The sequence below is a fragment of the Rhipicephalus microplus genome, chromosome 2 (assembly GCF_043290135.1).
Source record: "Rhipicephalus microplus isolate Deutch F79 chromosome 2, USDA_Rmic, whole genome shotgun sequence".
Taxonomy (NCBI): domain Eukaryota; kingdom Metazoa; phylum Arthropoda; class Arachnida; order Ixodida; family Ixodidae; genus Rhipicephalus; species Rhipicephalus microplus.
Genome location: NC_134701.1, coordinates 81251647 through 81323735, shown reverse-complemented (window position 1 = coordinate 81323735; position 72089 = coordinate 81251647). Strand labels below are relative to the sequence as shown.

The window sequence follows — 72089 nt, the reverse complement described above, 5'->3', positions numbered from 1 at the left end:
AGACGTATATTGGATGCAATGTTTTTATTGTGTCGGTTAAACGTGTATTGAGCGAGTCAAAGAGAGATTATTGACTAGCTGTTGACTATTGAAGAGTTTAAAATATAACAGCTCAGGTGACTAGCAATTTAACCACTACTGCGTGGTGGAAACATTCTTGCGCGATCAAGAACGGAGGTGACATTTGATGCAAACCTGGCGCTTAAATTTTGGTATGGAAGTGGCGCCCCACTTATATATGCTACTAAAGTAAATCTAAATGGCCGTGAAAGTCGGACGAAAAGTGGTCTGAAACCTATTGCGACAGACATAAATAACTGCGTGACGATTGAAGCGCTACTAGGTGAGGACGGGACAAATAAGAAAAACAAAAAAATGAATTGATCGTTTATTTTCAACAGTTTTTATTTAAATTGTTTGAAAAAAAATTGTAGATTACCTTAAGAAAGCTTCAAACTTTGGTATGTGGTTGAGCGCCCTATTTTTTTTTTGTTTCAGAAACAGCGGGCACATGCAGGCACTCAGAAAACACGGGCAAATGGTTACGGAACCGTATCCAGGGAATATGCTTTGGTTTGGTTGGGCCGTGATCCAGGCTCCATTTCGCGCGCCTTCTGTACATGTACTGTGAAGCTCGACTGCGAAGAAGCTGCCCGGGCTCAGGATCTGGCGGCATTATCCTTATTGCTCTTTGAGAGGTCGTTATTTTCGGTAACTGCATCGGTCTTTCTCAGCTGACGTGAGTCATTCGATCTTGATGTCATTTTCTTCTCCCGGCCAAGGGCACTTCCCTTGGTTAGTTTCCACTCCCGACAAGGATTGGCCGATAGACTATTTGTCACGCAGTGGGGCGAGCAGTGTGCCTGTGGCTCTGGTACATACAGATGTGGGCAGTATTCTGATGAAGAACTCAGTGGCGTTTCAAGTGGACCTTCTAAAAGCCACTTCGCAAACTGGTGGATCACTGAGGTCCGCCAGTTTGCTGGCGGAGACATCCTGTACTGTTCCGCCGATCAGGAATGCATTCGTGATCTCTTGCAATGTTCCGAATTCGCAGCGCATCCGGCAAGCCCCTTTATTCCAGCACAACTCGCATGCTCAAAAGGATTAGTCAACGGTGTAGACACAAGCCTGACACCTGCAGAAGTGCTCGATTTGTTGTCGGTGGCGGGTGTGATTTCAGTGTACAGCTCAACCCGTAAAATTGACAACATGAAATTCCCAACGGAATCGGGGATAGTGACCTTTTTAAGGAACAGTCCGACCTTCCTAAACTGAGGCATGGCCGCTGATCTATAAGGAAGAGCCACTTTCCCCAAACCCCTGCAGTGTTTGAAATGTTGGCAATATGGACATAGCGTCAGAGGGTGCCGATCAGTTCTTAGGTGCCGTCGGTGGGGTGAAAATCATGACAGCCGCAAGTGAAGCTCTAAGAAAGAGTGGTGCTGCTTATGTACTGGGGCGAACCCTGCCAACTCTGCAGACTGTGCAGCAAAAGAAAAGGTGCTTGCTATATTACACAATGTAGAATGCAGGCAGTGCTCTCGGAGAGAAGCCGTTGCAGAAATGCAGGAGAGATCTAAAGGATATGCAGGTGTTGCAGCACGTAATACCACGACCATGGATGCATCTCTCGCAACATCTATCACAGAGGTCATAGAGAAGACTACGGAAAAGCCAATTGAACGCTTTGCAAACAACCTTTCTACAAGCTTGGCACAATTGGTTTCGAATCATCTGTTTCATGTTCTTCGTGTAGCATATACGAACGATCGGGATGCTCAGACATCAGTGGTATCGGAGCGTACAGAAATAGACAGTGCGACAACACGTCAGCAATCGGTTTCTCCTGAGGCAGAGACTTCCAAAACAACAGAAGAGGGCGATCTAACGAATGATTCACAAGCATGTGCAGATATGGATACGGACACTCATAAAGCTCTGAAGCGAACCCGATCTCCCCAATCAAAAAGTTCTTCCCATAATTCGACATCTAAGAAGTATCTGTCCGAAAAAGAATTCTTTAAGAACTTGTCTAAGAAAGACTTTTTGCAAAAGGACATTTTCGACCAGCAGTTTTTACTACGGTTCTGTCATCAAAATAGGTTCACTAACCATATTACGGTGAAATTGCAAATCTATAATTTCTGCAGCCATAGACCTATCATACCTGTCTTCACAACTTTCCCCGGATATTATAACACTGCAAGAAACCTGGCTTTCAACTGGCCAGAAGGTTTGCCAAAAACGTATCGGCTATTTTGATTGGACCAACCTAGCAGATGTGATAGACTTGCTGTCTTGATAGCATCTAAGTTTATTCGCAAAGCTAAGATCTGTTATCAGTGTATGACTCCAGATTGTGAAATTTTGATAGTAGACATAGTATTACCCGATATTTTTTCCTTCTCATTTGTAAATGCATATATCCCAGCCGGGGGACAAGACACACGTCTAGACGATATGTTATGTGCCTGCAGAAATGATATAATTATCACTGGAGACACCTATTCACATCATGTGGCTTGGGGTTTCAGAACAGATTTAAGCGGATAACGCTTGTGGGAATGAGCTATTGAGAAGAAATCATCTTGTTTAAATTCGCAGTCTGCTACTTTTGTCCGAGGTCTCTCTAAATCATTAATTGACTTGACATTTTCAAGCTCATCTCTAAATATATGTTCATGGAAAACTTTAGATTGTGCTACTAACAGTGACCACTTGCCTATTCGTTCTGTAGTCAACTTTCCGAGAATACTTGTCGCCGAAAAGGCCAGCTCATCTCTCAAGTATAGAAAATGAGAAAAAGACTTGAGGGCTACTTTTGAACGCCGCAAGTACATGCAAGATAGTATTAGGGCTATGAGTCTGTGTGCAGTGTGAAAACGATCAGTAAAAGACGCAACTTTTAAATTAAACTCGGCCACAAGAGGTTATTTTAGTCCATGGTGGACTGAAGAGTGCATAAGGAGCTATATAAAACAGAAAGCTGCATGGAAACAACTGCTGGTTAACCAATGTTTAAAAAATTGGTGTCATTATAAATTCGCAGGAGCAGACTTCAAACACACAGTAAGTACAGCAAAAGATGGCTTTAATACGAAGCGATAAGATCTTTCTAGGGCTAAAAACAAAAAATCGCTCGTCAGATTTTTAAAATAGCAAAAGATGTTATCACCCGCTGAAAATATTGACTCTTCCGTTCTTTCCTACCAAGAACTCTCTCATTTAGTAGAATATATTGCGAAAGGGCTCCAAGATAGCTTTATGTCAACCATACCACTGCACATTGTGAACCTAATGGCAGACGAGGATTTCAAGGAGGTTACTTTAGATGAGCTGGCAGAGATAATAAGGCACTTATCTCCTTCAGCACCTGGACCAGGCGGGGTAACAAATGCAACAATAAAAGTAATATTCGAGATTTCTGCAACTAAAGTACTTAATCTGGTGAATTTTTCTTTGACAAAAGCTTGGATACCTGCGGAATGGAAGCTGTGTAAAGTGATTCCACTTCTTAAAAAGCAGGAAAAAGGATTTGCTTTAGACAATCTAAGGCCGATATCACTCACGTCTAATCTGTTTAAGCTAATCGAAAGAGTTTTGAATGCCCGGGTAGTGAAATATATTGATAATAACGCAATCTTAAACCCCAGTCCAATTGGTTTTAGATCTGGTTGCTCAATATGTTGTGCGCATGTTGATTTAGAGAGCCAAATACAACTGGCTCGGCGTCGGCGCCAATACTGTGCATTATTACTCTAGATTTGGCTAAAGCGTACGATAGGGTTGAGCATTCAATTTTATTAAAACAGATGGAATATCACCACTTTCCCTACTACATCACTGCGTGGGTGCCGGAGTTTTTAAGAGGAAAAGAATATTACTGCTTTAAAGGTGGGTACTCGTCGAATAGATATAAGCAGACACGTGGCGTACCACAGGGGCTGTCCTGTCACCAGTTTTATTTAACATCTTCTTAAGCTCCATTCCATAAACTAAGGATATTCAGTTATATGTATATGCGGACGATATTGATTTCTTTGCAAGTAATACCGACCTTCAATCTCTATACCAGAGTCTACAAAATTATCTCGATGTCATAGAAAGATGGCTCAAAAACATTCATGCGACTTTGAATGTGAAAAAAAGTGCGCTTCTTGCATTCTCTTTTCTGCAGCCTATCAACATCTCGTTAATATATAGTGATAAGCTCATTCTCAAGGCAAATTCTCTTAAAAAATTGGGCATCCTATATAACGACACATTAAATTGAAGAAGCCACATTTATGATGTGTACTCCAAGACAACACGGGCCATGGGGTGGCTACGGAAGCTCGCAAACCGTGAAGCGGGTTCAAGAAGAGATGTGCTACTAATGATATACAAACTTTATGTGCGGCCCATCATGGAATTCAGATGTGTATTATTTTCTGGCAGTGCAGCTCATAAAGTGAGACCTCTAATACTTCTGGAAAGAGAAGCGTTCCGTTTGTGTCTGGGTCTCCCAAAGTTTGTTGCAAATAACGTGTTGTATATGGAAGCTCACCTACCTTTTTCCATAAATAGGTTTCAAATTCTTACTGTGCAGACATTCTGAAAGATATGCAGTTCACACCAGAGACTCTCATTTTACGTTTTTATTCCAGAACCAGCTTTATTTTTTGAAACATATTGGTCGCGACTACACACCCCGCAAATAATATTTGCAAAAGATCTGCTACAGAACTGAATGTAAAAATTGAACATATTGGTCCAATACACAACCTAAAGTCAATGCTTAGCATACAGTTTGATAATATATTTCCTCATAACGCGAAACAATTGGCACATAGGTACTTATATGACCAGTTAGCAAATTATCTAGCTCACCTAGAAATAAGCAATTTCATTGCGACTGGTGAATTTGTGTCAAAAGAACGGTACTTTTTAATTTCTTCAAAACACCGTCAACAAGATAAACACTTTGCGAGAAGAGTCATACTATAGGACATGGTAAGAGACTTCACATGAAGGAAACTGAACACGCTTGGCGCAGTGATGCAAACCACCGACGGTTTTGATTTATTCAGTGTGTAAGTTGCGTATGCCATTTGGTGTCGTGTCAACTGTTCTAGAAAAAAAACCCACACTATTAGCATCTCCTAAAACATGATCGTTTGGTTGGTATAGCACCTCTTTTCGAATAACTGGGCCCTTACCTGCAATAATTCCAAAGAAAATGTGTGAAATATAAAATAGCCTAAACACCACGGCTTAATCACATGAAGAAAAATAATTACTCCGTCGCATGCTCGTAAAACATGCTACTCACATGCCGCGCCCCGTGCTTTTGCAGCTATCATTTATTTATATTGTAGTGTGCCAAGGCAATGAAAACGAAAAGCTTACCTTAAAAACTTAACAGAGGCACGTGGTTTCCTGAGTCAGCTAATCCAAAAAAATGTTTATGACTATCACACTTGAAGCTAACACCATCTATTCTTGAAGCTTTGCGCGAAAAAAACCGCGAAGTGGTCTTGCATGTAAAGTCGCAGGAAAGTTGCGGTCTTCCGTACAATCCAAAGCTGTTCCACGGAACCACAAATTCTCGTGCGTCCACTATAGACAAATTTCACCGGACTTACGTCACGAAAATGCGGTGGCGCTGTCTTGGTAGGCAAAAAGACGCTCTGCCTACCACAGTTTCTGCTAGGTTTTCAAGGGAGCTTGTGGTGTTCTCGGTCAAGCGACAAGAAAAAAAAAACGGTATGCCGACAAACTGCATCGCACTTGGATGTGAGTCGCGTCTCACAACTTAGTTTCGTTTGTTGGCGCACATCGCAGCTTTCACCGCTAATGGCGGAAGTTACGTGCGGACGTCGCTATAATTTTACTCGTAATGTCGACATCGGTCTACCTGTGTTTACAAACATGAAATGGGTCTATAGCTGACCTTTAATATGCGCAATCGCAGGGAACTGTGGGATACGAGAGCCTCCGGTTGGACGCACGGCGAGGGTTAGAAGCGGCACGCGTGAATTTTTGTACCGCTCCGTTGGAAAAAGCACCTCTCCGTGCGATTTCATTGCTTGATAAGTTCTTTTTTTGCTAACCATGACTGCGACAATGACAAGCTACAAAAATCATGATCGGTGAGGAAATTTTCTTATCGCGCTTAAACAATATGCAATGCTTTTATGCTGCTCGGGGGTACTGTCAGTTTGGCTCACAGATCAGTCGATACAGAATACAGTTTTCATTGTAAGATACATTAGTGCACATAAAAAATCACCTTTTAAAGATTTGAGGGGATGGGGATGACTGTGAAAGTGTGGTAAGAGTTCATTTCGGAAGCGCTGCTTAGACCGACATCGTCGGTCGATCGGCACGAAGCGCAGCACTTAGTGAGCGCGTTGAGATAACTTTTTTTTTTCTAGCCTTGAGCGCGCTATAAGATGAATTTCTTAGACGAAGCTAGATGCTTATTTGAACGCTGATCTCGCTCAAGCTTCTCGGCACGGTGGAACATCAACAATACAGTGAGACATAAATGGCGCTGAATAATCGAAATGCTGCGCTTGTTTAGCGCACTTCTTTCTTCGTGTGCTGTACTGGCGCGCAGTTCGATCAAGATAAACGCAAATGGTCTTGTCTAGCGCTTCGTGCAAACTTACTCTTAAGTGAAGCTCTCGCGTTTTTTGTTATATATATGGGTGCAATGGCCGGCGCTCATCTCGTATGGCAGGTAGATATCGCCCACGTGGTCTTCCCATAATATATTTGCTAGGTGCACCTGCGCGACAATTTATTTCTCGATATAAACTTCGCAGCAAATTCATGCGTAAGCTTTTTATTAGGCCTGAATACACACGTACTAAAAGAATAGCCCGACGATACTTTAATAATAGCCCGACGAGCCTTTCCATCACTTCACTGAGCCCTTAAACGTGCATTTACCGCATTTTTTTCAGCACTCAGTCCACCGCCGCGTGCAACAACCACCTGACGAAATAGAATGGCGAGTTTCGTAACAATAGGGCGCAGCGGCCTGACAGCTTAGAAAGGCAAGCTGACCCGTGAATTCAACAAAAGCTGCAGAAAAAAGCCTCTTTTTGTCCCTTTACACCTCTCCCTGAGGGAGTATGTGAGTCATACTTTCTCTCGTTAGCACTCCAAGTTTGCACACGACACGCACTTCAACCCTCTTGATCTTATGGTGAACGTACCACGCCCTAATGTACTCTTGACCTGCACAAACAGCAGGGTTCTTAAGGGAGCGCGTGTTTCCTTCTCTCGTTCAACCGCTCATCGTTCGTGGCGCTACCTATAACCTGCTCGTCTGCTACTTTACGGTTGTTTGGATGGTGCTGGAGTAAGAATAGTTTCATTCTGTGGAGCACTGCCGGCATATATGTAGCTATATCTTCACTTAGATGGCTGGTGAAGCAAGTTGTTCGGTGCGCTTAAGTTTTTATTGCACACTTGTTGACGCATGTGAGAACCCTACATGGTGTAGGACAGCTTCTGTGAAGTCGCTTTCATTTCATTGCAAAAAAAAAAAAAAATCTGAATGACTTTTAGTATATTTATTTCTGAAGTATATGTTTATTTGTGCATAACAAATACACACTATGAGTGCTGTGTTGGCCAAAATATGACCCACAAATGCTGAAAGTGACATAAGCGAAGAAGTGCCCACTAGCGGCACGCCGCTCCTAGGTTACAGCCCTTGCGGCAGAACGTATGAACAAGAAAGTGGGTGCTGAACAGGTGCTCTCTGGGCAGGTAGAGCAGGGAGTAGGGCAGCTCATGGGACTAATTACAGAATTTGAGGAAAAAAAGTCGACGTTACTTCCCCTTCTGAGCTTCTAATAGAGTGATGTTACACTGCGCTATTTTTAAGTGTAAGGTAAAGCGCAGGATAGTAAACAAATGTGGTGTAGGGTGAAGTAGGACAATAGTGACCTTGAAAAAATTATGGCAACTCTGATAAAGCACGCAGGTGACTGTTAATAATATTTATTGTTTACATCAATAGAAGTGGCGTTCAAATTTCTTGACAGTTCATACTAGGCAGGAAAATTTCATTGATATTTGGAGTTTTAACGTCCCAAAACCACGATATGACTATGAAAGACGCCGTAGTGGAGGGCTTTAGAAATTTCGACCACCTGGGGTTCTCTAACGTGCAGCCAAATCTGAGCACATGGGCCTACAGCATTTCAACCTCCATTGGGTATATATATATATATATATATATATATATATATATATATATATATATATATATATATATATATATATATATATATATATATATATATATATATATATAGATTGTCCTTTCTGGTGACACAATTACACTCATCTTGGTTCTGGAATATCCCCGTTTTGAATACATTTCAATAATACTGACGGTTGCATTTCTCAGCATGTATGCATACATCTACATAGATAAAGCGCGAAGGCTGCCTCCTCACGCTGATTGTGCATCGCTTACTAATAGCTTGATATGTTTGCCGATCACGTCTACCACGAAGTCCCAGCTCAAGTGAAAGTTTCGGCAATGCAAAACCTGCTCATGGCGATTATCGCTGGCGAGTACGGCGCATTTTAATGGCGCTTGCAAGAATGTGGGTAGTCAAGTGTATTTCGCACTTATCACGTTCGACTGCCATACAGCCACAGCTGTCACAGTTGACCTTGTATTTTCAACACTTTTGGCGAAGTTGCTTAAAGGACTCCCTTACTGTCGCCAATGCCCGGTGCGTTAGTAATAAATGCCATGTTATTTATTTTGTACCTGCTATTTCTCTTGAATCTCTAATTAGATCAGAATAATGTTGCAATTTTCACAATGCGTTATTAATCCAGAGCATGGGTTCTTAAATTTGGTTCTGCGCCAGGGGCTCTGTGAAGGTCATAAAGGTTTCACGAGCAGCCAGAATGAGTTCGACCTTGTGCCTTTTACCCACATTACCAACAAGTGCATTTATTTATTTATGTTTATTTATTTATTTATTTATTTATTTATTTATTTATTCTTTTATTTATTCTAGTACCCTAGGGGCCCGCTAGGGGCATTACGTTGGGGGCAAGAGGGGGGGAGCATACACACAAAATTTGGCACAGAATAAATAATGGTAGGTTAATACAATTCTCCACTTCAGAAATTCATGAATACTACGGTGTCTCTCATAATCATATGGTGGTTCTGGGACATTAAAGCTCACATAACAATCAATCAGAAATTCATAAACGTCAAGTCAAGCAATACATCTAGCAATAAAACATCGGATAAAGCATAATTGCAATGAAAGTAGCATAGTTCTAATTACTTGAGCAATTTTGAAGTAACCCAAGAAGGCTTAGTTATATTGGCAATCTTGGAAGGTAATGCGTCCCATTCGTTTATTGATTACGTAAATGGGAAAATTTGTATTTTTTGGTACCGGCGAAGATGGGATTGACTTTGAAAGCGTAATCGGTGCGACTAAAAGTTTGAGATGGTGTAAAAAAAATGGCAGGCCTGCGTGGAACGCACAGTACAGCCACTGCGAAAGCTGAAAAAACGGCTTTTCACAGCCTTTCAAAACACTCATTGGGTAACTACTGCAAGCCCACTTGCTTGATAGCCACTGGGGCATTAATAATACAATTTTTGAGTAGTAGGCCGACATTCGCTATGCAATTTCTCATCATTCTTTTGAGAAGCGTGGTATCCGGTCAACACTTGCAAGGAATGTTGCGCCAATTGGTCATGCAATCGCTGACGACGATGAGGAATTATGACTGATGTGGGTATGCGCCACTATTAAAAGGGAAACAAGAACAAGCTTTTGTAATAGAGTGGAGAATTGGACGGTTCACTTGTTACGCTATTCGCATTGTGCGACGACTAGTTGTTCTTTCGCTGTTTTAAAACGCTTTATAAGTCGCATTAACGCGATAGATTTTCCGACGTCAAGCCTGGCGAAAGCAAGTTTGCCAACGAGTCCCAAGCACCAGTTTGGCTCAGTCCCGTGTAAAAAATTTAAAAATATTTAAGTGTGAGCAGTCCAGTTTTTAAAATGCATACTTGAACGTGATTGTATGAATGACTTGACAAAAGCAGCAAAAAAATTCGGTGTGACTCTAGAATACTGGGCTGGCAACCTGGTTCGAGCCGCACTACGTCATTGGTGCTCGGTTTTTTTCTAATTTTGTGCTATGTGATTACGGACACCGGCGGCGGTGGCGACGAAAAACTGCACGTGAACCGAGTTGTGATGTTATAACAGCTTTCGCTGTAATATGCGTCCGGGCAAATGACGCGTTACAATCATACAGGGAGAGGAAAAAACATGATCTGAAAATTTGCCTGCGCACAGCAAGTGGTGGTATGTTCAGCTTTGCTTTCAAAGTTGAAACGCTTTAATTTCCATTTTACGATGATAAGTTGAATCGTGCTGCGTTATTCTGTACGGCTTCCAGTAGGTCAGTGAGGTTGGCTTGGTGGGGATGCCAAATTATTGATGCATAATTTAATAAAGGGCGTTCAAGAAAATTGTATCCTTGGAGCGTGGTATCCCTCTCGGCCAGGTATAAGCATCGTTTGAAAAAGCCAAGTTCCTTCAGTGCTTTACAAGAATTCTAATCTTCGTGGTCAGTCTCTGTTACATTTGAATTGATAAAGACGTCTATGTATTTAACCATTGTAGCTGAGTCTATTCTTTTTCCATTTAGTGTATGAGTATTAGATTCGATTTAAATACAGAGTTGAACGTTAAGTGCTTGGTCTTTTCTAGATTAATTTGCATCTGCAATTTGTTGCACCATTGTGTTAGTTCATGAAGGCCAGATTGTAGAGCTTTGACATCGTTAGGACCAGCTATTTCTCTGTATATAACGCAATCGTCTGTGAAAAGGTGAAGTATTTATATAACATTTGGAGCTATGTCACTGATATATACATAAAATAAAAGGGGACGTATTACTGCACCTTGAGGGACACCAGACTTGACAAGTGTTGGACTGAATATGTTACCAATAATTTACCAACCTGGGAACGATTCTTTAGAAATTCCTCAAGCCTTCGTGTTCTTTCGCTGCGAAGTTCAAGTTCAATATTACCTATGTTTAGCGTTAGTCGTTTGTGAGGCACGCTGTCAAAGGCCTTAGAAAAACAAATGAGAGACATATACATTATCAATAAGAGACATATAAGCAAATTCACATCGCCACTTTTACTCAACAAAGCCATCGCACACCGCACATCGGGTGTCCACTGGTACCGAGAGATATGTCTGTCGTCTAGTGCACGCCTTGAAGCTGGCTATTTGCGGACGCGTGGTGAGAACGGGTGCAGAGCTCCTCATTCACGCTCGTGAGCGTTCAAACCAGTTCAGTGGACATTAACGTTTACCTTGGTACTTAAGTGATGTTGCCATATTTTTTGCAAGGTTAATATTGTCCCACTTCATGATGCACCGCATATGTTTACTACTATACGCTTTACCCTACATACACGGAAAAAATAGCGCAGTGTAACAAGTATACTCTAACAGCTCAGGGGGGAAGTAACGTCGACCTATTAAGTTTATTCCTCAAATCATGTCGTTAGTCGACCAGACAATCAATAGTGGTGAAGTACGTGTTGAGGGCAACCTTGGAGGACTAACGAGAGAACGTAAAGTGCCAACCACTGGCACGCGTACGCTCGCGTCTACGCGTCAAAAGCGTCAAATGCGCCTCTCGGCGTCGACGTCGGAGGGGCATACGCGAGCAGGCGCGAGGGATCAAGCCGGGCTTGATATTTCGCCTCGCGTACGCTACGTCACCACGCGTACAGCGGCGTCAACCAACCAGAGGCCGCGATGACTCCGAATGCTGTGCCTAATGGCCGCCGCTTCAAAGGCACAGCATGAAAACAAGCATGAAAGCAAGCATGAAAACTACTCCAAACGTTCCTGAATGACCGCTTCGTAATCTAGAACGACAACGAAACGACGAACGACTGCGAGTGCTGCCAGCGTGACGCGGTTTCGTGCTGAATTCGAGCGACGCCGACAAATGCAGCGAATGCCGGCCGGCTATGCTAGCGCCGGTCCCGAGTGCGATCGTCGGCCGAGCGAAAGGAGCATGTCGGTGTTCTTGTGTTTTGATCTGTGACTTTCTGTGCTAAAAACGAGTGTAAACAGACTTCGGAAATTCGAAGGTTTGAGCGTGAGCCCTCGCCTACCGCGGAGGCAATTCAGGGCGGTGTCATCTGCATCCAGCGCAGGCCTCTACCATCTAGTTCGTATAAACCTGCACATGCGAGGCACATCGGCTGAAAGAACTCTACGGTAGTTTCCGTCGCAAGATAAACACCATATACGACGGCCGAAATATCGCGTAGTTCATATGGAGGAGTTTTTATCTGCACTGTGTTTGTGTTTGTTTTCAACATCAATATTCATCATCACTGAAAGCGAACCTCGCACTAGCCAACACATTTCCGTGATGTGAAAACGTACGTACTTATATAAGTGTAATCGCGAATTGTATGACGCGGAAACATTCGTTGGCTTCGGTGCTAATCGTTTTCGGGTGTTGCCAAGCTAATAACAAGCATGCGCTGGTTGGTAGCAGTGAGATGTCACTTTGTGTCGGGTACCAGCGACGCTGACACATTGAGCTGTCAGCGGTCTTATTTCCATTCACGTACAAGACAGAAACTCGAGCGTGCGTTGCATGCTGTGGTGATCGAAAAAGAAAGTTGCATGATTAAGTGCTGCTGGTATTGCCTGCTATTTCACTTCTCGCTTCTTCTGCTTCTCTGCCACGCTCAGTAGCACATGCGTTGTTTGGAGGCATTCTAACACACACATTCTTAATTTATAGTTCATTCTGATACTCATAGCTATAGGCATACAATGGCGCTTCTCTGTCATTTTACAGTTTACAATAACATAACGCGCGTTCTGTTTACAGCTGGACAGATAACTGAAAACCTTGTGAGAAGCACCTGATTTGAAATCAGCTGCACGATGACACGAATGTTGGAAGAGAAGATCACCACATGTATGCACAGAATGACTGAAGGTGCACTAGTATGGTACTGCATTTTGTATAGAAGAAATGCAAAAAGTACCTCATGTGACTTATGAGACCTTTCAGAGCTGTGCATGTATTTATCTGTTCCTCCAGACTGTAATGAGCTGAAGATATTCGAAGGTTTCGAACATTGAATATTTGTATGTGTTTCCAAGGAGTCTTTCATTTCTGTTCAGTTTTTTAGTATATGCATTAACTTGGATTATATATACGCATGCACATAAACATATTCAGTTTAGTTCTGTGGGAAAACTTGCCAAAACTTCTGTACGGTGCTCTGGTGCAATCTTTTGATCAATATCTGTCCCATCAAAAATGTTTGGTATGTTTTATTGCATTATAGTGTATTTTGACAATTAATGACATGTGAAAGCCACTGTGCTTGGCTGTAATCTCAAAACCAATGCCTGTCTTATCAAGAAGTGTCCGGTGCATTTTGTAATGTTAAATGATATTTAAACTACCAGCAAAGTGCTGAAGTCTTCAACACAGCACTGATCCGCAATCACCACCCAGCTTAGAAGTCATTTGTAGAGCTCTCTAACACGTTCAAATAAAGTTATCAAACACTGGATTGATCTACTTGGTTTGATTCCTAATACCAGTGTGTCTAACTTTTTGGAGGCACTTGTATTATAACAATGTCCTATTTCTCTCATTTATTCAGGGGTGCACTCAAAGGTAGTGTTATTTGTTCACCTTGGCACACTTGATGTGATATTACTGTTTAAATCCTTTCATTTTGTATATATTGTTACAGAGATGAGAGAATGATGCCGATGTCGTGTAACAATCTGTACGCCACTTTTGCAGTAGCCTCACAGTGAGCAGCCGTATTTGAAAATAAATAAATATACCATCCGAAAGTGTTCCACGCTGTGCTCGGTTCCAATCTGGTCACTAATATCTGTTGCATCAAGATGTGTCGGGCGTGTTTTATTGCATTGGAGAACATTCTGGCTGCCCTCCATGAAGGGTTCAGTTCCAGTATTATGACCGATATCTGTGACTTCATGAAGAGTTGGGCGTAATTTGTCATTTTAGAGAATACTTTGACTAAAGACAACGTCCAGAAGTCTTGCATTAAGGTTTCAGTTCTAATATTATGACCGATATCTGTGACTTCATGAACAGTTGAGTGTCGTCTGTCGTTTTAGAGAATACTTTGACTGAAGACAACATCCAGAAGTCTTGCATACAGGGTTCAGTTCCAATATTATGACCGCTATCTGTGACTTCATGAACAGTTGGGGGTCGTTTGTTGTTTTAGAGAATACTTTGACTAAAGACAACGTCCAGCAGTCTTCTATACAGGGTTCAGTTCCAATAGTATGACGATATCTGTGACATCATGAATAGTTGGGTGTCGTTTGTCGTGTTAGAGAATACTTTGACTAAACACAACATCCAGAAGTCTTGCATTAAGGTTTCACTTCTAATATTATGACCGATATCTGTGACTTCATTAACAGTTGGGTGTCATTTGTCGTTTTAGAGAATACTTTGACTAAAGGCAACGCCCAGAAGTCTTGCATTAAGGTTTCAATTCTAATATTATGACCGATATCTGTGACTTTATGAACAATTGGGTGTCGTTTGTCGTGTACTTTGACTAAAGACAACGTCCAGAAGTTTTGCATTAAGGTTTCCGTTCCAATATTATGACCGATATCTGTGACTTCATGAACAGTTGGGTGTCATTTCTCGTTTTAGAGAATACTTTCACTAAAGACAACGCCCAGAAGTCTTTCATACAGGGGTCAGTTGCAATATTATGACCGATATCTGTCACATCATGAAGTGTCAGGCACAGTTACTTGCATTAGAGCACATTTCGACTATGGAAAATGCCCGAAGGCATTCTATGCAGTATTTGGTTCCTATCTTATGGCCAATATCAGTTGTATCAATAAGAACCAGGTGTGCTTTGTTGCATTAGAGGATATTTCGAACACACACATCAGCCGAAAGCCTGCTAATCTGGCCTCAATTGTAGTCTTATGACTGCCCTAAATCTGTCAGATCATGAAGTTGCAGGCGTGATTATTAAGTTGACTGATATAAAATGTGTTGTGTAAATATACTGAAGGTACCTGCATATGCAAGATATTGTTAGTAACTTTGGTAGTGCAGGTATAGAAACCCGGTGGTTTGTAAACCTGATCAGGAGGGCAGCCACGCCTCACTCACCGCAGAGAGGAGGGGGGGGGGAGAGCTCAATGTCAACTCTATGTATTAACATAATAGGGAGGTGGTGCTAAGTCAGCCCTGGGGAAGGGCACTGGGACAAACTTTGCCCCCCCTCCCGTCTTTAAGGAGAAGCCTGCACACGCCTATGATAGACGTACAGTATGCTAGACGCGAATGTTCATTCGCGGGAGCGGCGCACGCACTGATGTTGATTTCTGGTGCATACCGCTGTAGTTACTTTGGGCACTGAAATGTCAATTACTTCTAAAATAGGGTAAACTGTGGTGGTTGAAGCACTATCAACTTGTTAACGTGTTCTCATATCCTCTAAAACATACATTCCCGCTCCAGTTGAGAACGTGCCGTTCTGTGCTGAACTTGGACAGTTCTAAGCCAAAAGATCAAGCAACATTGTGCATCGGCCTTGGAAGCGTGGGTGTCAACGCGGTCGACGCGTGCCAGTAGTTGCGTGCCCTTTTCCTCCATAGGCGCGACTAGACGCTTTTGACGTGTAGGCGCATGCGTACGCGTGCCAGTGGTTGGCACTTAAGGCTCACATACTCGCTCGGGGAGGGGTTTGAAGGGACGAAAAGACGCTTTTTCTGCAACCCTAATGGAATCCATGGGTCAGCAGCCTTTTAAGGTTGTCGGTCTGGTGCATCGTATTGTTCTTAAACTCGCACGCGATTCTACTTCGTAGAGATGGTGGTTGCACGCGGTGGAGGACTGAGGGGGGGGTGACAAATGCGGGAAGTTCATGTCGAAGGGTTCAGCGAAGTGTAGGTAAGGCTGGTGGACAGCTATGACAAAGAAAATAATGTGAGAAAAGGATAATTTTTCAAGGGTTGTTACTGCACCGTCCATTGTAGGGATTTCAAACGTAGTTCCATAAACTTCCCAATATTCACTATGGGTAAGAGTCATGCAAGTCTGACGGACATTTTAGCGCGTATGTTGTGTATCCATCTGCGCCACACTTTTTCGGAATCACTCGCTGCCATCAGAAGTGAGGCTGGTGTTCGTTTCTCGTTGTGACCTTTCTTGCTCTGATTACGTGGAAGGCGAGTGCCGCTTCACAGGCTATCAATGTTGTTGTAAAGAACTCGCCACTTCACAGGCTATCGATGTTGCTGCGAAGACCATACTTTGTTGCATGTGCTGCGATGGCGTACGCATGAGCATTTGTATTTTCGTAGAACAGCTTTTGATTGTACATAACACCGCAATTTTTCTGCGAATAAATGGACATCCCACTTTACATGCAAGACTACTTTGCTGCTTCTTTCGAGCAAAGCTGAAAGAATGGATGCCGTCACCTTGCAGCGTGATCACCATTTTCTAGATGAGCTGGTTCTGGAAACCAAGTGCCTCTGTTAGTTTTTAAGGTAACTTTTTCATTTTCATCACCTTAGCACATTACAATATAAATAACATAAAAACTGAAAAAGCACTCTGCATGGCATGTTTGACGAGCATGCGACTGGGTAATTATTGGCGTTCATGTGATGAAGCCATGGTCCTCTAGCAGTTTTAATTTTATAACATTTATGTTGAAATCTTTACAGGTAAGAGCCATAGTTATTCGAGAGGAGGTGCTCTATAAGATCACAGAGGAGGTGCTCTATACGATCAACCATACGATCACATTTTATGACATGCTATCAGATTAGGGTTTTTTCTTTTTTTTTCTGGAATAGTTGTTATAACACCAAATGTCCTACGCAACTTACACACTGAATAAATCCAAAGCGTTTGCAATATGCATCGGTGCGGCCAGCGTGCGCAGTGTCCTTCATGTGACGTCTATTCCCGTGTCTTATAGTATGACACTTTTCGCCAAGTGTTTACCTTGTTGGCGGTCTTTTGAAGAAATTAAAAATTACCACGCAACTAAAATTTTCGATAGGAAAAGTCGTTGAAGTGATATACAAAATTTCATGCAAGTTTGACAAAATAAATTAGAATGATCAGTATTATAGCGCTCAAGGGCTTAAAGTATTGCATTGAAAGCACTTGACGCAAGGTATATGTAAACTGGTAGCGCAACTTCTATAGAAGCCCATGAATTCTGTAGGCTCGTTGCCACCGTTGATCTTTACGTGAGAAAGAAACAACAGCAAAAAATTAAAAATAAAGTGTGACGTCAAAATCGGCAGCGGTAGCAACGTCGCGCATTCGCCCTTCTTAATTAATGACCTGATGCGTGCCTTTAATACTACGCAATACTACCTTGTGCCTCGCTCATTGCATGCGAGACAGAAAAAAGGAACAAAAAACAAGGATTGAGGAAGCACAGTGTTTCTAATAGCCAAATGACGTACTTGCAATTTGCACAAGAAACTTCGCAGAGGCATTTGTAAGAGTGAGTGAGGGACAACTTTTATTCATCGAAGAAGTGAGGGATAAGGGAGGCTAAGCCAAGTAGACTGCCACGCCGTGCCTCTCGATCACGTCTTACACTCGTTCCAGCACCCATGTTTGGATGTCCCTGTCGGTGTTACAAAGAAGAACCTCCCATTGTTTCTTGGTAGGGGGTGAGTGAAAGAAGTCGGGGGGGGGGGTGGAAGAATCGTCCGATCAACCCCAGAGAATGTGGTTCAGTGAGGCCGTTCCACCACTGAGGTAGCAGCGTGGATCGGTGTCTGGATAGATGTAGGGAAATACGAGAGGGCACCGAAAGTTGTAGGTCTGTAGGCGACGCCAGGTGCCCACTTGAGAATACTGACGGGGGGAGGGGGGACAGGATAGGTGCATCACTCGAGGCGATAGTGCTGGTATAGCACTCTGAAACGTCGTTCCGAAAACACAGCGCGGTTTATTAATGCATCTCCGCCATTGCTCCAACTACTTCTTCTTTTCTCCTCAGCAGACTACCCACTACTAGCTTATGTCCCAAGTGTATCGGGCCGGAAGAAGAAGAAAAGTATGCCAAAGATAGGCCCCCGCCTGCAGACAAGTGGCCATATTTCTTTCACTGCATTATCGAAATGATCTGATTCCACAAGTAACAGCGCTAAAATATCTTGGTATTGTTTACGTGGACAATTTAAATTGGCAGCAGCAAATAGAATCAAACACCCGTAAGGCAGAAAGCGCCGTAGGATTGCTCCGCCAGTTTAGCAATAAGAAGTCAGGGATGCGCAGGGATACGTACTTATGATATACAAACTTTACGTACGCCCAATTCTGGAGTTTGGCTGCGTTCTGTTTTCTGAAAGTGCTGCGTACAAATTAAGACCTCTTATATTGCTAGAAAGGCAAGCTCTGCGGCTGTGTCTCGGGCTTCCTAGGTGTGTCGCGAATAGCGTGCTTTATTTGGAAGCTAGAATCATTCCACTTGATACTAGATTTCGACAGCTTACTGTGCAAACATTTTTAAAACTTTACGATGCGCCCCTCTTCTGGTCACAGACAGTTTTTATCAAACATCCAAATTCTTCCTTTCAGCGCCCGTGGTTTCGTTATAAAAGACCCCAAGTCATTTTCCTCAAGTCTCTGTTATCAAATCTTCACGTTTTCCTCCGGCATTTAACCTCCCAAACCCAATGCTCGGTGCCAGTTGAATTATTTTCGATGATATTTTTCCGAAAAACGCCAAGTTACTTCCGAAGCATGCTCTGGAGGACCTGCTTCAAGACCATCTCAGTCATTTTCCTAAATGCTTAGTAATTTCGACGGACGCAACGCAAAATCTTCAGAAGGCTGGAGTAGGTATTTTTTTCTCATCAGCTTAATTGGTATTTTGCGCTCCGATTGCCTGACTTCACACCAATTTATCTCGCAGAATTCCTGGCTATTACATTGGCACTTCGAAAAATAAATTATCAGCAATCAAAAGCTCTTATTATTTCGGATGCTTTGTCTGTATGTACACATCTTACGTCCTCAAAGAAGTCTCCTCTTCTCGGGATATTTTGGTCTCTCGTACCGCATAGCCTATCAGAAGTTCGGTTTATTTGGGTCCCCGGGCATGCTGGAATTGAACTAAATGAAATTGCTAATTCGCTCGCTTCAGCATCTTTAAATTTCCCGGTGGTGCTAGTAGCTCCACAGTTTCCTTTTAATACTGCCGAACGATTCAAACGCCTGTTAATCTTAAAAGTCAACGAAACGTCGCTTCTACAATCTGAAGAATTTCGGCACTTGCAATTCACATAGAACACCGCAAAATGCCTTTCCCGTCAATGCGAGGTAACCTTCACAAGCTTTCGCTGTAGAGTTCCTCTGTTAAATTTTTATCTCAACAAATCAGGATTTTCATTAACTAACCTATGTGTAGTTTGCAATGAACCGGAAACAATAGATCACTTTCTTCTCACATGCCTCCGCTTCACCTCACTGCGTCGAATAATTCTTGAAAGACCGATTGGTACGCTCGGATTGCCAGTCAATACATCGACACTATTATCGTTTGGAGCCAGTCAGTTGGGTGTGGGCCGCAGTGCTATTCTGTCAGCGCTACATAAATTCATTCAGGCAACCGGAAGGATACGCTGCTAGTGGTACAGCCAGATGTATCCAATTCTTTCTCCCCCTTCCTCATTCTTGTTAATTTGTTTTATATATTCTGGTTTATTGCATTCTCCTGCAATTTTTCACGTGTTTTCAAGGGAACATTACTATTGTTCCTATCTAATTTCTCTTTATTTATTTTTTAGCAAGCGTTGTAAAAATGATTATGAGGTACAGTGTGGCCAATCCCCCATGTGGGTATGAGCCAAGATCTCCTAGTAGACAAGACAAGACAAGTGGCCGCGGGCACTCGAAGAAAAAAAAAATGATCAGACGGAGCTCGTCAGAACCGGTGCCAGCGTGATCCTTTCAGTGCTGACTGTGTCTTCATGCCCATTACGCAGGATTGTAAAATGATGTTCAGAACGCTTGATGACTGGAAAAAGACCGTCATAGCGCAGCTGAAGAGCACGGCGAGACGCATCGACACGAACAAAAACGTGTGAAGATGTCTGTAGGTTTGCCGGTAGAAAAACGTCGTTCTTAGTGTGAGCTGAAGTTGGTGATGGGCGCAAGTTTTGCATGAAGATCCGCAGACGCTGGACGAGAGAAGATGGATCCGAAACACTCTGCATAGTAACGGGGCTGACGAGGTCACCAGGCAAACGGAATATGCAGCCATAAATCATCTCGGCTACAGAGCAGGAAAGTTTTGGCCGAAGTGTTGAACGCAGGCCGGGAAGCACGATGGGGAGGTGTTATACCCAATCTTCGGCGTGACGCTGCGAGGCGAGTGCTGCTTTCAGATGACGGTGGAGTCTCCCCACTAAACCATTTGATGCTGGATGATACGCAGTTGAGCGAATACGCGCACAACCCAGTATAGATGTGACAGAGGTGAAAAGCGCTGACTCAAACTGTCTGCCTCAGTCAGTAGTCACCATTGATGGTACACCGAAACGGCTAATCCAGGTAACAAGAAAGGTACGAGCAACTGTTTCTGCCGTGATGTCAGGCATTGGAGCTGCTTCAGGCCACCTAGTGTACCTGTCAATACACGTAAGCAAATACGTATTTCCCCGACATTGCGGTAATGGCCCGACAATGTCCAAATGAATGGTGTCGAAACGTGCATCAGGGAGAGGGAATTTTCCTCATGGAGGCTTGGTGTGCCGTTGCACCTTGACACGCTGACATGATCTGCAAGTGCGAACACAGTCATGAATGTTAGCGCGTATGCGTGGCCAGACATAGCGTTCAGTGATCAGATATTGCGTAGCTCTTATGCCTGGATGGCAGATGGAGTCGAAGGTGTCAAAAACAGCACGACGAAGCTGTGAAAGAACATAGAGGCGAGTGCAGTTGTGTGAAACATCGCACTAGAGCGTAACGTCGTCATCGGGAAAGTTGACTTGTTCCAGTCGGAGGGAAGTAGAGGATCGGAGTCGTGGAAGCTCATAGTCTAATGCCTGTGTCTCCGCGAGCGAGGACAATGAAAGGTCGGTGGTGCCTGTCGTGGCATTGATGGTAATACGACTGAGAGCGTACGCTGCACTGTTAAAGCTGCCTTTTACATAACGTATGTCTGTGGTGAATTCGGCAATGAAAGCAAGGTGTCGAAGTTCTCTAGTAGTTTGCGTGGCACTGCAGGAACGTAAAGCCGAAACAAGGGCTTGTGGTCGGTAAGAATGGCAAATTGTTGTCCTTCAAGGAAGTACCTGAAATGCTTAACCGCAAGGTAGGCCGCGAGGAGCTCCCGTCCGAAAGTGCTATATCGGCGCTCAGTGTCGCGTAATTTGCGGGAAAAGAAGGAAATTTGAGCCCATGCATCATTGATCCATTGATGAAGAGCGGCCCCAACTGCTTCTGAAGAAGCGTCCACCATGAGGCTAGTGGAAGCAGTTGGTGAAGGGTGGTGCAGGAGGGTGGCCTGGGTGAGCTTGATCTTAACGGCGGCAAAAGCTTGATCCGCGACCGTGTCTCAGGGACGTGCGGCTGACTCGGCTTGTGAAGTCGAGAGTAGTGCTTCCAGAGGCTGCAGCAGTGTAGAGCATGTAGAGATGAAGCGGCGATAAAAATTGACGAGTCCGAGAAAACGTCGTAGACTGCGTATGGACGTGGGAGGCGGGTACTCGAGGATAGCTTGAACCTTGTCAGGTAGAGGAGTGATGCCATCTTTAGTGAACTGATGTCCGAGGAAGGCTATCTCCGAAACTTCAAACTGACACTTTTATACATTGATGACAAGGTCGTAATCAAGCAGTCGAGTGAAAAGCTGACGTAGACGTGCCTTGTGCGTTTCAGCGTCCTTGCTGGCAACGAAAAGATTGTCGATATAGGCGAAACAAAACGGCAAGCCTCTTGTGACTTCGTCTATGAAACGCTGAAATGTCTGAGCTGCATTTCTCAAACCGAAAGGCATTCGTAAATACTCATAGAGCCCAAATAGGGTAATTATTGCAGTTTTGGAAATGTCAGAAGGCTCAACGGGGATCTAGGCATGAGCTTTCACAAGATAAATCTTCGAGTGGAAGATTAATCTTCCACTCGAAGATTGCCCCCTACTTAATGCCCCTAGTGGGCCCCTAGGGTACTTGAATAAATAAATAAATAAATAAATAAATAAATAAATAAATAAATAAATAAATACATAAATATATAAATGAACTTGTTGGTAATGTGGGTAAAAGGCAAAAGGTCGAACTCATTCTGGCTGCTCGTGAAACCTTTATGACCTTCACAGAGACCCTAGCGCAGAACCAAATTTGAGAACCCATGCTCTGGATTAATAACGCATTGTGAAAATTGCAACATTATTCTGATCTAATTAGAGATTCATGAGAAATAGCAGGTACAAAATAAAAAAACATGGCATTTATTACTAACGCACCGGGCATTGGCGACAGTAAGGGAGTCCTTTAGGCAACTTCGCCAGAAGTGTTGAAAATACAAGGTCAACTGTGACAACTGTGGCTGTATGGAAGTCGAACGTGATAAGTGCGAAATACACTTGACTACCCACATTCTTGCAAGCGCCATTAAAATGCGTCGCACTCGCCAGGATAATCGCCATGAGCAGGTTTTGCATTGCCGAAACTTTCACTTGAGCTGGAACACTGCTCCGTGGTGGACGTGATCGGCAAACATATCAAACTATTAGTAAGCGATACACAACCAGCGTGAGGAGGCAGCCTTCGCGCTTTATCAATGTAGATGTATGCATACATGCTGAGAAACGCAACCGCCAGTATTATTAAAATGTATTCAAAGTGGGAATACTCCAGAATCAAGATGAGTGTAATTGTGTCACCAGAAAGGACAATCTATATATATATATATATATATATATATATATATATATATATATATATATATATATATATATATATATATATATATATATATATATATATATATATATATATATATATATATATATATATATATATACCCAATGGAGGTTGAAATGCTGTAGGCCCATGTGCTCAGATTTGGCTGCACGTTAGAGAACCCCAGGTGGTCGAAATTTCTAAAGCCCTCCACTACGGCGTCTCTCATACTCATATCGTGGTTTCGGGACGTTAAAACTCCAAATATCAATCAAATTTTCCTGCCTGGTATGAACTGTCAAGAAATTTGAACGCCACTTCTATTGATGTATACAATAAATATTATTAACAGTCACCTGCGTGCTTTATCAGAGTTGCCATAATTTTTTCAAGGTCACTATTGTCCTACTTCACCCTACACCACATTTGTTTACTATCCTGCGCTTTACCTTACACTTAAAAATAGCGCAGTGTAACATCACTCTATTAGAAGCTCAGAAGGGGAAGTAACGTCGACTTTTTTTCCTCAAATTCTGTAATTAGTCCCATGAGCTGCTCTACTCCCTGCTCTACCTGCCCAGGGAGCCCCTGTCTAGCACCCACTTTCTTGTTCATACGTTCTGCCTCAAGGGCTGTAACCTAAGAGCGGCGTGCCGCTAGTGGGCACCTGTTCGCTTATGTCACCTTCAGCATTTGTGGGTCATATTTTGGCCAACACAGCACTCAGAGTGTGTATTTGTTATGCACAAATAAAAATATACTTCAGAAATAAATATACTAAATAAGTCATTCGGATTTTCTTTTTTTGCCATGAAATGAACGCGACTTCACAGAAGCTGTCCTACACCATGTAGGGTTCTCACATGCGTCAACAAGTGTGCAATAAAAACTTAAGCGCACCGAACAACGTGCTTCACCGGCCATCTAAGTGAAGATGTAGCCACATATATGCCGGCAGTGCTCCACAGAATGAAACTATTCTTACTCCAGCGCCATCAAAACAACCGTAAATTAGCAGACGAGCAGGTTATAGGTAGCGCCACGAACGATGAGCGGTTGAACGAGAGAAGGAAACACGCGCTCCGTTAAGAACCCTGCTAGTTGGGCAGGTCAAGAGTACATTAGGGCGTGGTCAGTTCACTAGAAGATCAAGAGGGTTGAAGTGCGTGTCGTGTGCAAACTTGGAGGGCTAACGAGAGAACGTATGACTCACATACTCCCTCAGGGAGAGGTGTAAAGGGACGAAAAGAGGCTTTTTTCTGCAGCCCTTGTTGAATTCACGGGTCAGCATGCCTTTCAAAGCTGTCAGGCCGTTGCGCCCTATTGTTATGAAACTCGCAATTCTAATTCGTCAGGTGGTTGTTTCATGCGGCGGTGGACTGAGTGCGGAAAAAATGCGGTAAATGCACGTTTAGATTTGTGGGGTTTAACGTCCCAAAACCACCATATGATTATGAGAGACGCCGTAGTGGAGGGCTCCGGAAATTTCGACCACCTGGGGTTCTTTAACGTGCACCCAAATCTGAGTACACGGGCCTACAACATTTCCGCCTCCATCGGAAATGCAGCTGCCGCAGCCGGGATTCGATCCCGCGACCTGCGGGTCAGCAGCCGAGTACCTTAGCCACTAGACCACCGCGGCGGGGCTAAATGCACGTTTAAGGGCTCAGTGAAGTGATGGAAAGGCTCGTCGGGCTATTATTAAAGTATCGTCGGGCTATTGTTTCAGTACGGAAATTTGAAGCCTCCAGAGTGTGCGAAGACCATTTTCCCACAGGTACGTATGTATTCAGGCCTAATAAAAAGCTTACGCATGAATTTGCTGCGAATTTTATATCGAGAAATAAATTGTCGCGCAGGTGCACCTAGCAAATATATTATGGGAAGACCACGTGGGCGATATCTACCTGCCATACGAGATGAGCGCCGGCCATTGCACCCATATAACAAAAAACGCGAGAGCTTCACTTAAGAGTAAGTTTGCACAAAGCGCTGGACGAGACCATTTGTGTTTATCTTGGTCGAACTGCGCGCCAGGGCCGCACACAAAGAAAGAAGTGCGCTAAACAAGCGCAGCATTTCGATTATTCAGCGCTATTTATGTCTCACTGTATTGTTGATGTTCCACCGTGCCGAGCAGCTTGAGCGAGATCAGCGTTCAAATAAGCATCTAGCTTCGTTCAAGAAATGCATCTTATAGCGCGCTCAAGGCTAGAAAAAAAAAAAAGGTTATCTCAACGCGCTCGCTAAGCGCTGCGCTTCGTGCCGATCGCCGCTGAGATCATTAAAAGGTGCTTTTTTTATGTGCAGTAATGTATCTTACAATGAAAACTGTCTTCTGTATCGACTGATCTGTGAGCCAAACTGGCAGTACCCCCGGGCAGCATAAAAGCATTGCATACCGTTAAGCGCGATAAGAAAATTTCCTTACCGTTCATGCCTTTTGTAGCTTGTCATTGTCGCAGTCATGGTTAGCAAAAAAAACAACTTATCAAGCAATGAAATCGCAAGTTTTTCCAACGGAGCGGTACAAAAATTCACGCGTGCCGCTTCTAACCCTCGTCGTGCGTCCAAGCGGAAGCTCTCGTATCCCACAGTTCCCTGCGATTGCGCATATTACCAGTCAGCTATAGAGCCATTCCATGTTTGTAAACACAGGTAGGCCGATGTCGACATTATGAGTAAAATTATAGCGACGTCCGCACGTAACTTCCGCCATTAGCGGTGAGAGCTGCGATGTGCGCCAACAAACATAACTAAGTTGTGAAGCGCGACTCACATCCAAGTGTGATGCAGTTTGTCGGCATACCGTTTATTTTTCTTGTCGCTTGACCGAGAACACCACAAGCTCCTTTGAAAACCTAGCAGAAACTGTGGTAGGCAGAGCGTCTTTTTGCCTACCAAGACAGCGCCACCGCATTTTCGTGACGTAAGTCCGGTGAAATTTGTCTATAGTGGACGCACGAGAATTTGTGTTTCCGTGGAACAGCTTCGGATTGTACGGAACACCGCAACTTTCCTGCGGCTTTACATGCAAGACCACTTCGCGGCTTTTTTCGTGCAAAGCTTCAAGAATAGATGGTGTTACCTTGAAGTGTGATAGTCATAAACATTTTTTTATATTAGCTGACTCAGGAAACCACGTGCCTCTGTTACTTTTTTAAGGTAAGCTTTTCATTTTCATTGGCTTGGCACACTACAATATAAATAAAATGAAAGCTGAAAAGCACTGGGCGCGGCATGTGAATAGCAAGTTTTACAAGCATGCGACGAAGTATGTATTTTTTTTTTCATGTGATTAAGCCGTGGTGTTCAAGCTATCTTATATTTTACACATTTTCTTTGGAATTATTGCAGGTAAGTGGCCCAGTTATTCGAAAAGAGGTGCTATACCAACCAAACGATCACGTTTTAGGAGATGCTAGTAGTGTGGGTATTTTTTTTTCTAGAACAGTTGACACAACACCAAATGTCATATGCAACTTACACACTGAATAAATCAAAACCGTCGGTGCTTTGCATCACTGCGCCAAGCGTGTTCAGTGTCATTCATGTGAAGTCTCTTACCGGGTCCTATAGTATGACTTCTCTCGCAAAGTGTTTATCTTGTTGACGGTGTTTTGAAGAAATGAAAAAGTACCGTGGAACTAAATTAAGGATGAGAACTAAAATAGAACAATATAGAATAATGAGCATTATGACATGCAAAGGCTTAAAATAGTGCATTGAAAGCAGTTAACGCAATGTATATGTAAACTGGAAGCGTAACTTCCATAGAAGCCCATTTATTCAGTAGTCGGCGGCTCGTGGCCATCGTTGCCATCTACAGAAATATTGGACAACAACAACAACAAAAAACGAATGACGTCACAATTATGATTGGTTGCGCATTCGCCCCTAATGGTGCGACATTCGGACTTTTTTTAATTGCTCACTTGCTACGTGCCTTTAATACTACGCAAGTTTATTGTGCCTTGTGCCGCGCTGACTGCATGCGGGAGAGAAAAAAAAAGAAATATTGAGGAAGCACAGTTTTTTACCAGCCATTTGACGTACTTGAAATTTGGACAAGAAACCTCGCAGAGGCAATTGTGGGACAACTGCTTACGAGCGCAATCGCATACTAGCTCGAAAACTTGCTCTGCCCAATTGTTGAAGACTACTGCAGCGAGAAAGCAGCTTTGAAAATATAGCTTTGGCAGCCGTAGAGTACAGCGTCTCGTTGCTTAGCTTCTCGCGTTTTAAGTCACCATAGACGAGGGCATGTCAGCCATGCGCCAGCGAAAGCAGTCGGCAGACATAGCAGCGGCTTTGTACACATTCCGTGAGCTTTTTAAGCGCTGAAATGTCACGCCAGTAAAGAGCACATAAAAAATAAGTGAACTACAGAAGGTACGCACGAAACCACCACCGAAAACTGAGCGATGCCTGGTTGACCTGTTAATGTGGCGAACCAACGAACAGGCCGAACTAAACACAAGCTCTCATAGCATGATGCTGATACTGAAATCCTTAGATGAAGGGCGCTCACCCACAGAGGGGGATGGGCCAAGAACCAGGTGGCAGGATACTTAAATGAAACTAAAATGAAATGAAAGCCATTCTGAAAAGTTAGATTAGAGATAATACTGCCAATAAGCAAAAATGTTTGCTGAGAGAGTGGTCAAACGATCTCTTGTTCCTGACAGACATCGCTACGAAATATTAACTAAAGATCTGAAAAGGTTAGTGTCCCCTAGGACGGCAATCTTTTTGTTACATTGATTTAGTCATACACAGTGGTGCTTATATCCCTGTGGCAGTAACCAAATGAAGTGCCGCCAAGGGATAAAGGTACTGGTGCATTTAATTGTATTACTAGCTTTTGTAATGGGGCTACTAAAAATATTTTTCTCTGATGAGAGTAATGACAACAGAACAAAAAGAAATGTTCAGTTGTTTCAATTTATTTTCAAAAAATGCGCTGCGGTTACGACTTGAGTCGAGCTTTGTTAAGGTAATAATTTAGTTGTGGAACTGCACAGTGCAATCTGGTAAGTGACCTCTAACTGGCGAGATACACACAACTGTTTATTCCAGCAATACCTTAAATGCTCGAAATCTTTAAGTTTATCCAAATTACCTATTCACCATTGCAAACAAGCATTTCGGAACCTTTGCGCTGTCACGTAAGCCGTATCTGGCAAAAGTGGGATAGTGGGCCCACGCAGGGATACTGGTGCTAAAGAGTCCGCCATTTCGTTGAAATATATTCCGCGGTGGCCTGGTACCTATAGGAAATGAAGTTTTTTTTACGTTTTTTGTACTAAATGCCGAAACGCATTCATCAGCTCTGCATTTGCTGCCGCAGAAAGTGCATTACATACTGATAACGATTCGGTAATGATAACTGCTAATGATTCGCTTGAGGGCGAATTTGTGTAGGGCAAGAACAAAAGCCGATAATTACTCAATGAATACAGGGGTATAATCTGGGAGTCGAATCGAAAAGGACCAGTTCAAAGAAGGAGAGAAGATGGCAACCCCAGCCTTTTCTTTTGACACAGATGCATCAGTCGCAATGATATTGCTTATCTCTAGGCGAGCTAGATAATCTGCTGACTGGTCATTTAAGTACCTATGTGCCAATTGTTCCTCGTTATGAGGAAATATATGATCAAACTGTATGCTAAGCATTGACTTTAGGTTGTGTATTGGACCAATATGTTCAATTTTTACATTCAGTTGCTGTAGCAGCACTTGTGCAAATATTATTTGCGGGGTGTGTAGTCGTGACCAATATGTTTCAAAAAATAAAGCTGGTTCTGGAATGAAAACGTAAAATGAGAGTCTCTGGTGTGAACTGCATATCTTTCAGAATGTCTGCACAGTAATAATTTGAAACCTATTTATGAAAAAAGGTAGGTGAGCTTCCATATACAACACGTTATTTGCAACAAACTTTGGGAGACCCAGACACAAATGCAACGCTTTTCTTTCCAGAAGTATTGGAGGTCTCATTTTATAAGCTTCACTGCCACAAAATAATACACATCTGAATTACATGATGGGACGCACATAAAGTCTGTTTATCATTAGTAGCACATCTCTTCTTAAACCCGCTTTACGGTTTGCGAGCTTCCGTAGCCACTCCATGGCCCGTGTTGCCTTGGAGTACACATCATCAATGTGGCTTCTTCAATTTAATGTGTCATTATATAGGATGCCCAATTATTTACGAGAATTTGCCTGCAGAATGAGCTTATTACTATATATTAACGAGATAATGAAAGGCTGCAGAAAATAGAATGCAAGAAGCGCACTTTTCTTCACATTCACGGTCACATGAATGTTTTTGAGCCATCTTTCTATGACATCGAGATAATTTTGTAGACTCTGGTATAGGGATTGAAAGTCGGTATTATTTGCAAAGAAAGCAATATCGTCCGCATATACATATAACTGAATATCCTTAGTTTATGGAATGGAGCTTATCATCATCATCATCATCAGCCTGACTACGTCCACTGCAGGACAAAGGCCTCTCCCATGTTCCGCCAGTTAACCCGGTCCTGTGCTTGCTGCTGCCAATTTATACCCGCAAACTTCTTAATCTCATCTGCCCACCTAACCTTCTGTCTCCCTCTAACCCGCTTACCTTCTCTGGGAATCTAGTTAGTTACCCTAATGACCCATGGTTATCCTGTCTACGCGCTACATGCCTGGCCCATGTCCATTTCCTCTTTTTTATTTCAACTATGATATTCTTAACCCCCGTTTGTCCCCTAATCCACTCTGCTCTCTTCTTGTCTCTCAAGGTTACACCTACCATTTTTCTTTCCATTGCTCGCTGCGTCGTCCTCAATTTAAGCTGAACCCTCTTTGTAAGTCTCCAGGTTTCTGCTCCGTAGCTAAGTACCGGCAAGATACAGCTGTTATATACCTTCCTCTTGAGGGATAGTGGCAATATACCTGTCATAATTTGAGAGTGCTTGCCGAATGTGCTCCACCCCATTCTTATTCTTCTAGTTACTTCAATCTCGTGGTTCGGCTCAGCGGTTATTACCTGCCCTAAGTAGACATAGTCTTCTACAATTTCAAGTGCACTATTACCTATCTCGAAGCGCTGCTCTTTTCCGAGGTTGTTGTACATTACTTCCGTTTTCTGCAGATTAATTTTAAGACCCACCTTTCTGCTCTCCTTGTCTAACTCCGTAAGCATGAGTTGCAATTCGTCGCCTGAGTTACTCAGCAATGCAATGTCATCGGCAAAGCGCAGGTTACACAGGGATTCTCCATTAACTCTTATCCCTAACTGTTCCCATTCTAGGCTTCTGAAAACCTCCAGTAAGCACGCGGTAAATAGCATCGGGGAGATTGTGTCCCACTGCCTTACACCCTTCTTGATTGGTATTCTGTCGCTTTTTTTTTTGAAGCACTATGGTAGCAGTTGATCTCCTGTAGATTTCTTCCAGAATGCTTATATATACTTCATCTACGCCCTGATTCCGCTGTGTGTGCATGACGGCTGATATTTCTACTGAATCAAACGCCTGCTCGTAATCTATGAAGGCTATGTATAGTGGTTGGTTATATTCTGAACATTTCTCTATTACCTGATTGATAGTATGAATGTGGTCGATTGTTGAGTAGCCTGTTCGAAATCCTGCTTGTTCCTTTGGTTGATTGAATTCTGATGTTTTCTTTACTCTGTTAGCAATTACCTGTGTAAATAGTTTGTATACTACAGAGAGCAAGCTGAATGGAGCTTAAGAAGTTGTTAAATGAAACTGGCGTTAGGACAGCCCCCTGTGGTACGCCACGTGTCTGCTTATATTTATTCGACGAGTACCCACATTTGAAGCAGTAATATTCTCTTCCTCTTAAAAACTCCGACACCCACGCAGTGATGTAGTAGGGAAAGTGGTGATATTCCATCTGTTTTAATAAAATTGAATGCTCAACCCTATCGTACGCTTTAACCAAATCTAGAGTAACTAATGCACAGTATTGGCGCCGACGCCAAGCCAGTTGTATTCGGCTTCCTAAATCAACATGCGCACACCATATTGAGCAACCAGATCTAAAACCAATTTGACTGGGGTTTAAGATTGCGTTATTATAAATATATTTTACTACCCGGGCACTCAAAACTCTTTCGATTAGCTTAACCAGATTAGACGTCATTGATATCGGCCTTAGATTGTCTAAAGCGAATTCTTTTTCTTGCTTTTTAAGAAGTGGAATCATTTTACACAGCTTCCATTCCGCAGGTATCCAAGCTTTTGTCAAAGAAAAATTCACCAGATTAAGTACTTCAGTTGCAGAAATCTCGAATATTACTTTTATTGTTGCATTTGTTACCCCGTCTGGTCCAGGTGCTGAAGGAGATAAGTGCCTTATTATCTCTGCCAGCTCATCTAAAGTAACCTCCTCGAAATTCTCGTCCACCATTAGGTTCACAATGTGCAGTGGTATGGTTGACATAAAGCTATCTTGGAGCCCTTTCGCAATATTTCCTACTAAATGAGATAGTTCACGGTGGGAAAGAACGGAAGAGTCAATATTTTCAGCGGGTGGTAACATCTTTTGCGATCTTAAAAATCTGAAGGGCGCTTTTTTGTTTTTAGCCCTAGAAAGATCATATCGTTTCATATTAAAGTCATCTTTTGCTGCACTCACTGTGTGTTTGAAGTCTGCTGCTGCGAATTTATAATGACACCAATTTTTTAAACATTGGTTAACCAGCAGTTGTTTCCATGCAGCTTTCTGTTTTATATAGCTCCTCATGCACTCTTCAGTCCACCATGGACTAAAATAACCTCTTGTGGCCGAGTTTAATTTAAAAGTTGCGTCTTTTACTGATCGTTTTCACACTGCACACAGACTCATAGCCCTAATACTACCTTGCATGTACTTGCGGCGATCAAAAGTAGCCCTCAAGTGTTTTTCTCATTTTCTATACTTGAGAGATGAGCTGGCCTTTTCGGCGACAGGTATTCTCGGAGAGTTGACTACAGAACTAATAGACAAGTGGTCACTGTTAGTAGCACAATCTAAAATTTTCTATGAACATATATTTAGAGAAGAGCTTGAAAACGTCAAGTCAATTAATGATTTAGAGAGACCTCGGACAAAAGTAGCAGACTGTGAATTTAAAAAGATGATTTCTTCTCAATAGCGCATTCCCACAAGCGTTATCCGCTTAAATCTGTTCTGAAACCCCAAGCCACATCATGTGAATTGGTGTCTCCAGTGATAATTATATCATTTCTTCAGGCAGATAACATATCGTCTAGACGTGTGTCTTGTCCCCCGGCTGGGATATATGCATTTACAAATGAGAAGGAAAAAATATCGGGTAATACTATGTCTACTATCAAAATTTCACAATCTGGAGTCATACACTGATAAGAGATCTTAGCTTTGCGAATAAACTTAGATGCTATCAAGACAGCAAGTCTATCACATCTGCTAGGTTGGTCGAATCGAAATAGCCGATACGTTTTTGGCAAACCTTCTGGCCAGTTGAAAGCCAGGTTTCTTGCAGTGTTATAATATCCGGGGAAAGTTGTGAAGACAGGTATGATAGGTCTGTGGCTGCAGAAATTATTGATGTGCAATTCAACCGTAATATGGTTAGTGAACCTATTTTGATGACAGAACCGTAGTAGAAACTGCTTGGTCGAAAATGTCCTTTCACAAAAAGTCTTTCTTAGACATGTTCTCAAAGAATTCTTTTTTGGACAGATACTTCTTACATTTCGAATTATGGGAAGAACTTTTTGATGGGGGAGATCGGGATTCGCTTCAGAGCCTTATGAGTGTCCGTATCCATATCTGCACATGCTTCTGAATCATTCGTTAGATCGCCCTCTTCTGTTGTTTTGGAAGTCTCTGCCTTAGGAGAAACCGATTGCTGACGTGTTGTCGCACTGTCTATTTCTGTACGCTCCGATACCACTGATGTCTGAGCATCCCGATCGTTCGTATATGCTACACGAAGAACATGAAACAGATGATTTGAAACCAATTGTGCCAAGCTTGTAGAAAGGTTGTTTGCAAAGCGTTCAATTGGCTTTTCCGTAGCCTTCTCTATGGCCTCTGTGATAGATGTTGCGAGAGATGCATCCATGGTCGTGGTATTACGTGCTGAAACACCTGCATATCCTTTGGATCTCTCCTGCATTTCTGCAACGGCTTCTCTCCGAGAGCACTGCTTGCATTCTACATTGTGTAATATAGCAAACGCCTTTTCTTTTGCTGCACAGTCTGCAGAGTTGGCAGGGTTTGCCCCATTACATAAGCAGCACCACTCTTTCTTAGAGCTTCACTTGCGGCTGTCATGATTTTCACCACACCGACGGCATCTAAGAACTGATCGGCACCCTCTGACGTTATGTCCAAATCGCCAACATTTCAAACACTGCAGGGGTTTGGGGAAAAGTGGCTCTTCCCTATAGATCAGTGGCCATGCCTCAGTTTCGGAAGGTTGGACTGTTCCTAAAAAGGTCACTATCACCGATTCCGTTGGGAATTTTATGTTGTCAAGTCTACGGATTGAGCTGTGAACTAAAATTACACCCGCCACTGACAACAAATGGAGCACTTCTGCAGGTGTCAGGCTTGTGTCTACACCGTGGACTAATCTTTTTGAGCACGCGAGGTGTGCTGTAATAAAGGCGCTTGCCGGATGCACTGTGAATTCGGAACATTGCAGGAGTTCACGAAGGTATTCCTTATCTGCGGAACCGCACAGGATGCCTCCGCGAGCAAACTGGCGGACCTCAGTGATCTGTCATCACTGAGGTCCACCAGTTTGCGAAGTGGCTTTTAGAAGGTCCACTTGAAACGCCTTTGAGTTCTTCATCATAATACTGCCCAGATCTGTAGGTACCAGAGCCGCAGCCACACTGCTCGCCCCTGTGCGTGACAAATAGTCTATCGGCCAATCCTTCTCGGGAGTGGAAGCTAACCAAGGGCAGTGCCCTTGGCCGGGAGAAGAAAATGACATCAAGATCGAATGTCTCACTTCAGCTGAGAAAGACCGATACAGTTACCGAAAATAACGACCTTTCGAAGAGCAATAAGGATAATGCTGCCAGATACTGAGCCCGGGCAGCTTCTTCACAGTCGAGCTTCACAGTACATGTACAGAAGGTGCGCAAGACGGAGCCTGGATTACGGCCCAACCAAACCAAAGCATATTCCCTGGATACGGTTCCGAAACCATTAGCCCGTGTTCCCTGAGTGCCTGCATGTGCCCGCTGTTTCTGAAACAAAACAAAAAACAGGGCGCTCAACGACATAGCAAAGTTTGAAGCTTTCTTAAGGTAATCTACAATTTTTCTCAAACATTTAAAATAAAAACTGTTGAATATAAACGTTCAATTCATTTTTTTGTTTTCATTATTTGTCCCGTCCTCACCTAGTAGCGCTTCAATCGTGACGCAGTGGTTGATGTCTGTCGCAATAGGTTTCAGACCACTTTTCGTCCGACTTTCACGGCCATTTAGATTTACCTTAGTAAACATTCATAAGTGGGGCGCCACTTTCAAACCAATAATTAAGCGCCAGGTTTGCATCAAATGTCACCTCCGTTCCTGATCGCGCAAGAACGTTTCCACCACGCAGTAGTGGTTAAATTGCTAGTCACCTGAGCTGTTATATTTTAAACTCTTCAATAGTCAACAGCTAGTCAATAATCTCTCTTTGACTCGCTCAATACACGTTTAACCGACACAATAAAAACATTGCATCCAATATACGTCTACAAGCAAGAAAAATAGAGTGAGTGAACACCTATTTTAAAGGCAATGTAGTCAATGGGTGAATTGAATCTCTGTATGAGTTTTCCTAAGGGCTGGTCTTCACCTGTGAAGCACGCTGTACTGATAAAATAGCCGATCGTTTTGCAACGCATTCTTCTCTATCCCAAGTGCGGCTTCGACGAGCACGTTTGAAGGGAATTTACTTTATCCTCTTTTCGTATACAGTTCCATGCGGGAGCGAGATGTCAATCTCATTTTTAGATCACACACATAAGCAATGGTTTACTGCAAACCAGCCGTTCCAGCAGAAAAACAGTCAGCATCTGCATGCATCTGATAAACAGCAAACAATTGACACTAAGATGAATTGCTTGTGAATATTTCTTGACGTCCTTCTCCGTATCAATAAAGAATGATAGATATGTGGGCTTTAACGTCCAATAAAACCGTATCATTATCTGTATCAATAAAGGTGACATGGGTATTCTTACTAGACTACAGTACACTAGGTGTCATGAGGCCTTTTACTGCAAGAGCGTATACTTAGATATGTCAGTAATGCATGTTTCACTTCTAGCTCGCAAACGAACAAGGACGACAAGCTACATGGACACATTGCTTCAACTTGGTGGGTAAGGCTCACTGATCGTTTCTATCGTATTTATTTTCTCCAAACACACTCTTTAGGGAAAGTAAATGTTTCTAGCCTTGAATCACCTCTGAAATTTTTCGTTCCTGTCACACATTCTGACATAACTTCATTACGTGTAAGTGCTATATCCAAGCACGTACCTGCAAACAGAGATAGCTTACCGTGATTACTTCATATACAAACTTGTCCGCTGTCAGGGAGAAAATAAGGGAATCCTCATGATGATTGCAGGAATTCGGGTACTGCGTTGAAACAAAATGTGAGAGCGAATGTGCAACAACCTCCGTTCACTTGAATTTTGATGTATAGTGCAAATAAGTAACCAATGGGTTGACATTTCACTATCAATTGTTTCGAGTTGGGGAGGGGGGGTCAAGTCCTTTTAAACATTGGCAGATTGATTGTATAAAGCAGCCTTGATTTTCATAGACTCCAGTGTACATTAGCGCGCAACAAAAGTAAACTAGCAGTAAATAAATGGCCAAATACACGAAAAAAGAATTGAATGGCAATAGTGCTGTACGCAGCACTCGAAGTCTCTACTTCGCACATTTTTCTTTTGACTGTTTGCACTGTTAAGACGTTTATTGGTGTTCTGATCAAAAAGTCTGCTTAAAACACTTGAGGAGCCACGCTGAAGGCGCTAAATTGGTGGAGCGGGCCACAGCAATATATTCAAATGATTATATGTATTATAGTTCTAAACTGGGCTAGTTTCGCACGATGACTCCTTTACGATTGGGTCCGCTACACTTCCGTCATACACTCTTAAAATTGCGGCTCAAGCTTTCACTTCTTCTTGGGCCACACAATTTGCAGTGAAAGAGAGATAATTTGCCCTCGTAGGCCTTGACGGGTTGCCGGAGTACGTGGTCGCATCGCTGTTTATGGATATCCGATGTTGGTCGACGCGTCACACATCTTTGATTTTCTGGTCCTGTATCGAGTGAACAAGCGAGGCCTTCCTGATCTTATGAACTCGTTAAAGCATGACAACAAAAAAAAAACCGCACTGCTTCCTTTTCAACATCGCACACCGCAACAAATGACGAGTCCTCAACAAACCACGCTGCAGCACGGGAAGTGCCGTAAGGAACCCAGGGAGGTCCCCGGGCATGGCGGGAGAGGGTGACATCGCGGAAGTTACATCACATGAACAAGCTGGTTGCAGCATCTGAATGCTACGGGTTGCATGGCAGTCGCATCCCGGCACGCTGCGAAATAATACGCTCAGTGATCGTGTATTGTTGTCGATCTATTGCAATGAGTGCCTTTGTGCGTGCTCCTGCAGTTTGAAACTTCAAAAGTTTAACTCTATTCAAAGGAGGCGAATACGCTAGGGTTCACTAGAAACGCTTCAAAATAAGTTTGGAGAAAGATCCAGGCAGAATTTTCTTGTTCAGAGGACAACACAATCACGGCTGCTGTATAAATGTATTTTAGGGGTGAAGCTCCTCTTAGTCTCACCTTGTCACTGGTCACGCGAAGCCGAGAAAAGAAGAAACGAGAAAGAAAAAAATGCCGCCATATCCACGAAGTGAATGATGATGAGTGGGCGAAGCTCCGGAGGTAAACCTGGTAAACCATGAATCCTCCGTACATTTTGCCCACTCGATTTTATTGCAACGCTCCCCCTAGCGTACGTCGCCGCACTATATCGAACGATGACACGCGCCATATGTGGCATCATTCCTATTTTATAACACCTCGCATCTTTCATAATCAACTACACGTACCGCCGTCTAGTTTATAACATCTTGCATCTTTTGGACGGACGGACGGATGGACGGACGGACGGACGGATGGACGGACGGATGGACGGACGGACAGACGGATGGATGGACGGATGGATGGATGGATGGATGGACGGACGGACGGACGGACGAACGGACGGATGGACGGACGGACAGACGGATGGATGGACGGATGGATGGATGGATGGATGGACGGACGGACGGACGGACGAACGGACGGACGGATGGACGGACGGACGGACGGATGGACGGACAGACGGATGGACGGACGGACGGACGGATGGACGGATGGACGGATGGATGGATGGATGGATGGATGGGTGGACGGACGGATGGACGGATGGACGGATGGATATGGCTGTACCCTTTAGATCGGGTGGTGGCTAGCGTAATACTTAGAACTGAACGAGAGGTGGCTACATACAGGGGACGCACAGCCCACGCCTTAAGGAGCTTCGCTCCTAAAAAAAGGCAAGAGAAGTGGATGACCATTTCTCGTTTCATTTCCTAGATAGCATTACTCGGCCTCTACTCTCCGAAGTGCCACTACTCTCCGATTGGCTGCTGCGCGTGCTTTGCCTGAGTGCGCAGAGAACGAGTGCCTCTCTTAGTCTTCTGTATAGTCGCCTTACGCTGCGGATCGTTGATGGAGCATGAATGAGGCAGAGCGGCGGGCACATTGAAGACGCGTGTGCTCGGATTCTTTTCCGCTCGCGTTTCATCGTTGTTACCCGTGCGCTGTCTGCATTCTTAAACGTGCTCGGACGCACACACGCATCGACACATGAACAGGCACACGGACGGATTGATGGACGGACGCTTCACCCCGCTCATCACCATTCACTCCGTGGATGTGCTGTGATTTTTTTTCTATTCAGCGGCCGTGACACAACTCACAAAGGTTAGCGAGTGGACGCTGTACATGTGGGCGTTTGAAAAAGAAAAGGCGGGCAGAGTGTTAGCACTGAAAAATTGCTGTGGTGGGAAAGGAAGCCAGTGCGAAAATTCACAGCATATTCACAGAGTGAATGATGATGAGTGCGGCGAAGTGATGGTCCGTCCAAGCTTCCGTCAGGCTGTCCATCGGTTTGTCCGTCGGTGCTTCCTTCTGACGGTGCTTCCGTCGCTCCGACCGTCAGTGCTTCCATCGGTTCATCCATCATTGTGCTCCCGTATGTCCATCCGTGCATGCTTCCGTGCGTCTGTCCACCTGTACGTCAGTCCGTCAGTCCGTCAGTCTGTCTGTCCATCTTTATGTATGTATGTATGTATGTATGTATGTATGTATGTATGTATGTATGTATGTATGTATGTATGTATGTATGTATGTATGTATGTATGTATGTATGTATGTATGTATGTATGTGTGTATGTATGTATGTATGTATGTATGTATGTATGTATGTATGTATGTATGTATGTATGTATGTATGTATGTATGTATGTATGTATGTATGTATGTATGTATGTATGTATGTATGTATGTATGTATGTATGTATGTATGTATGTGTGTGTGTATGTATGTATGTATGTATGTATGTATGTATGTATGTATGTATGTATGTATGTATGTATGTATCTATGTATGTATGTATGTATGTATGGATGGATGGATGGATGGATGGATGGATGGATGGATGGATGGATGGAAAGATGACCGTACGTCCTCCTGTCTGTCTGCTGGCCGTCCATCCATCCGTCTGTCTGTTCGTTCGCATGTCCGTCTGTTTGTATATCTGTCCGTCCGTCTATCTAGTGAACACTCCCAGTACCGCCCATCTCTCATCTTTTCATCATATATTCATCACATACAAGTACTTCCATCAAGCAGACATTCGAAGGACTAAAAAGAGTGGTGGCTATTACATTCACGGGCGCACGACCCACGCCTTAAGAACCTTCGCCCAAAAAAACATGGTGGACTACTTTGACCTAACAACGCTGCGTAGGACTGTGCACAGATTCTTTCGCCCAAAGGAAATCCACACTGTCACCAAGCTTATGCGCCACTTCGAAGAGGCAGCGAGCAGCCATCCATGTCGACGGCAACTATGCACAGGATGATAGAAAAACTTGGCTTCCGATATAAGAAGTGGTCTCGGAATGCACTCCTCATAGGCATCACACACTGACCACAGGGAGCTGCGTTGCTCGCAAAAGCCCATCACAGATTACATCACGTTCGCCGTTAGGAGTGCGCGGAAAAGAGATGCGGGCACGTGTCCTCCGTGCATCTTTGCTACAATCCGCGCGCTCATGCAGAGAGAAAGACGAACGCATCGCGTTCCATTTTGAATGATCTCGTCCCATTGTTGCGTTTTTTCTCTGCTAGGCTTTCAATTTTGGCGCTGCTGTCGCAATAAAAAATTCGACTGCACACATTGCGCACTCTCGCTGCCGCTAGTTGCGCACGATTCCGGAGTTGCGGTGCCAAGGCAGGTCGATCTTCTACGCCAACAAAGCATGAGTCAACGCTGGCCACACGAGTAGACAAGTCTGGGTTGATGAAACCATAGATACCGTCCATAAAGCACGTCAGTCTGGGCTATCTAAAGACCTTCAAAGCCTTAGTGTAAAAGGCGGCTGGCCTATTGTGACTCATTACGGGAACAAAAATGGCTTTGTGGAAGGCGCAGGTGAAGTGTCTCGCGCAAATAAAAGCTGAGAGGATAATCACAGAGAGATGAATAGTAGCCACAACGAAAAATGGTCTAGGTCATAGATAATGCATCTTATAGCTCCGTGAAGCAGAATAAAGTGCCCCGAATGAGCATTCTTAAAACCGAAATGCAGGACTGGCTTTTTTAAAGGTCATGTGGTCAGGAGCATATGGTGAGGACACGGTAAAGGCTGAGCTCATGAAGCTTATTGACTGAACTAAAAGTGCTGGAGACCGATAACGAGTGGACTATTTGTTTCAGTATCAGGCCACTGAGTTGTGCACTTGCCTGCCTACCATTGCCAACTGAATCCGATAGAGATTGCAAGACGTAGAGTCTATGGTGCATTAAAGTGGATCGAGCAAGTGGGTGTTTAAAAATGGAAGAAACTATACGCACATCCCGTTCTTGGCGAAGGAAGTTGAATGAAGAAACTTGATAGCATAGTTGATGACGTTGTTGATAGTCTACAGCCAGTGGTGTTGAACCTCGGATATGACACAGCGAGTAGTGATTTCGCAATGTCTATTCACGAAGATGATCTTAAGTGCAAGCTGTGATAGATCTTATTGTTGCGTTGTGCACGTGTGGTTCTCAGGCCGGCATGTCATTTCAAATTATGTTTGTCTTCTCAGGCATTAGGCTCTCAAGAAGTGTGCGATACTTGAATCTAAAGAGCACAGCATATTTATTTCACTGCTGCAATAATAATAATAATAATAATAATAATAATAATAATAATAATAATAATAATAATAATAATAATAATAATAATAATAATAATAATAATACATTTTAATATTAAACTTTTATTATTAAAACAATTCCTAATACTATCTGCTTATTATATATTATGTTGCCGTGAATTGCCAAATGTCTTTCTTGTACAAAGTGACTAGTGGAGTCCCTCAAGGGTCAATATTACGACTACTACTATTACTACCTACTACTGTTTCCACTCCTATTGCCCCTTTTATTGTCGGACCCACTCTCTGCTCGTGGTGCGGGCATTGCACCGATTATGCCACAGCTACGAAGTGTGCGCGAATTAGTCCAACACAGAGGAATTCACTTCGTGATTGATTGAAATCGTCCTAGCCTTCGTAGTGCTGCAACCAGCTTGTGAAATGGAGTATAGGGAGCCTACACGACTCACCCGTCATGTAGACTTCCTAGTCGTGTTATTTCTGTGGTGCTTCACGATGACAACTCTATAGATTAAGGTGGTCTAATGGTTGCCACTAAAGAACGAGCGTTTCCACTGACAATATTAAAAAAAAGCAGAGGAGGCGTTGGTCGAGGTGTCCACAGAGGAGCGAAGCCAGGCAAGTGACGCTCAGAAGTAAATGCCAACGGTGCCTGAATTTTCTATAGTCTGGCTTTTGGCATACCCTGGTTTATCTGCACCATCATTTCCACCTACCTTAAAGGATGAATGAATCGAATCTTCCAATTTTCGCTGAATCCCGCAGTGGGGACACGTGTAATGCGCTGCAGAAAATTATCGTTATCACTGTCCTTCGGCATGCGGCACGAGAGAAAGAAGAGAAAGAAGAAGAAGAAGCAAGTGATGAGGCCATGGCGATCTCTTCTCCAAAGGAAGCAATGTACTGGATCGGCGCTCACATGGTAAGCGCTGCTCAATTCACTGTGTTCGGGTTTCAGAGAGTAGTCGCTCAAACTACGTCTCTGCTGTGGTAATAGTCATTCAGTAATCATGAGAATCCAACACCGCAGGTGCCCAACATTGTCGGCTTCATCCGTTTCACCTACGGCTTTCACCGGACAGGGTCGGGTAAGCATCACGTACTTGATGAAGAACCTATTCGTGATTGAGCTCCGCGATAACAGGAATAATGCTTAATTCAGTCTTCATAAGTCCCACTTAGCGCGGAGGTTTTCCTAGGTGTTGATTTTTCAAGCAGAAATTTAGCAACGAGAAAACATGAACGAATGGGCTAGCGCTGACTTCCAATAAGGTTTTTTTGAGAATACACGCATAAACATTTAGAAAACTACAGAAAAAAGTAAGAGACTAGTATTGCGCAAAGACCAAAACTGGTGACGAAATATTCGAATAGTTTTTTCTGGGTTTCTACGTCTCAAAACCATGATGTGATTATGAGAGGCGTCGCATAATAAGGCTCCAGAAAGTTTGGCCCCCTGAAGGCTCCTTATCGTGCACAGACATCGCAGAGTAAATGGTCCTTTACCATAACGCCTTGACTAAAATGCGGCCACCGCAACCGGGATTGTCACCGTCACGTTCGGGTCAGCAGCAGTGTCGATGCACTGATCCATGCACCGTGGTGCACACTGGTGACGTTGTTGCATTGTCTTACAAATACATTCACGCAGTAGATGCAGTTCAGGCCCTTCTCAAAGTTATTGAAGGTGTGGTGAAGAATGATGCCGCAAAACGAGCAATGTTTATCCTTCATGGTTTAGTTCTAAGCAAGAATGCAATTAGAAACACTACAGTGCACGCTCAAAAGTCCAAAGTTGCCATTCAGCGCATTTAAGCATTTGTCGCGCAAGCGTGGGTTCAGTCACCTTAAAGTTTCGCCGTCTTACTCATCGCAGAGTCTATTCTCGTTGAGAGCGCAGAACGTATAAGGAAAGGTATTTGAGCTGCTCGCAGAGCATTCGTAAAATGAGCATTCCAGAGATGCGGAGAACGCTTCACTGCAAGACATATGAGGCGTGCGCCGAGCATGCAGCATGCATAGTCACTGGGCTAACTAGAGAAACGACCTTTATAAACTTACCTACGGCCATTTTGTAGTAGTTGAAAACATAGTTTCCTAACATATACTAGAGGGAACTCTGGCGCTAGTGTCTATGGGAGCTGCAACGCACGGCGCTTCAGCGAACATGGGAATGATGGGTAGTACACACATTTGCCTAATATTCGTACTTCTGGCCTGCTTTTGGCTGCGTGTGTGTTCGTGTGGCTTGAAGCTGTTTTCTCACAATGCAAAAATCAGCAAATGTTCAATGATTGCGCTTCACCACCCTATTTGTTTCAACTTTCCTTTCCAAATTGGGTCACGAAGTTCAAAAGGGTTGAATTTTTCTTTCAAAACAAAACCGAAACGCAGCAATAAACGAAGCCGCAAGTACGATTCGCTGCCCACAAGTACGAAGACTAGACAAACGTGTGTACTACCCATAATTCTTATGATCGCTGAACGATCGCAGCGCCAGAGTCCCGTCTAGATAAGTTTAGGAAACTCTATGGTTGCAAAACACCCACTACGCAATAAATCACTGTAGTTTTGGGAAGCAGGCACATGCCCACTAGGCCATTATTGATCCGCATGCGGAACAGCGAGGTACTATGAGGCGTTATGTGGACTTCATTGATCATCTGTCTGATGATGACGAAAAATTGTGGCCTTCCATTTTGTGGTAACGCTCTCGTATTGTCACTCAGCCGTTAAACTGTTAAATAACCACGTGAGTATAATCGTCGCTATATTTTGTTCTGCAGATGAAGGCTTCATCTTGGACGTCTGGCTCGGTGTCGAGTGCGCCGCCAACCTCTGCAGCGACGTCGCGATCATCCTGCTTCTCTGGAAACCGGTAAGGGCACGCATTCGTTCCTTTTCTCTAGACTACAGACAGTCGATCGTCAGCAGAAATGAGCAATAAGCGAACATATGGTACACTAAGGAGAGTCTGTAGCTTTCATAGACTGAGAAGCAAATCATAAAGAGAAGCAGAAGCTTTGTAGAACACAACGTTGTTATGGAGTAAGATCAACTAGAAAAAAAAATCTGAGGTGGACATACGAGATGAATGCTGATAGAAAAAAACGTTGTCATAGACTAATATGAACTAAAAAAAACTGAGGTGGACATACGAGATGAATGCTGATGATGGGGCGAAGCAGTCTGCATTGGATCATATAAGTTGTGGCCTATTATTTTGTTCTGGTTAACATTATTTTTTGTTCTTGCTAACAATTTGTTATTTGCTTTGATTAATGGCTGGTTAAATGTCGGCAACTTTACGGTGTTGTGGCCTTTTAAATTTCGAATCATATGCTTCGTTATATAAGCGCAGTAAACGTATTTTGCGCTCAGATGCGTTGCACTTGTTCATCGTCTCTGCACGGCACCCGGACGGATTGAAGCCGGATGGATATTGTGAGGTACTAAGGAGCTTTGCTCATAAAAGATTTTTGTAGCTGTCACATTGTGCGTATGTAGACAAATGTGGTAAGCCTCTCAAAAAACAATAATATCTTGTTGTATCTTTGGCTTCGTAATAACGTCATCGGGAGTTTTACGCGCCAATACGTCATTTGAGGCACACCATAGTGGATGGGTTTTTGACATTCTTGTCTCCTGAGATGCGTCTAAACTTGGGATAAAAGGCTCTAGCATTTAGCATCAATGGATGCTAAATGTCTCTTGATATGCAACAGTCTCGGCCGGATTTTAAACTGTGTGTGACCTTCATGTCAGCAGCCGAGCACCAAAACCCCTGTTTCTACGATAATGGGTCGCATACTCCCACTGGTGTATAGGTTTATGTCATCCTCTGGATGCAGATTATGACGGTGCCAAATACCGGAAATGTAAACAAACGCACACGTTTCACCTCATTGTTCGCGCATGTTTAGTTACCGCAGAATAGGCCACTGCTGGCTCGTGCACTCTGTGGCATGACCCAGTTAAAGGTAATATACTTGCTTTAGCAGTGAGAACGTTCTTGGTCGAACCTTTTACGCCTAGCCTCCATGGTAACGCTTCTAGGCCTTTCACACTCATTCATAAACAACGGATGTTTAGTAAAAAGCAGTGATACACGATATATGAAGGACTTTCAAAACAAAATTGCGTTAGCCTGATGAAAACAGTGCCAGCTGCTCTCTTTCACCAGTGTTTGTAATGAGGAGACGACTGGATTTTTTATATGCTATGCATATTGTCAGACGACAGTAGTGGGATTGTGGCGGGAGGGTTCCGGTCCGGTAGAGACAAGTATGAAGTGCAAAGGGACTGGGAGCACTCCGCCATTGTGCTAGTTATTTTCTCGGCCTCTAAGTATCAGTATATATACGTTCTCTTGTAACAATATGAATGAATGTGGGACTAAATGAACCCGAGGCCTTGACGAGAACCCACTACATGTACTAAGCCGGTGAATCAGCCGTTATATATTCTGTTGCCCTCCGCTACTGCGTGCCCCGCAATGATTTCATGGTTTTAGAAAACGAAAATTACCTAAAATTACTTTTACTATTAACTGCCAAATTATCATTGTAGCTATCCTTTTCCAATCTACAGGAAGTTTAGATTCTAATCTGTATTTTATTTCATTCTTCTTGCCGGCAAACGCAGAAACGGAGTCAGGGAGCCGAAATAGATGACGTAAGTTTTTCCGTCATTCTGCGTAATAGACCAATACTCCACACTTACAGCTGTGACCCGCTGCTTTATGAGGCAACAAATGATTCGCTGTCTTCTGACGAACGTCAAGAGAGTATGGTCAATTCTAAAGAGTAACACGTATTACGAGCGCGTGCACAGTTTTGATTATTCTAATGTTGCTATGTTGTTACTTAGACTACACGTAAGACCCTTTTCTCTCTCTTTTATTGTTCCTACTAAACCATTTTTGTTCACAAAAGCGAGACTAGTGTTAAAGCTCTTATGAGCAGTCAAAGCAAGAAGGCGGTTTATAATTACAAGCAAATTATTCTTTGACATCCCGTGAACGACATCAGCAGGGTGATATCTATAGAGGTTGTACAGTCTACGCTTGTTATCTTGTCCTATGTTTTTTCTAATTTCTGCTTTTAGGATGAAGGCAGCGCCTTGATATTTACACGAGGACCAGTGAAAAGTAGATCCTTAGTTATATAATATGGACGCATTCCCAGACAAACACACACATGTCATTCACGTAGAATGAGGCAGCGAAGACTTAGGAGGGTTTTTTTGTCCGAGTAAAGTTCTTGTCGCGCCAACTTAAATTCACAGAACTCAATGAATATCTTCACAAAAAATTCCTGCACCAATTTTAATATTTATTGCATGTGATACAAGGCATTTTTTGTGATGGGAAGCATGATTTTAGTTTAGAGTACCTTTATTTGTAGGCGTTGTGAAAGTTCATTCCCAAAAACAAGTTCTGAAACGAAGTTTTGGCATCGGTGTGGTTGAAGTTCGCCGTAAATGGTCTGTGAGAAGCAGAAATCTTCATCATCAACTGTCTCGCGCGCTCTCGCCGTCCTCTTCCTCATCATATGCTCCCAGATATAGTGCGGCAAATTCTATGCTGCTGGGTACAGTAATCTGGTGGGTGGTAGATAGAGCAAAGAGAGAGGAGAAACGCCGAAAGATAAAAAGAAGCAAACAAAAATTTTCGGCGAAAAACACCTGTTGTTTTCGTGGCGAGGTGCTATTCGAACTCGCGTTCTTGCAATTCGAGGGCGAGCATCATATGTTAACGATGGAATGAATTTATTTACAAAGTGAAACGTCAGAGATGGCGAGAGCAGCGCAACGGCCAGGACGGTGAGCCCTACAACGGCTCGTGCGCACTTCTTCATCCTCTTCTTCACGTCGGCGAGCTCCTGTCGCATGACGAATTGATATCTCGGCAATGCAGGCACACTAGCGCAGAATAGTATAGCGTTGTATGGGAGACCAGCGCAGGTGGCGCGCCGAAACAGCACCTGCCGGAGTTGTCGCGACACAACTCCGCTTCCCGCGCCCAGACGACCGGCTGCAGTGTACCACCCTGAGGGCACGTGCGTGTGCCGCTGCCGCGGTTCATTTTAGAACGAGCAGCTCTAAAGGCAGTGGCGCCAGTAATACTGCACTGAGGTTTCGAAAACTAACTTTGTCCGAAGGCTACTGTTACATAAAAAACACTGAAAAACGGAGAGAAGCCCTGCAAAGTGGACTGCGTCTATGTGTGCTGCGCCGTGATGGCTGCTCACTCGTCCTCGTTTATGGTTGCGTGCTGGGTTTTTGGCTAATGCTAGCTGAAATGCCCCCCTTGAGTTCGTGCTGCGACAATAACACGCTGTCAACATCTGCACTAAAACAAAAGAAAAAAAAGCAGAGTAGGTGGCAGCAGACGCATTTTTTTCTGACATTGTTTGTACGCCCTCTTCGCGGAATTTATGCACGGAGACTTTGACCAAGCAAACCACCGTGGCAGCACAGCATGTGTGGTGTTACGCTGCCATTCTTGAGAACGCGGGATAGATTAGCGACCATGGCGGCCGCCCTTCAATGGGGTGAAATATTAAATAGAACACCCGTGAACCAAGATACGCGTGCGCATTGGAGAACCCCAAGCGTTCACTATCTTGATACGCACACTGCAGCGTACCTCAAATGAGATCTTGTTTGGCACGTGAAAGCCTTGCAGTTATTGTCGTTGAACAGACACCTTCAATTTAAACCTATACAGACGAGCGGAAAAACTGAAACTGTGGGTGAAGCGAACGAGTAAAAACGGGTAAAAATCAAAGACATTTCATACTTCTCTAGCAAGGCATAAATTCGAACGTTACTTAGCCACGGCAGCCACAAAACGCCTACTGCATCGGCTGACTCCAGAAAGCTAAGCTTCGAGTAATCCGCTGCTTTGTTCGTAACAAAAACCCTGTCTTTTGCACGAATTAAGTTGAACAGAGGCATCTGGTGATCGAGTGCTCACCGCGAGAGTATCTTTTATAACATTTCAGAAGCATAGGTGGACGTGGCCCTGCACAAGTGTTGTGGACAAGGCAACTTTCCTTTACAGGCAACTGTTTACGAAAAAAAAGGGTTATCTGCCTTTTGTATCATTCACTTCACGCATTGGTGTCAGATGGAATTTGGGGGTGGTGGTCACATGAATGAAAACTGTTAGTCCTGAAGTGCACGACTCAATGTTCAGCGAGCCTCATACAAAAAAGTTTATATCTGCTGTATGTTGCATAAAACGCTCGTTTTTTATTTTTTTTTGCTAAACGCCGTCTAAACTCGACTGTTTGGCGTTAGTTTTCACTGGTGGCTGTCTTCACTATCGAATAAATATAGCAGAAAAGCGCCGTTTGGTTCAGAAATGAGCCCGACAGCACTAGACAGGAGGCAGTATTTCACTCGCCTGAGTGCTTGGATGCAACGCCGCTTCCTCTTTTTACGCCCTCCCTATTTTTAGATATTGTTGCACTTGAATACGCAGCAGTATCGCCAGCACCATTTAGTTTTGTTATGGTGATGCGCGTACGCGCCGCCTGTACCAGTCGGCACTCTCGTCTGCGGGAGCAGCTAGAAGTGCACGCTCTCACCGCCAGAGTGGTCGTGGAAACTCCAGCGCTGGTTCCCTATAATATCAAGAGGGTGGAAAAAGGAAGTGGGGGTGAGGGAAAGGAGCTTGGAAGAGATTATAAAACACAGACCAGACGCAAGAAGTAAGAAACAAATAGAAACAAATGTAGAACGAGAAAGAAAGTGTGAAGAACCAGTAATAAAAGAAACATAGAGTGAAAAAAATAGAAATTAGAGGCAAGCGAAAGAAAGAGAGCAAGCGAATTAAGAGAGGAAGCAGAAAGAAAATTTTTAAAAATGCAAATGACATAGAGGGTACGTAGCAAGAAATAACTATATCATTTAAAAACACGGAAAAAGAGATAAGGCAAGAGGCAAAGAAAAAAAATGGTACCAGATCTGTATTTCACACTGAAAATGTCGTCCAAACACGATAGTCTTGCGTGTGGAGAGAGTGAACAAAACGTTTAATTGATGTTCTGCGCAAGAAAATTGGCGATTGGTATTCTGGAGGCACTGCGTTAGAGTGCCTCGAGCGTGCAGCGGAGGCGAACGAGTGCATCAGGTCACGTCACATGTGAGACACGAGCGCTATCTGGCAGTTATCTTGAAAACAACGCGCGCGAGCCGTGCACGCTCGTCTCGGAGGTGATATTGTGTAGAACGCAAGGCAGCGGTAGGTGGCATCACCGATGTCGTCTTAGCAAAGCGTTGGAAACACTTGCCTTTTCGTGCAAGCGTTGCGTGGCCAGCGCAACGTGATAAACGCTACGGTCCTTAGAATTACATATGTATGCCTTTTTAGTAAAAGACACACATAATATTGACGTGTTGTCGTGCGTCAGATATACGCAATAATTGCTTTTTAATTGACAATCACAAAAGTATAAATGCTGAATCTTGAGCAATATTGGTATGCGCTGCGGATGAAGTCGGCCATTGCGAGGCTCGTTTGGCCGCTTTGGTACCACTTAGGGTACCGTTAAAGGTGGACAAACAGACAAATGTGCAGACAGACAAATAGACAGACAGTCAGACAGACCGAAATTTCTGCGTTGAAGGTCACCAAGAAAGACTATCTTCTTTAAAAAAAACTAGAAGCAGGGAAAACCGCTAAGCTCCACCCCTGTTTGACGCTTGGCACCAGTACTGCAAATGTGCCTTCAATTGGCGAATTTGTTGTTCTGTCAACAATGTCCGTGTGGGTCAACGAAAGTTGACAAAATGAAGTGAATTTTACGGCTTGCATTACCATACTAGAATGCAAGAAGAATTGGCCGTAATTACAATGAAAAAAGTTTGGCACTTATGTCAGAGAACAGACTTCAACATAGAAGTGTCCATATTGTAACAAGTACAGTTTTTCTAATTGCAGTGTATTTTTGTGTCGCTGATTGTAGTGGTTCGTTTCAGCTTTTTTTAAATTGCTGGAGCCTAAAAATCATGAGAAACATGGTCTTAAATAAAAAGGGTACACATAAAGTTGTTAGTATTCCGAATTAATGACCCTGATCAAATTTTTTGACAGAGTTGCTGCAAAAATTATTTCTACGTTCCCACCAATTTGCGATCCGTTCCGTCGAGCTGCTATGACGTTCGCACCATCAATTCTGAACAGTTACGTTATGCCTGAAAGTTGGCTGTTTACACTATGCCATTAAATTGTATTTTAATGTTTTGAACGCAGGCTCAAATGGCATGTGTGCTGAAGGCGTTCGTGTTGTGGAACGCCGTCTCGATGTTGTGGTGTTGCGGCGGCAACCTGGTCGGCCTACGCTACCCGCCTAAATGGGTGAGAGTGCCAGCTGACCATCGCATGGCCGAAAGCATACATAGGTCATTACAGAGCTACACTAGAGGAATCATTCACTATAATACAGCTGTTCATGCAACAAGCATTCACAGTGGTCTAAACAACAACTTCAGTTGGATTCGTGCATGGCCGTCTTTGTGAGCTGCAGCACTTCTTGGCGTGACCTACGTAACATCACTCGGAAAGACGCCATCATATTCCCAAGTTCACATTACGCAAAAAAATACCACCGGATGTTGTGCATTACGGCTCAATGAAATCGTCACATTACCAAAGTTGTACCATGGGCAATATTTTTCTTTTGAATGCTATAATGAGTACAATTAATTGAGCATGCGAGTGATTTGTTAATTTACTTTAAAAATGGCAGCCCCGCTGCGGTGGTCTTGTGGCTAAGCTACTCGGCGGCTGGCCCGAAATTTCCGTGATCAAATCCTGGCTGCGGCGGCTGCATTTTCGATGGAGGGGAAAATGCTGTAGGCCCGTGAGCTCGAATTTGGCTGCACGTTAAAGAAGCGCAGGTGGTTGAAATTTCCAGAACACTGCATTACGGCGTCTCTCACAGTAATACGATGATTTCGAAACGTTAAACCTCGCTTATAAATCATCTTTAAGATGACATGCCACCCTCCGTGATAACTTAGCAGGCATTCGGGCACAGCGTCGCTGCCTCGCTTCGAGGACGCCGCATCAATTCCCGGTGGTAGTGGATACATATCTATGGGCTGAAAAGAGAGGTATAGGCCTATCTGATTCCTTAAATATAGGTGCGCCCAAGCATGCGTCTTTATGGGACATCGTCATCTACTGTATGTTAAGGGAGACGCTACTGGGTACGCCGGAGGAGGGATTACCCTAGACCGTAAGCAGCTTAGCCCATAAAAACGTGCTGAAAACGTGCTTGCGAATTATTAAGCTTTCGGTACAATTAGGACGCGCAAAGGTGTGTTGTTCGTACTAGTGTCAATACATGTCCCTTTCATGCCATCATGGCCTATGCCTGAAGTACTAATTTCTTCAGGTTTGCTTTTGTCCGTAAAACCTCATGGTGCCGCTACTTTGTTGTAGTCTGGAGAAGGCTATGAAAAAAAAAAACGGTCGTCTAGCCTTGTGTGTTTTTTGTTATTTTTATCCAGTGGACTCGCGTAGACGCCGACGAGCTAACCAGGGAACAGCAGGTACGTGCTAATGCCATAAAATTTATTAGCTTGCTACAACGTCAATCTTGTCAGCGCTATACAAGGCGCATATGCCATGTGGCAAGCATTCTTTAACGTGATTCTCTTTTAATCGCAGTTGAAGCACATAGGGGTTTGGACGCCGGTGATAATACTCGCTGCATTGACCAAAGTAAGCGTCCCCTTTGTTAACTTAAACCATCTCAAAAAAGAACGTAGAATTAGACAGGTAGAGTGAACTACATGTGTGTGACGGAGCTGCATTCGATTGTTGGTCGTCCCGAAAGTATTCAGAATGAGGATTAGGGTAAGACATATATGACATTGAAAGGCGTATTAGGGCATACTTGATGACCTGAGCCACGTGCCCTCTCTTCGTATTTCTTGCTGGGTTATTAGCAATATTCTACCAACTCCACTGCCAGTCAAGTGCTTTTTATGTTGATACCGTCAAGTGTTTTGATGAATTCTTTGCGATCGGTACAGGCATGTTTATGACAACTAAAAGCGGCGATGTTGCGTGTTAGTATAGCACTTACTTCGTTACGAGAACCTCATGCATAAGCAATGCTGAACGCTTAGGGGATGGTAAATACGATCACCTAATAATTAACGTTGATGTATGAAGATTGAAAGAATATCGCAAGAGTATATACGATTCCCGCGGTAATATGAACTCTGAAAATGGAAAGCTTTTTTTCATGCCAGCTCATACCATGGCAAAAGGCGCGAGGTTAGCATTCGTATATGCCTTTTTCGGTATTTAGGCAAGTAAGTAACAACAATAAATTATGCTTGCCAGAACATTTGTTAATTTTCGAACGAAAAATGAGGGCCCCCTGAGCACGTGAGCGAGAGCTCCATGCAGTATCTCTAATTCACGATGACGTCCTCTTTCGGCAACATGTTTAGGTTGCATGTCCCCGTGATCAATAAAGCCGCTTTTCAATTACACATGACACCCCACAACGCTAGTAAAAAAAGTTCGATATTTTATAGTTTCTCTTTGCTAAAAAATTCAATATCTCAATGCAAGGCAAACAAAACTGACAATGGCAGAATTCCGAACGTAAATGCATTCTTTTGTTGCAGAAATGCTTGTACGGGTTGTTCATAACAGCACCAAAAGGCCAGAGCAGGGTGTCTAGAGAGAAGAGCGTAAAAAGAGCTGGAAATTGATTGGGTTCTCTTAATTGCATGGATTCAACTATTGCCTTAAAGAAGGCAGCATTTTGGTATAGTTTCCAAATGTCCAATCCTGCCCTCTGCCTCCCCCATCTATAGGCTAGGCCTTCTGTCAAGGTTAACAGGCCGTTCGCGAAAATGGTTGATACTTAGAAAGACTGGTGTGAAGTGATGCTAAGAAACAGTTACGTCACACTACTATATTGTGTTCTTTGTTCTCTCACTGTTCGACAGAGGAGGCATTAATGTGCACCTTCGTTCACACCACATTACCTAGCTGAACCTAGCTGAATGAGGCTAGCTAGAACCTTTTGCACCGCTGCCAAGATTGACAATACCGCTGGCAGCTTTTCAACATTATGTGCGGCACCATACGGCAGATGCAGTGGTGAATATTGTAGCCACCCGCATGAGTACAACATCGTGCGCGTATATGCATTGCTCAGGCCTCAAGCAGCATGCTTGCGAAAGAAATGATGTACTTGATTCTACTTGAGAGCTAGGACTACCTTTTTATCATTTACTACCCTTGTTTTTCAACACCGCTGCTTTCTACACACTGGGAGTGACGGGTACCAATACACAGTGTGTTTTGGTGTCGTAGTTCTATTTATTAAACAGGCCATATCTTAAACAAAATAGCATGTGTTAGCTGGTTTAGTAACGTTAATATTTAAATGTTGGGATGAAGCGCATCAAAAACGTGGACAGTGCAAGTGGACAGGGCAGCGCCTGTCAACTTCCATGATCGGCGTCTTAGGTCCGCTTCGTCCTAATTTTGAAACATGGCACTGAATTCCCTGTGGTTCACACTCTCGCACACTTTTCGTATTTTGACGTGCTGGCCTTTAAGTACTTTAACACGCTAAGTAGCTCCCTCTTCACCTTACTGAATAATTTTGACAACAGTTCTCACCTTCCTAATTTCTGTTAAACGAGCGGGTCAGAGCATAGCTTCCTGCTACGACCTAGATGGAACTATGGAGCAGCGATTGTGCAGTCACAAAAAGAAATTATAGATTTGTTTATTCTTCATGCTTGTGACTTGGAAAGCACTCGTGGCTTCATTTATTGTGGTGATTTGATGTTCATTTCAGATAAAAGAATGCACCAATGTGAAATTTGTGAACCAGTTTGAATTGTTGGGTTTGAAAGGAAAGGTGGTGAAAAGGAACTGCTGAACATTCACTGAACTCTGTCCTGCGACAAAACGGCTGCGTGCTATATGGAGGCACACAGAGCCGAAAGAATGAAGTTTACACAAATCTGTCTATTACTTACGAATCCCATGCTAGCTGAAGCGCCATGCATTGCAGCTTCCATGAACAACACAGTGCCAGAGTTCTCTGTTGTGCATTATTAGAAAACTCTCTTGGTGAGGGCAGGACATATATAAGCATTACTCGTGCCATCAAAACGAAGCTTTGACACAGATACTCACAAAAACAGATGCAGTGATACGAACTATTGAGCCGGGGAATCGCGAGGGTGATGAAAGGACATTGACTCAATATACTGTAAAACGCTGAGGTTTCGGTATGATGAACTATTGGTGCTTTCAAAAGAAAAAAAAAACTACAATTGGTATTCTACCACGCATGACAAGGAATAATAGAAAATTTGAGAGGACAATGAGATTAGAGTGCAGCGAATAACAGCTAAATAGGATTCAAAACTGAGCAATTAGTGGTAACTACTGCTAGCGTGTGTACAAGCAAAACAGAGAAAAATGTGCGAGCACGAACAAAAAGTTGACACAACACGGGCACTGATGTTGAACTGAAGATTTTACTAAAAACACATCTCAAGATGCTATTATTTGGCATGCTTTTACATGGCACAGACACAACTCATTGCGGCCCGTTTGCTTAGAGAACAGGAAACTCGTATCAATAGTGGGTGGTGAACTGTGACTCATCTAAAAAGGCTGTTCCCTAATTATCGAAGGAGATTCAAGGCTGACAAACAAGGTTACAACCTGCGCTCTCATTTCTGTAGGCCACCGAAATTTCACGAACCACCAGGTCACAGTGGCGAAAAAGAATTTTAGTTGAAGAAAATTCCGAGGCACACCTCTGCTCTGTATGCTAGCATAAAGTGAGTCTACTAATGTTCCAACAATACCGAGTGCAGTCAACAGTGAGCGACCATGCAACAAAATTCATGTAGAACAAAGTGCGCCACGCACTTCCTCGAAAAAAAAAATTAAGCAGCAAGGAAATTTTTTGAATCCAAGTAAATGCATAATAGAAGAAAAATACGATGAAATCCCACGATGTGGGCCCAAACTTGCAGAGTTGCATTCGTGGTCCTCGAAATGTTACTACGTGCAGGGAAGTGTCGAGAAGACCGAGGAGGAAAAATGAGACGATTTTTTTTTCTAAATGTGCGGTATTGTACAGAAACCATGGAATCATAAAAGAAAGGACTGAGGATTGGGGCTAGTGGTTGAATACTTTGTCTCAAGGAACTTCAGTGCGTGACATTTTTGAAGTGGAGGTCGTAAATGTTTTAGTCATCCTAATTCACTCTCCAGGATAAGGAAGGTTTCTTTCCTATGCAAATGCATTTCTTAATCAGGCGATGTCATGCCTCTGGCGTTGTCCGTGGTGATGTCAGCACACTGGCAGGCGTTTCCTTTCCGCCATCACACCGCTCTCCTATAGCAACAGCTGCGCGCACACGCGGTTATCTTCGTCCATAGGAAGCGGAGCAAGTTTTGCGAGAGAGTGCAGGAGAGGGTAGGTGTAGTGCTGCAACGCCGACAAAATTAGTCGGCGTTGAGTGCTGCCACTCCTTCTCTCGTTGTTCACTCTCTCTCCTCCTGCGCCCCACTTTTCCGCCCGCTTGCACCTCACTCTCGCCAATTCGTTGGCTGGGTGCCTCTCAAGAACAACCGGAAATCTGTGCTCGAGAACGCCGTTTCCTTTGTTCACTTCAAAGTATTTTTTATCGTGCACGCTAGCTACTAAAGCTGGAAAAGCATACCGCATTTCTTGCGAGATAAAAAAGCCACGTGCAGTGAACGGCGCTATTGGTGGCACGGTGTAAGAAAAAAAAAAGAAAGAAAACACTATTCTTCTAACGCTGAGTTCTCACGTGCGAAACACCGTTACGGACGCTACGCAATGCATTCATATTTAGACATGATTTCCTTTGGAAAGATTAGGGCATTTTTCTAGGCTACTGTCATCATTTTCGGCCAAATGTTAAAATTAGTTTTCGTATCTCCAACCAAGAGTGCCGTGAACAGTTCAATGGTTTCACATTGTAAGAGCATGCGCAGATACTAGTATTCGAAGGTTCTATTTTAAAGAATTTTCAGTTGCAAGTCAATGCTCGCTCGCATTGAGTCCACTCTTTGTAAACGACAGCGGCACGAATTTCAGTCAAGTTGGGGGGGATCTCAAACGCAGCAACTGTTCCCTATGCAGCTACGACACACATTGTACGTATCAACTTACACGTTTTATTTATGAAAAAATTTCTCTACACAAAGATTTCTCAATTACATGCTTTATCACATGACTGTGGGGAATTCCCGAATACTCCTTTCTGAAGCTGCCTTTCTTTCCGGGCTGATCAAAAGTAGCTTGTATTCTACCCTGCATATGAAGACACAGTTATCTTTTGCTCCTACGTGAGAGCTTTTCGTATGTTCGTTTCTAATTTATGCTTTCGAAAGAAGGTGTTCAATATATGCATGGGTGAACTATAACAGCATCTCTCTTTTTCGAAGCCTGAACTAGATTCCCCAGTTTGCAATGGCTTCTCATTCCTGCTTTCTCTCCACTTTCGCAGTGAACTTGCCCTTGTCGAAAGCGTACTGTCATAAGTGTCAATAGTGCATGTGCTTTGTGAATTCGACATCTTGCTGAAACTGTTCTACTTCCTCTTCCTCATGAATTGATGCGAAAGCACATCATTGTGCTACTTTCGGTTTATACCTCTTATGTAGGTTTTTGCAACGTGAGTCAACGCTGCAGAACGCATCATTGTTGTCAAAAAGGTATTTGACGTTTGTAAACCACACCAGAGTCTTTGTTCTCAGGTAGCCTCCCGCAACAGAGGGCATCGCCATTAGTCGGTGTTATCACTTTTTTTTTAACACAAACGTGTTCTATGCCGGGACGCACCACAGCTCTGCTGACCTATTTTCGTCACGAATATGACCTTGTCAAATGTATATGAATTGATTGCACAGAAAAGAAACCAGAAGGAAAAGCTCTCTTGCGGGGTGTCGAACCTGCCACCTCAAAATAGTCAGCGCATGGCGCTAGCCATTATAACGCGTAGCATAGGCTATCAACTGTGCTGAGGGCAAGGCATATTATATACACGATATACCATTTGGTGGTCCTCAGAGCTTCGCAGCTTCAGCGTGATTTTATCATTTGTAGTGAGATGGCGCGATGAGCTCTCATCGCGTAGCGTAAGACGATGATTTATTGATTGTTATGTGGGGTTTAACGTCCCAAAACCACCATATGATTGAGAGACGCCGTAGTGGAGGCTCCGGAAATTTTGACCACCTGGGGTTCTTTAACGTGCACCCAAATTTGAGCACACGGGCCTACAACGTTTCCGTCTCCATCGAAAATGCAGCCTCCGCAGCCGGGATTCAATCCCGCGACCTGCGGGTCAGCAGCTGAGTACCTTAGCCACGAGACCACCGCGGCGGGGCAGCGTAGGACGTGGCGCCTCTCGCGTTTACACGAGTGCCGCCTCTGTTGTTGAATTCCAATGGCAGATCGTGATCAAGTTTTTCTGCTCCGAGCAAAGCAATCACATTCCGATTCCGTATTGAGAGCGTGAATCGTGTGTTCCAATGGCAGATTGAGAGCAACCGCAGACCACAAATATCTCCGTGGCTTGCTCCACCAAAATGGGTGGATTTGACCAAAAGTTCAAGTGACGTATTATGTGCACCCGCTCTTCATCCAATCACCGATGGATGTCCGGAAAACGCTTTGAGCTCCGTCACACCCTCTCGTTCTCCCTCGCTAGATTTCCGCTCACCAACAGCTCCCGTCGAGAAGCGTGCGTTCCAATCGCAGATTTAGCTAGAGCGATCCCGCTAGGATCGGCGCACTCCATTCGCCATCCGGCCGAACGCTCGCGATCTACCATTGGAATTCAACATAAGAAGCGAGGTGTCTTGTGCGCGTCTATCCGACACGTGGTTCGGGAGAGGACGAAAGTTGGTTCTCTCACTGCCATGGCCGCCTTTACGAAAGGAGGACGCTGTTCGCATACAAAGAAGTAGGAATTGTCGCAGTTGTCCGGCTTGTTCTTTGTATACTTCTGCGTTCAATTCGTGTGCATTTCATCCTTGTTGAACAGAGTGCTTTAGGTGCTGATCTGAGACCTCTGTAAGTCCGTGGTCGTCCGTGTATTCTCATTTCGTGCCCGTTTTCTGCGTGAGGCGTGCGCTACAGGTTTCGAGCTACTGGCCATTCTTTGTGTGAGTTTGTAACCTGTTGCTGTAGCATTCATTCCTTCGCCCCTGTGGCAAAATGTTGTACTATAAACGCTCAACTACCTCTCTGGAGATGCGTTTCACTTGCGTGTTTAAACGATTCTTGAAATGAGGGATCAGTCACGTTTTAAAACTTTGCTGAAGCCGACAATACCCCTGCAGGTAAAGGCTGATAATCACTCAAATAGCTCCGCTGACCTTGCTTTATTTGAAGGAATCCTGCGTCGAACGTAGCGAGGTTCAGTTTCTGGTGGCAGCGTGCACGCGAAAGCCATTATTACCGCATTGCATGTACAACAACCACCATAGTCAAATGTACTTCGCAGCCTGCTTGTAGTCTGAAGTTCATTGTTAAACTGTAAGTGTTATTAGCGAAGTGTTGCCGTTGTACGAATGCGCTTGTTAATGAATATATAAATGGTGTGTGCCGATGTAGAGTACAACGGTGTTTCTTTTCGGTTTCAGCTCTACTACACCAACACTCTGTATGATTTCTATCTGATGTACGAAACCAGCGGTGGAAAGGCACTCGGTGAGAGCTCCATGGTAGCTCCACCGAATGTGCACATCGAATCTAGCCGAGTTTGTGAAAGTCGCACACATGGCGAAGTCACTGGCCAGTCCTTGTTGAAACGCGCGGACGCCACTATCAAGACGAGGTCTCAGGCTCTAGGCCTTAAGTGGGTGCGCCAACCTGTGAACCCAGCTGAAGACTGCACCACCACTATTTTGCCAGCAGGGACGATGACTGGGAAGTCAGGCGGCCGTTGCCGGAGACAGTCTGTGACCACTGCTGAAGACGGCAACACCACAACTGCAGGCACAAAGTGCGGCAAGACTGGCAGGCGTTCGCGGCGGCAGTCTCGTGGTCCCGCCGAAGACTGCACTGCCACCATTATGCCAGCGGGGTCGAAGTCCGGCAAAATAAGTGGCCATTCGCGAAAGCTGTCGGTGGCAGGTGAGGGGCGCGCGAACGTGAAAGTGAAGTGTGCGAAACCAGCAACAGCCATGTCGAAAGGGAAGCCCGTTTCAACCAATGCAGCTTCCACAATCCGCAAGCCAACCACACATGGGTCGCGTCGACAGTCCATCTCTGGAGCCAGAGGTAAACAGACGGACGGCAAGAAATCCTGGCGGCAGTCTATTACCGCCGCCGTTGGAGCTAGTGCCACAGCGGACCGAACGCGGAAGTCAACATCCGGTTCGAGACGGCAGTCTGTGACAACTGGGGCCGGTACTAGCAGCGTTGGTTCCACACCACCACTTCAGACGTCACGGAGGCAGTCTCTCTCAGGCGCTCCCGCATCTGAAGTAGCACAACTTGTCGCCGCCAGAAAGGCTCGTCGCCGATCCCTCAAGAGTGAAGACGCTACTGGCATCGCCGCTTTTGCCGCGTCCAAGAAACCGGCTGGGCAGTCTCGTAAGCCATCTATCACCACCGTGGAAACCAAGGACGCGTTAGAACAATCCGACACGCCTCCACTGTGCCCTGGTGGCGAGGACAGGGTGTAATAACGTTTCTAGGAAGTCTGCCGGATGACACATGCCTCGAAGTTCATCACTGATATCCATATGACACAAAACAAGATTTTTCAGCGTATACAGTGTACAGTAGGTGATGTCTATATGAAACTTCGGACAAAATGTGGCAAGAATAACTGTATAAAAGCATATTCAGTATAGTATTTTAAAAAGTGAATGTCGTCTTCCAATGGGTTTTTTAGACATTAAAGACAAATCATGGTTTTCGTAGTCAAGCAGACTGCATTTATGCCTGCTGACCAAGTAACTTTTCTGGGCTTCTCCATATGTGCTATAGCATTCATTTTCATTTGTTTGTATGAGCTATCCTCTCAATGTGAGCGTGCCTGCAGTTATCTATGTATTTATAACGCACAGTGCTTATTGAAATAGTATGAGGCATAATGTGAAAGTCTGTCTTCGAGTAAACGATATTATTTTCGTTGCCTTCGATACTCCACTTATATATTTTATTTTATTTTATGCATACTGCAGACCTTCACAGGTCCAAGCAGGTGGGCACGGTACAAGTAGTAAGTACATGTTAGGCACTCAAGTCACATAGAAAAGGAAAAAGAAAAGAATTCAACATACAAATACAGGTTTACACACCCAACACACAGTTTACACACAGTAAATCAACCAAAGTGAATCTTTGTATATATACAGAGTTTTTTAGAAGGTTCCATTCTTCCACTGTTTGTGGAATAAAAGAAAATTTAATTACATCTGTCCGTGCAAAATAAGGTGTTAGGGTTCCGGGATGATGGTATCTCGTATGCCTTGTCGATATGGGTGTCAGGTACTGTGTAGGGTCTAGTGCTGTACTTGAAGGTGTATAGCAGGCATTGGTGAGAGTAGTGAGGGTGCAAACAATATAAGTACAAGATAAGTAGATACCTAGCACCAGAAGCCTCGCGCCAGCATAGCACTGAGACTAGAGGCCTTGCACAAGCTAGCCATGCTAAACGGTGTATCTAAGATATTTCAAGAATGCTACACGAAACGCATGCCGGCACTACAGTACACTGTACCGGTATGGTCTACACGGTAAACTTAAAGTGTTGCTGAGCGCTTCGCTTGCAGCGTAACGTTTCGTGGCGTACGTATAAATGCTTGTGGCATACGCGCAACTCACAGTGTCTATTGATGTGCACCCTTTACCGCTTGTGCAACGCAGAGCGCAGAGACACTTAAGCATGTTCTCGTAATCATAAACGGCACGGCGAGAAGTCGCCTGCTTTAAACGTGAATCCCCTTGTTGCGATGCACGCGCGCCAGTAGTTCGACCTACAGGACGTGGTTGCCCATGAGCGCACTAATCTCCTGAAAGGTATAGTGTGTACGTCTTGTGCTTTTGAGTGCGAAGTTTGCTTGAAGCTGCAAAGCATACGAAGGTCGATTTTCTCGCAGCACCAGGCGTGTTTGCGAAAGGAGCGCACTGCTCAAGCACAAAGAAGGAGGAACTGTGACTGTTGTCAGTTCGCGCTTGTCCTGTGAATATTTGTTTGTTGATTTCATGCATCCTTCTCTTTGCGTGAGCAGCGCATTTTGATTGTAGAGCTGGAAAAGTTAGTTCCCAATAACAGAGAGCTGAGCTATAATGGGTACGCATTCACGGTGAGCTCAGGATATAGGCGACAAGTGGTCGGCGGTGCGTATACAAATACACCCAGTGGCGCTTCGTTGTGTCTGGTTTGAACCAATTTTCGGCGAATAAAATGCTTTGACTGCGAAATACTGGTAATATCTACGCTTCTCTCCGCCGAATTGATGTGCGAAGCTCACGAAACGGTACTACTACTAGCTAGCGAAGCGCATTATGGCTATGGAGAGGATGCTCGCCATGGTGCTGTGTTTAGCGCGCTTAAACATCAAGTCCCCACGCGCCAATTCTCGCCTTCTTCCAAAAAAAATTCGCCAAAAAAATTTTTGGACATCCCCAGGACTTTTACCCACGCCACGCAGACGCCTCGCGCGTCGACGCGTTTCTCGGGCGCTGCAACAGCGTCGCGATGACGCCTAACGCGTCGTCGAGCTGAAGAATGGCCTCCAACCCCAATGTGTCGGTTGTAGAAGGCATGGACATCAATCCAGAAGAAGCGGAGTGCGCGGGATGGATTGAAGTAGCCAGCAAGAAGAAGAAACTTGTCGAGCGGGCGGATTGTAACGCTGGTAATGCGCCCACGTCAGCGACAGGAAGCTGTAAAGGCGGCTCCCGCACTGCCGCCTCACAGAACGTGTTGAGGCGTATTGTGAAAGCTTCCAGGATCCCAAACCTTCCCAGGGATCACTTTAAGACCATTATACGGCCACGTGGAGGGATGGATGTCAAGAAGACAGACCTTCTTATCTTCAAGCGCTGGCTCGCAAAGGCGGCTTCCCTAACAGCAGAGCAGGTGTTCGACGACACGCTGTGCACGAACCCCTTCCAGAACATTTTCGTCGTTGCCACGCCGTTCGAGGCGAATGCGCGCGCCTACGCCAGGGTCCAAGAGATAAGTATGGGCTCGACTGTCATAGGCTTGGCGGCTTACGTGGCTGCGTCTGACAACACATGTAAAGGAGTGATCCGTGGAATCAACGTGGATCTCAGTGACGCAGAACTGACAGAGATGATCGTCAACCGGAGGAACCCTGACGCTCTGGGGGTTGGAAGAATCAAGAAGACACCAACAGTGATCGTGTTGTTTGACGGACAAAAGGTCCCCCAGCACGTCGTGTGTGATGGTGTTCGATACCCTTGTTCCTCGTATCGCAGGCAAGTGGACGTGTGCTATGCATGTGGTGATTTGGGCCACAGGTCCGATGTTTGCCCCAAGGGCGATGAACAGAAGAGATGCCGCGGATGCGGCATGCAGTCACCATCACCGGATCATCAGTGTGATCCCACGTGTGCCATCTGTGGCGGAGCGCACTTGACGGCGGACCGCAAGTGCAGAAAGCGCTTCCAGGTGCCCTACATCGTGCGCCAAAAACGGCGGCGCCGCCGTAGGCGCGCGCGGCGTGGCTCCGACACAGCTGGAGGCGAAGAAGGACTGGCGGAAGAAGAATCATTCTCCAGCGCTCATCGCAGCAGATCGGCATCTAGAGGACGCTCCCGCTCCAGAGGACGCTCCGGCAGCAAATCGCGCTCTCGCTCCAGAGGGCGTGACAAGGGCAGCAGTTGCTCCCGTTCGAGAGGACGATCGGGTTCCAAGAGCCGCGTTCAGAAGCAAATGTCTTGGGCGGACAAGGCCAGGATGAACATCCCAAGCGGCCAAAAGGTAACGCAGGGCATTTTACCAGAGCAAAAAAGAGAACAATCAGAGATTTTAATGCTTAAAAAAGAAAATGCAGAACTTGAAGAAGCACTACGAACGCTGAGGGCCGAGTTCGAGCTCTTCCGCAACACGCGTGAACCCCGTGAAGTAGCCACACCCATACCGGTTCAAGCAGGAGGGTCGAATAAGCGCAAGGCAGTTTCGCCCCCCGCGATCGCGGAAAGCGTGGCAATGCAAAGTGACGAGTCCCCCGCTCAGGTCCCTGAGAAAAATGTACTCGCGTCTTTAACGGCGATTGAGGAATCGCTCAAGCAGGTGAGAGAGGCCTTAGCCATTCAATCTAGCACAATCGAACGTATGGACGGGAGCGTCTCCCACCTGACACGTCGAGTAGGAATCCTCGAATCTAAAATGAAAATGATTGACTCTAGCAAACTCAAGACGACCAACACTGGTACGATTGCAAAAGCCAAGATAATGCAGCAGGATTCGGACGCTACGAGTTCGCCGCAGGCTATGTTCCTTCAATAATATTCAAAATGGCGGGCCAAACCGGAAACATAACTATCTGGCAGTGGAATTGCGCAAGTTTCTCAAGGCGTAAAGCTGCTCTACTGCAGCTCATCAAAGCACAGGCGTCAATGCCGCACGTCCTGCTCTTGCAGGAAACACTTAGCGAGAAGGTAGTTCTCACGGGCTACCGTTCGGTTAGCCAAAAAGGCGCAAATGGCAGAGGTATCGCCACGTTGGTCAGGAAAGATACCTCCTTTGAGCAGCACGAAGTCAAAATTTGCGACTCGGATAAGAGATCCGGTCTTGAGGCACAATTAATTGAAATCATCCCCAACGGCAAAATCCGAAGCAACATATTCGTTTTTAACCTGTATAGCCCTCCTTCGGCTTATAAACATAATATCCGCTCACTCCTTCAAAGGGTCGCAACTGCCGCCAGATCGCACCCTTTAATTTGGGGATTTCAACGCTCCCCATCCGTCTTGGGGCTATGTTACGAGGACAAAGAAAGGGGCCAATCTAGTTGCAGCCAGTATAGACTTAAACCTAACGCTTATCTCCGACCCGCGTTTTCCCACGAGGCTGGGAAACTCGGTCACCAGAGACACGATGCCTGATCTCAGCTTCACTAGAAATGCGGTGGTCGAGTGGTCCAACTTACAGGAGAACTTGGGAATTGACCACAGCATCATAGAACTCCGGATGGAAATAAGAGCACCACCCCCAAGAACCCATAAATATACAGACTGGGACCTTTTTAGGCAAATCAGAGGTGAAGATGAGTCAGTACATGACACCTTCAGTGAACTTCTTGTACAAATCCAGAAGGATGTCGAGAAGGCCACCAAAGAAATAGTAACAGAATATGATGCTCCGGGGATGGATGCAAGGTTAGCGCACCTCCTGGACGCCAAACGCTCTCTCATCGCGAGATGAAAAAAACAAAGGCTAAATCGCAGGCTACGGAAAAAAATTGTGGAGCTCAATCGGCATATTGAGGAGCACTGCTCCGAACTCCATAAACAACAATGGAGGGACGCCTGCTCGGCTGTGGACGGGAAAATGCGCAAAGGAGGCAAATGGACCCTCTTCAAACACCTCCTAGATGATGGACAATCCAAAGGCAATCAGAAACTAGCCATAGACCGACTTATTAATAAGGAGAAAATGGAAGGCATCTCAGAAGCTTCCCAATTTCAGATACTTGCCAACAAGTACCTCCCGTTTAGCCAGAGCTCAACTTCTGTCCCCCACCGGTATGAGGGTGTGCCTTCCCCAGAGTTGGACGCTCCCTTCTCGGAAGCTGAGATCAGGGAAGTGCTCCATAGCCTAAACGGAAGGTCTGCCCCAGGTCCCGATGGAGTTACGAATCGGCTCTTAAGAAATTTGGATGATAAAGCCATTCAGGCCTTAGTGAAGGAGATAAACAGGGTATGGGAAGAGGGCGTCGTACCAGAAACTTGGAAGAGGGCCACAGTGGTCTTAATCCCCAAGCCAGGTAAATCACCCAGCTTAGATCACCTCCGCCCGATCTCCCTTACTTCTTGCCTTAGCAAAGTAGCAGAACATGCAGTACACAACAGGATATCGTGCTACATCGAGAGGAATGACCTATTTCCATATAATATGGTAGGTTTCAGGCCCTCACTTTCCACGCAAGATGTCATGCTCCTCCTCAAAACACAAATAATTGACTTTCCAAGCAAAGATGTAAAAGGGGTCCTCGCACTGGACCTCACTAAAGCATTCGATACTGTCAAACACGACTATATTCTTAAGGAGATATCGGCTTTGAACCTGGGAGTTAAATTCTTCTCCTTCGTTGAATCTTTCCTCGAGAGTCGGACGGCGGCAATAAAACTGGGACAATCAGTCTCGGAGCCTTTCAAACTCGGACGAAGGGGTACTCCCCAAGGGGCAGTTATCTCCCCCCTTCTATTCAACATAGCCATGCGCAAGCTGTCGGCAAGCCTTTCTAAAGTTCCTAATGTCGGACACGCTTTATATGCTGACGACATTACAATCTAGTGTCCCGGAGGATCGGAGGCGGCGGTTGAACAAGCTCTACAGGAGGCTCTGGACGTTACAGAGTCTTTCCTGGAAGGTACGGGACTGGCGCTTGCGCCGGAAAAGTCGGAACTCCTGCTGTACAGACAGGCTAGACGAGGTGTTAGGGGACTCACCCCTCTCGATCAGGTGCCCATTAGCATTTGCACCAAGGATGGTCGCACAATTCCTAGAGTCAATTCTATGAAAATTCTGGGGCTTTTATTAGACTCTAAGGGATGCAACGCAAAGACTATAGCCCATCTCACCACAAAAACAGAGAACATTCTGAGATTAATTATGCGGGTGTCCAACAAGAAGGGCGGCATAGGCGAGGATATCCTCCTTAGGGCCCACCACGCTTTCCTCATGAGCCATATCATATACATAGTGGCGGCTCTCAATTGGACCAAAACGGAAAGGGATAAATTGGACACGCTCATGCGCAAAAGTGTCAAAAAGGTGCTCGGCGTCCCAATAACCACTAGCACAGAAAAACTCATGAAGTTGGGAGTGCACAACACCACTTCGGAATTAATTGAAGCGCAAAGGTCAGCACAAATAATTCGGTTATCGAGTTTCAAAACAGGAAGAAAACTGCTCGATGCGGCAGGCCTCCGTCCTATCTTCAATCAGGGAGAAACTACGCAGCTTGATTACCAAACAAGGAGTTCCTTTATTGTTGACCCTCTTCCACGAAACATCCATCCCCAACACAATAAAGGTCGTAGGTTGGCGAGGGCTAGGGCTTTCATAAAGAACCTCTCCGGAACAGAGACATTTGTGGACGCGGCGCGCCACGCCGGCGGCAGTGGGTTTTCCGTGGCAGTAGTCAACGACAGGGGAGAACTTGTCTCGGCAGCTTCAGTGAAGACCTCCTTGGTCGATGTAGCAGAACAGGCTGCTGTAGCACTGGCATTACTGGACACGAAACGCACCACGGTGTACACCGATTCCCGAGCGGCCGTTAGGGCGTTCGCATCGGGATTGATAGCCACAGAGGCAGCCAGAATTCTCCACAGCAAACCCCCCTCAGACGTTATTCATCACATAGTCTGGTTTCCCGCTCACATGGGACCAGACGTACTGCCGGGTCACCTGAACCCAAACGAGATAGCCCACGACTGTGCGCGAGGTTTCACAAGCCGCGACGGGGTGGTCTCTCGGGTGGGTTCGGGAGAGCTCGTCCACAGTGATCCTCTCGTTACTTTTCACGAGATAACATCTCATTACAGAGGAGAGCGACAGACTTTTTCCTTTCCCCATCATAAGCTCCACAGATCAAAAGCAAGCACGCTCCGCATGCTCCAGACGGGGTCTTACCCCTCTAGGGGCTTTCCGAGCATGCTTCATCCGGATATTGATCCACTTTGCCCAGATTGTGGTGAATTTTGCTCTTTGAGTCACATGCTCTGGCAGTGCCCTGCGTTACAGGATTTTAAAACAGAAGAAGACTGGACGACGGCAATCACAGACCCCAGACAAGACGTCCAGCTTCAGGCTGTCCAGAGGGCCCGTGAACGAGCGGAGAGGCATGGCCTCTCTGTTCCGACATGGGACTAGCCAACGGCTGGGTGGGGACCTACATAGTTGGCCCGCTGCCTTGCCTCTCAGGACCAAATAAAATTGTTTGTTCTGTCCTGTCGCCTTCTTCGTTATGTACAGCACTTGGGTGACTCGGCTCGTTTTCGCACTAAATCACGCTTTTACTTTGTTGTTTGTACATGTCTTCGTCATGTTCCGCCTACTATTAACGGCTGTAGCGCGACTGTGATATTTATTTACCCGTTGCTCATTTGTATACAAAAAAAGAGGAAGAAAGATCTAGAAATTCGGTGTATCGATGAGATGAGTTCATTCAGTACTACTGTTCGCACAAATACACATACGCAATTTTAGTGGTGAAGGTCCTCTTATTCTAACCATCCCTTGTCACGCGTAATCTAGAGAAGAAGAGACAAGAAATAAAAACAGCAAAAGTGATGGATGACCATTTTTCGTCTCGTTGCATACACGGCATTACTTTGCCGTTACTCTCAAATTGGCTGCTGCGCGCGCTTTGCCTGAGTGCGTGGAGAGCGAGTGCCTCTCCCAGTATACTGGATAGTCGCCATACGTGGAAAATCGTTGGTAGGGCATGGACGAAGCGGAGCGGTGGGTGCGTTGAAAACGCTTGCGCTCAGCGTTCCTGGCTGGCGTCTCGTCAGTGTTACACGCACGCCGTCTGCATTCTCGAATGCAATATGACGAATGCATGCACGGATGGATGCTTCGCTCCACTCATCATCATTCACTCCATGGATATGCTGTATTTTTTTTCTCACTTCGTTCACCATGGAATGTAGGGCAGTCGATGAGTCTAGACAGGAAAGCATAGTGGCAGACAGCGCTTTGCGCTATGTTGATATTTACCTTATGGGCACATGCCCTTGCATCAGTAAAAGTATAAAAACCTAGTAAGAGTGCAACAGAAATCTTTCATCGATGGACTACGTGCACGACAACGATACAACAAAGGTATTGTTGTTTTATGGGTCAAGCGTGTGTTTTTGTCGTTTTTTAACAAAAAACGACCGCTTTCTTTCATCAGAAAATAACAATGTCACAAATCCTCAAGGCAGTGTAAAAAAGATGAAATTTTCCATGCAATTATGAAACATAAATGAAAAGCCCACCGTCGGAAATAATGTTCGACGTCTGGAGTCTTCGCAGTGCTTCTAAATCTAAGCGCAAGGGTGTTCTTGCAGTAAATCCGTCCCATAACTATGACAGCTTCGGTTTATATACAGTTTATGTAGCGAAGTGCCACACATCATGATCGTCGTCCAGAAAAACACGACTGAAGCTGATCGTAGAGTCGATAAACTACAGTGCTGTAGTTATACACCTAACAAACACGCGAAAGTGCGTGCCCTATAGCCTCGTTTTTTTTAATAACTGAGTCGGTAAAGCACTGCATTGATACACCACAAACCGGCATCCACACTGAAATGTTTCAGGTGGATATAGGACACATCGACAATACACAGCACCATTGGAACTTGCCATCGCTGATTTTATTAGAGTGCGTTAACCGCCAAGCAAAGGCTAAATGCTTTTGTACGTTGTCTCAGTCATACGTGCAAGTAGTTAAATTCTCACTAACGTAATTGATCCATCCAGCCTTTGAGAATGTACATGAAGTACGCGCACATGCAAACATGACATTACTAGCAGACGACGCAAGGAGAAACCGACAATAGGCGCGTATCAGCCCTTTGCCGCCAGGCAGTGACTGCACTCGATCTCGTGGCCAATACTCATTCTTAAAGGTTATAGGCTGGGCATACAAACACAGAGAGAAGAAGAAAATCAAGCTACCGCAGACACGCAGTAACTGTTGAAGATGCGCACAATGAGGGAAAACAAAAATCTACCGTAACTCATCAGTGCATACCCATGCAATATGAATCTGCCACGTAGAGGGGAGGGGGTTGTGTAGGTATATATCTAAAAGAAAACTGTCAAGTCATTTAATTTCATCTTATGCAAGTAACTAGACGGCTGGCCCTCACATTCGCTATACGGCTATTGTCGGTATGCCATGCCTCAACCTTAAGAAGCGTTTCCTCATGATCCCTACCCCTAACAAAAACTGCGCATTCACCAAATATCGGCAAGCACGCACACTCTCGACAAGGTAAACATTATAATTTTTCAGTACTATTTTTATTGACGTAATTATAGTCTGTCTTTGTTAGCCTCCAAAAACTTGATAGGTGCCTGAGCTTCACTTTCAAGAGTAAAACGTAATGGCGTGATCGGGCCTTGTGTGCAGCGACTTCTCTACTGCTAGTCTATAGTTTCGGTTCTCAGCGCATGCCTCTACCGCGCCGTAAAGAAAGGAATGACTGTGCGCGTTTCAAACTATCCTAGAAAGAATGCTGCAAGTACGCCAAAATTCTTTCGTTTGCAAACCAGAGAAGAGCCCACTACACTTCCGTAAGGCAACACGTGAACCTACCCTTATGAAAATGAATTTTGAGAGTCTAATTTCCAGTTAATGCACACCTAATGAGCCCCTAGATTGACATTAGACCTGCAAAGTCTAATGTTTTTAGCATCAGGTGTGCAATAGAGACTCAGATGACAACATGCACCAGGATTTCTGACGATCAAAGTACGCAGACATTCCAGTGCGTGTCCTAATGTCTAAACACATCACAATGAAAAAAAATTTCGTTAATCTTTTAGAGCCAACAAAAACTCAATTTCTTACTACTAAATGTAACAATCGCGGGAATTCTAGATCCCAAAACCACTATACGATAATGAAGAACGCCGTAGCAGAGTGCTTCAGAAATTTCGACGATCGGTGCTTTCTTAACGTGCACCTAAGTCTAATTCAATTACTTGCTGATCTAGACATTCACGTACATGTTGTCTTTCGGAAATCTAAAACACTAAACAGTTTGTATTCCCATAGTTTTTCGACCATGTTTCAGTGAATAGAACATCGACATGAAGGGAATGTCTTCGTACACATGTTTAAGTGTAAATCAGCTAGACCATAAGAGCAATAATAATAATAATAATAATAATAATAATAATAATAATAATAATAATAATAATAATAATAATAATAATAATAATAATAATAATAATCCATGGTCTCTTATGCATTAATTCACGTAAGACAACTCGAAGGCGATAGCCATCTCTCTCTTTTTTGCAATCAGTTGATGCGTTCATCTTGCCGCCCTTCGACAACTTTCTGCAACTATTGTGGTTATGCATTGCCTCCACGGTTAATGACACCGTTTTGCGTATCTAATCAGCCAGCCAGCCTTTGGACATGCTATGATGGGATTGTGTGCGATGTAATGACTTTATCATGTGGCGCTATAATGACACGTCATCTCGTGGTGATTACTTTTTGCATGCATCTATCGTTCCCTACATTGCAGGATGCGAGACGCTGCTAACGGTAAAATTTTACTTTTAATGAGGCACCTAAGGCTTGCGATTTCATTAGTAATCAATGATTTATTATTTACTTATTCATGTAGCGTGCCCAGAAACAATTATAAGGTTGTACATGTGCATCTGAAAAACAACAACAATAACGATTATATTATTATTATTATTATTATTATTATTATTATTATTATTATTATTATTATTAATGATGACGAGATATTCGTGCCAGAGGTGCGATGTGGAGGCAAACTTTACTGGGGCATTCAGAGGTGCTTTCCACCACCTTGTGCACATAAATTTTGAATATGTATTTAAATCTAACAAGCATAGCGTCGATCGCTTACGCTGAAGCGGTACCCCAAACAGTTGCATAGACGTGCCAATTTGCCATTTGCATGGAGGGGGATGGTTCCATTAGCCGATCAGTGGACACCGATGATTGATTGATTTGTGGGGTTTAACGTGCGAAAAGCACGTTATGATTACGAGAGGTATTACGAGAGACGCCGTAGTGGAGGGCTCCGGAAATTTCGACCACCTGGGGTTCTTTAACCAAATCTGAGCACACGGGCCTACAACATTTCCGCCTCCATCGAAAATGAAGCCGCCGCAGCCGGGATTCGATCCCGCAACCTGCGGGTTTGCAGCTGAGTACCTTAGCCTCTAGACCACCACAGCGGGGCTCAGTGGACACCGAGGGCAGCACAGGAGATAAACTCATCGTATCGTTGTAGTGAGCATATAAAAGCGTATTTAAATATCAGTCATACTTTTACAACAAAAATATGACTGGGAGCAGCAGCTGCCAAATGTGTGCCCCTCTCCCCCCTCTCTACCACCGGTGGGTGGTGGAGAGCGAAGGCGTGATGGAGAGGAAGAGAGAAGTTTTAATGCGCATTCATGCCTCTCACCCCGCCACTGTTCTGCTGTCACAATGCTAGCTGTCATGTAGAGACAGCAGCGTAGATAAAAAACAAAAAAAACAAAGGAGGGTAAGGAAAGGAATCCCTCGTTGATCTCGGGGAAGGGCGGGGGGAAGCAGGCAAATAGTCATATTGCTCTATGTATACTACGCCCAAAAAAAAAATCGCCCGAAAGGCGCGAGGAGGGGGGAGGGCAGAAAGGGGTAACAACTCGGTGTGCCAACCCCTAGCTACAGTGTACTAGAATGTACAGAACAGTGCACCAACACCAACAGCGAATGTACAGTGTACAGAACACCACTGCATAGAGACGTAAAGGAACGGACACCCGGTCAGATACCTTTCTTCTCTGTAGAGCCGGAATGCATGCCATTCATTCTTTTCTGCACACGAACAAAGTCGCTGCTGCAAAAGCATTGCCCTTGAGATCTGTACTTATTGGCATTGTGTTGCAGAGACTCAAAGATGGCCATTGCTGTTGACATGAGTTGTAAAACCTTTTTTTGTTATCCAAAACAATATGCAAACAACTGCATAACTACACATATTGCAAACTAATAATTAAGAAGGCTTCATTTGCCTTGAAAAGGTATAAAGACACTTGATTGTTATTTTAAAATATTTATATAGTGACTTGTTAGTGCTGCCACTTGCACACTCTTTTTGGTTAAGCTTGTAAATAAGCAAATGCAACTAGTTGTACTGCGGGCTCATCAGCAGCTTCACGCTAAAACATGTGCAGCAAGTCCGCGGTTACATAATTGCCGTGTTGATAGATATTGCATGAATTGTATTCGGATCCTCCTTTGGAATTCGTCTACGGGATAGTTTCCGCGTGTCGGGAAGTTCTGCTGCTTTGATCCAGTGGCGGATGAAGACTCGCCGTACGTTGCCTGCTCCAAACAGCCGCATCGGACGTGCGCCTTCTTGTTCGCTCTGAAAAGTGATTTCTTCCTCCATTTATCGATTACTCGTGTCGTTCACGTGATTCAATGTCGAGTGTGCTTCCGAAGACAATGCTCGACCCCTGGTGTAACAAGCAGTGACTGATGTTATGTGAGAGCGTGGGCTTTTTGACCG

The 72089-nt window shown here is 44.4% G+C and overlaps 1 protein-coding gene across 1 annotated transcript; it reads left to right on the top strand.

The window, feature by feature from the left end:
- The first annotated feature begins 51240 nt into the window (after positions 1-51240).
- Positions 51241-59706, top strand: LOC142785071 (uncharacterized). The gene is made up of 2 exons (XM_075883477.1): positions 51241-51292; positions 58250-59706. Exon 2 carries the CDS (start codon positions 58286-58288, stop codon positions 59294-59296), a length of 1011 nt encoding a protein of 336 aa, XP_075739592.1. The 5' UTR covers positions 51241-51292; positions 58250-58285; the 3' UTR covers positions 59297-59706.
- Positions 59707-72089: the final 12383 nt, after the last annotated feature.

Excerpts from the sequence above, each read along its gene's own strand:
- LOC142785071 (XM_075883477.1), top strand. The coding sequence starts at position 58,286 with ATGTACGAAACCAGCGGTGGAAAGGCACTCGGTGAGAGCTCCATGGTA.